Source organism: Procambarus clarkii, chromosome 59, assembly GCF_040958095.1.
Source record: "Procambarus clarkii isolate CNS0578487 chromosome 59, FALCON_Pclarkii_2.0, whole genome shotgun sequence".
NCBI classification, from domain to species: domain Eukaryota; kingdom Metazoa; phylum Arthropoda; class Malacostraca; order Decapoda; family Cambaridae; genus Procambarus; species Procambarus clarkii.
Window position 1 is genome coordinate 9,572,877 of NC_091208.1, and position 72,089 is coordinate 9,644,965.

Here is a 72,089-nt window from a genome sequence, read left to right on the forward strand (position 1 = left end):
AAAGTAAAACAACTTCACAGTACTCAGTGACACATTTAGGGTCACGTGACCAAGCACTGACAGTGAGAGAAGATCAGTGACGTCATGCACTAAGCAGAACCACAGTGACGTCATGCACTGAGCAGGACCCCAGTGACGTCATGCACTAAACAGTACCTCAGTGACGCCATGCACTAAGCTGGACCCCAGTGACGTCATGCACTGAGTTGGACCCCTCATGATTTTTTTTTTTATTATTATTATTATTTTCTACCACAGACGTGGCCACACATTTACAATGCTAACCAGCATATATACATTTTCTTCTGTCCTCCATGGACAGGATTAGAGAAGTGTTAAACATATAGTTCAAGGGTTTATTGAACACTCAACCACAGAAGGTGATTCGGTGCTTTTAAAGTGCTAAGCTAACCTACATACGTAAATACATAGATATACAGATTTACGTATGCCCTACATAAAGTGTTAGATGTGTCTTTTACATAGTGTCATTAATGTACATTCACAAAGGTGAAATGTAATTCTGATCAGCTTCCATATATACTTTATACCCATACATATACATACACACACACACACATATACATACATATATACACACACACACACATGCATTCACATACATTTGTCTCATTTACTCTGACAGGGTGAGGTAGCTGATAAAGAAACTAGTGTGCAATTAAGCACTCAATCACTGAAGGTGATGAAGGTACTTTTACAAGCTCAGGTTATATAGTTACATCATATATATACATTGTATGATTGATACATTACATGGTCAATCTTGGATACAAGTCCAATATATCATCAAGTGTTCCAGTACTCATATAGTAACTACAGAGTTCAGCATACCTTAGCCCAGGAGGGCGAAAGTCAGTCAGTATGGGACATTCTACAATATAATGTTCAAGAGAGTGCATGTTTTCTCTTTCACAAAGTTGACACATTGTGTACTCGACATTTGGGTTTTGAGAAAGCTGCCAGATACGTCTATATCCCAGGCGTATTCTGGCCACTCGAACATCACATTGCCGGGTTCTTGTTCTATTAGTCTCATATGTGAATGTCTCCTCACGATATCTATCATAATATTTAATGCTACAACTTTCAGGTCTTTGAGAATTTGTTAGGTCGGTGAGATGTTCATTAGATATTTGTTTAAGTATTCTTTTTGTCACTGCTAATGAAACACCCATATCAATTTCTACCACTGGTTTTCTGCAGGCTGACTTAGCAAGCATATCAACAGTGTCATGCCTTGAGATGCTAACATGTGATGGTATCCATAGGAATTTAATCTCAAATCTGTTTTCTTTGGCAGCTAAAACATTCATTCGAATATCACTGACTATTTTCTGGGTGTCACTACTATGTGCGTTCAATGCCAGGAGTGCACTCTGCGAGTCACAGTATATAAGTCCACTGCCTTTGTCTTTTAAAAATTCAGTGGCAAGGTATATGCCTGCAAGTTCGGTTTAAGTTGTACTTGCCCAGTCATTGACGCGCTTCATTGCTGTATGTACGAGAGAAGATTGTTCAAATATGTTACATGCACATCCGGTACATCGTCCACCTTCTTCTACAGAACCGTCGGTATAGCACTGATAAACATCGTTACCCATACTCTGAATACTTTCAGTGATGCTTTTCAGTGTTAACTGTTTTAATAATGTAGTGTGCACACTATCTTTCTTGGGCGCATTTACAAAATCAACTGATAGATCCCAGTTATCCCATGGAGTAATTGGCTGATTAATCATTAGTTGAGTTGGGTACATATTTAATATTTTGATGGAGTTGGCTATCTTGTAGAACCAATATACATAATCAGATTTCGTTCTTCTTCTATAGACCTTAGGTGAGTGCAGCATATTAGAAAGTTTAGCTTGAAACTTCATGTGTTGTCTAAATCTACTCAATGCCTTCACGCCGAAAACTGTGCTAATAGACAAAATTCTCTCACTTATGCAATAATGTACTCTCTCACTTATGGTAGGTAATTTTAACTCTGCTCTCATATTAACTATTCTCGTGGACTTTGGAGCCCCAAGGATGAGACGCATAGCTTCATTTTGCAAGGTTTCAAGAGATTTCAGCTCTTTGTCAGTATACAGTGTGAGATGTAGAGCATTGTAGTCAATCACAGAGCGTATAAATGATACATAAAACATTCTAGCAAGTCTCACGTTTAGTCCATGATTGACACCAACAAGGACCCTGTTATAAAAAATGGTGGGCTTGCTATGGGGAAACTAGTGCTATTCAGGGGTAAGGTCAGTCAGAATAAAGATGTATCTATTTGGGGAGATCAGTAAGGCCCACACACCCTCAGCCACAACATAACCATAACCAGGCACTGCATCCAATGACAGGATACGGATTTGGGATTGGACGGGGGGGGGGGGGGGAATGGAATGATGCCCAGTAACTAAGTGATCCCCACTTACTGAAGACTGTGACAGTGGCCTGATAATACGGTTCACAAAGGGGATATTAATTTAATAGGGTATTCAAAGTATCAACACCAAATTTCTGGTGGAATAAAACATAAAAAATTGTGAACATGAAAGTTACCCATGAAGGCGGTATAGAAAACGACGAAAAGATGACCGTCTCAGTGTGGAAAGAAAAGCAGAGTAATATTATTTTTTACTTGTCTAATACCATTCTTTTATAAAACATAAACATATTAAATTATAATTAAATTAAAAATGTAATCGTAAAATAAGTAATTGATAATTTTTTTTTACATATAAAGATGTAGAAATTTGAACACAAAACGCTTATTCTCCTAATATTTTCAGAAAAAAGCAGTATTTATTAAAAAGAAACTTCGATGTGTTACCAAATAAGATTTCCGAATAATAAAATTTTGAGTGTACATAGGAAAAAAAATTGTATTTACAGTCATTTGTACGTCTGCATCACTTAGCTACAGTGTACTACAGTTGTTAGTGTTGTGTAATACTTACTGAGTACCGTGTTTTAAAGCCAGTGGTTGTCACAGAAACTCGGGTTTCAACAGGTTGGTGTTTTGGTCACGCTGGTGTTTTGTTCAGGTGGCCACAGAGCTGTAAGCGTAGACCTAGTAGGTGGTCACAGTGTACCTAATCCAAGTGACGTCATGCACTAAGCATGACCCCAGTGACATCATGCGCTAAGCAAGACCCCAGTGACGTCATGCACTAAACAGGACCCGTGACGTCATGCACTAAACTGGACCCCAGTGACGTCATGCACTTAGCAGGACACCAGTGACGTCATGCACTAAGCAGGACCCCAGTGACTTTATGCACTAAGCAGGACCCCAGTGACGTCGTGAACTAAGCAGGACCCCAGTGACGTCATGCACTAAGTAGGACTTCAGTGATGTCATGCACTAAGCAGGACCCCAGTGACGTCATGCACTAAGCATGCCCCCAGTGACGTCATGCACTAAGGAGGACTTCAGTGACGTCATGCACTAAGCAAGTCCCCAGTGACGTCATGCACTAAGCAGGACCCCAGTGACGTCATGCACTAAGCATGCCCCCAGTGACGCCATGCACTAAGCAAGACTTTAGTGACGTCATGCACTAAGCATGTTCCCAGTGACGTCATGCACTAAACCAGACTCCAGTGACGTCATGCACTAAGCAGGACCCCAGTGACGTCATGCACTAAGCAGGACTCCAGTGACGTCATGCACTAAGCAGTACCCCAGTGACGTTGTGCACTAAGCAGGACCTCAGTGACGTCATGCATTAAGCAGGACCACAGTGACGTCATGCACTAAGCAGGACCCAAGTGAAGTCATGCACTAAGCAGCACCCCAGTGACGTCATGTACTAAGCAGGACTCCAGTGACGTCATGCACTAAGCAGTACCCCAGTGACGTCATGCACTAAGCAGTACCCCAGTGACGTCATGCACTAAGCAGGACCTCAGTGATGTCATGCATTAAGCAGGACCACAGTGACGTCATGCACTAGGCCGGACGCTTTATTAATGTGAGGACTCTGACATGCGAATGGACTCACTGCTTTGTGCAGTGATCATTGTTAGTCACTGTTAAACACAAGCTTTCTGGTTGATTCTTGAATTCGGTGAATAAACGGCGGTGAATGGCGTAAATGTGTAAACATCAGTCAGGAGGAGGAGGAGGGGTGATGTCTCCATGACAACGGCGTCTCATCTTCCCTTTAACCCGCATTTATATAGTTCATAACAAGTGAATGAGAAAGAAATGTCCAAAATCTGAACAATGTTGTAGTGTAACAAGTAGGAAGACGTGTTGCAAAATCAACATGCATGTTAACTTTATGACCCAAGTATTAGGATATGTTGGAACATCATCAAGCTTCTAATCTCAATGACCAAATATTAGGATATGTTGCCACATCATCATTCTTCTAAACTCTATGATCAAGTATTAGGATTTGTTGCCACATCATCAATTTTCTAAACTATATCACCAAGTATTAGGATATGTTGCAACATCATCATGCTTACAAACGTTATGACCCACGTATTATTATATGTTGCAACATCAAGGTTCTAAACTCTATGATCCAAGAATTAAGATATGTTGCAATATCATTATGCTTCTAAACACATTTTTTAGTTTAGAATATTATATCATTATAAATATTGAATTACATGAGTCTGGACCCGGGGCTGAGTGCATGGGCATGTTGACAATTTCTCTTGCAAAATCTGCCTCGTTCGTGTTGATATCAATTATATTTACAGGTGTTTGGATATCACGCATAAAGACGTTGTCCGGATCTGGCACTTTCATGCTGTTTATTGTAGTGTTTATTGTTATAACCATAACCAGGCACTGCATCACCAACCTCAACAAGGCCCCGAACAACACCAACACCAGCCTCCACACCCTCAGCCACAACATAACCATAACCAGGCACTGCATCACCAACCTCAACAAGGCCCTGAACAACATCAACACCAGCCTCCACACCCTCAGCCACAACATAACCATAACTAGGCACTGCATCCAATGACAGGATACGGATTTGGGATTGGACGGGGGAGGCGGGGGTAATGGAATGATGCTTAGTAACTAAGTGATCTCCACTTACTGACGACTGTGACATTGGCCTGAGAATACGGTTCACAAAGTGGATATTAATTTAATAGGGTATTCAAAGTACCAACACCAAATTTCTGGTGGAATAAAACATAAAAAATTGTGAACATGAAAGTTACCCATCTTGAGGTTATCTTGAGATGATTTCGGGGCTTTAGTGTCCCCGCGGCCCGGTCCTCGACCAGGCCTCCACCCCCAGGAAGCAGCCCGTGACAGCTGACTAACACCCAGGTACCTATTTTACTGCTAGGTAAAAGGGGCATAGGGTGAAAGAAACTCTGCCCATTGTTTCTCGCCGGCGCCTGGGATCGAACCCAGGACCACAGGATCACAAATCCAGCGTGCTGTCCGCTCGGCCGACCGGCTCACCATGAAGACAGTATAGAAAACCACGAAAAGACGACCGTCTCAGTATGGAATGAAAAGCAGAGTAATAATATTTTTTACTTGTCAAATACCATTCTTTTATAAAACATAAACACATTAAATATTAATTAACAAAAAATATATCCGTAAAGTAAGGAATAAATAATTTGTTATATATATACATAAAAATGTAGAAATTTAAACACAAAACTCTTATCCTTTTAATATTACCAGAAAAAAGCAGTATTTATATGAATGAAACTTTGCTGTGTTTCCAAGGATATTTCCGAGCATTAAAATTTTGAGTGTACATAGGAAAAAAAATTGTGTTTACAGTCATTTGTACGTCTGCATCACTTAGCTTCGGTGTACTACAGTTGTTAGTGTTGTGTAATACTTACTGAGTACCGTGTTTTAAAGCCAGTGGTTGTCACAGAAAAGTAGGTTTCAACAGGTTGGTGTTTTGGGCACGCTGGTGTTTTGTTCAGGTGGCCACAGAGCTGTAAGCGTAGACCTAGTAGGTGGTCACAGTGTACCTAATCCAAGTGACGTCATGCACTAAGCATGACCCCAGTGACATCATGCGCTAAGCAGGACCCCAGTGACGTCATGCACTATACAGGACTTTTGACGTCATGAACTAAACTGGACCCCAGTGACGTCATGCACTTAGCAGGACACCAGTGACGTAATGCACTAAGCAGGACCCCAGTGACTTTATGCACTAAGCCGGACCCCAGTGACGCCGTGAACTAAGCAGGACCCCAGTGACGTCATGCACTAAGTAGGACTTCAATGACGTCATGCACTAAGCAGGACCCCAGTGACGTCATGCACTAAGCATGCCCCCAGTGACGTCATGCACTAAGCAAGACTTTAGTGACGTCATGCACTAAGCATGCTCCCAGTGACGTCATGCACTAAGCAAGACTCCAGTGACGTCATGCACTAAGCAGTACCCCAGTGACGTCATGCACTAAGCAGTACCCCAGTGACGTCATGCACTAAGCAGTACCCCAGTGACGTCATGCACTAAGCAGGCCCCTAGTGACGTCATGCACTAAGCAGCACCCCAGTGACGTCATGCACTAAGCAGGACTCCAGTGACGTCATGCACTAAGCAGTACCACAGTGACGTTGTGCACTAAGCAGGACCTCAGTGACGTCATGCATTAAGCAGGACCACAGAGACGTCATGCACTAAGCTGTACGCTTTATTAATGTGAGGACTCTGACATGCGAATGGACTCACTGCTTTGTGCAGTGATCATTGTTAGTCACTGTTAAACACCAGCTTTCTGGTTGTTTCTTGAATTCGGTGAATGGCGTAAATGTGTAAACATCAGTCAGGAGGAGGAGGGGTGATGTCTCCATGACAACGGCGTCGCATCTTCCCTTAAACCCGCATTTATAAAGTTCATAACAAGTGAATGTGAAAGAAATGTCCGAAATCTGAACATTGTTGCAGTGTAACAAGCAGGAAGACGTGTTGCAACATCAACATGCATCTTAACTTTATGACCCAAGTATTAGGATATGTTGGAACATCATCAAGCTTCTAATCTCTATGACCAAATATTAGGATATGTTGCCACATCATCATGCTTCTAAACTCTATGATCAAGTATTAGAGTTTGTTGCCACATCATAAATTTTCTAAACTATATCACCAAGAATTAGGATATGTTGCAACATCATCATGCTTATAAAATTTATGACCCACGTATTATGACATGTTGCAACATCAAGGTTCTAAACTCTATGATCCAAGAATTAAGATATGTTGCAATATCATTGTGCTTCTAAACACATTTTTTAGTTTAGAATATTATATCATTATAAATATTGAATTACATGAGTCTGGACCCGGGGCTGAGTGCATGGGCAAGTTGACAATTTCTCTTGCAAAATCTGCCTCGTTCGTGTTGATATAAATTATATTTACAAGTGTTTGGATATCACGCATAGAGACGTTGTCCGGATCTACCACTTTCTTGCTGTTTATTGTAGTGCTTATTTTTATAACCATAACCAGGCACTGCATCACCAACCTCAACAAGGCCCTGAACAACATCAACACCAGCCTCCACACCCTCAGCCACAACATAACCATAACCAGGCACTACATCCATTGACAGGATACGGATTTCGGATTGGACGAGGGAGGCGGGGGGTGGGAGGGGGTAATGGAATGATGCTCAGTAACTAAGTGATCTCCACTTACTGACGACTGTGACAGTGGCCTGAGAATACGGTTCACAAAGGGGATATTAATTTAATAGGGTATTCAAAGTATCAACACCAAATTTTTGGTGAAATAAAACAAAAAAAATTGTGAACATGAAAGTTACCCATGAAGGCAGTATAGAAAACCACGAAAAGACCACCGTCTCAGTGTGGAATGAAAAGCAGAGTAATAATATTTTTTACTTGTCAAATACCATTCTTTTATAAAACATAAACATATTAAACAATAATTAATTAAAAATATAAGCGGTAAACAAGGAATTGATATTTTTTTTTAAATATAAAGATGTAGAAATTTGAACGCAAATCTTTTATTTTCCTAATATTTTTAGAAAAAGCAGTATTTATATAAAAGAAACATCGATGTGTTATTAAGACTTCTAAATATTAAAATTTTGAGTGTACATAGGAAAAAAAATTGTATTAACAGTCATTTGTACGTCTGCATCACTTAGCTACGGTGTACTACAGTTGTTAGTGTTGTGTAATACTTACTAAGTACCGTGTTTTAAAGCCAGTGGTTGTCACAGAAACTCGGGTTTCAACAGGTTGGTGTTTTGGTCACGCTGGTGTTTTGTTCAGGTGGCCACATAACTGTAAGCGTAGACCTAGTAGGTGGTCACAGAGTACCTAATCCAAGTGACGTCATGCACTAAGCATGACCCCAGTGACATCATGCGCTAAGCAGGACCCCAGTGACGTCATGCACTATACAGGACTTTTGACGTCATGAACTAAACTGGACCCCAGTGACGTCATGCACTTAGCAGGACACCAGTGACGTAATGCACTAAGCAGGACCCCAGTGACTTTATGCACTAAGCAGGACCCCAGTGACGCCGTGAACTAAGCAGGACCCCAGTGACGTCATGCACTAAGTAGGACTTCAATGACGTCATGCACTAAGCAGGACCCCAGTGACGTCATGCACTAAGCATGCCCCCAGTGACGTCATGCACTAAGCAAGACTTTAGTGACGTCATGCACTAAGCATGCTCCCAGTGACGTCATGCACTAAGCAAGACTCCAGTGACGTCATGCACTAAGCAGTACCCCAGTGACGTCATGCACTAAGCAGTACAAAGTGACGTCATGCACTAAGCAGGCCCCTGGTGACGTCATGCACTAAGCAGCACCCCAGTGACGTCATGCACTAAGCAGGACTCCAGTGACGTCATGCACTAAGCAGTACCACAGTGACGTTGTGCACTAAGCAGGACCTCAGTGACGTCATGCATTAAGCAGGACCACAGAGACGTCATGCACTAAGCTGGACGCTTTATTAATGTGAGGACTCTGACATGCGAATGGACTCACTGCTTTGTGCAGTGATCATTGTTAGTCACTGTTAAACATCAGCTTTCTGGTTGTTTCTTGAATTCGGTGAATGGCGTAAATGTGTAAACATCAGTCAGGAGGAGGAGGGGTGATGTCTCCATGACAACGGCGTCGCATCTTCCCTTAAACCCGCATTTATATAGTTCATAACAAGTGAATGTGAAAGAAATGTCCGAAATCTGAACATTGTTGCAGTGTAACAAGCAGGATGACGTGTTGCAACATCAACATGCATCTTAACTTTATGACCCAAGTATTAGGATATGTTGGAACATCATCAAGCTTCTAATCTCTATGACCAAATATTAGGATATGTTGCCACATCATCATGCTTCTAAACTCTATGATCAAGTATTAGAGTTTGTTGCCACATCATAAATTTTCTAAACTATATCACCAAGAATTAGGATATGTTGCAACATCATCATGCTTATAAAATTTATGACCCACGTATTATGACATGTTGCAACATCAAGGTTCTAAACTCTATGATCCAAGAATTAAGATATGTTGCAATATCATTGTGTTTCTAAACACATTTTTTAGTTTAGAATATTATATCATTATAAATATTGAATTACATGAGTCTGGACCCGGGGCTGAGTGCATGGGCAAGTTGACAATTTCTCTTGCAAAATCTGCCTCGTTCGTGTTGATATAAATTATATTTACAAGTGTTTGGATATCACGCATAGAGACGTTGTCCGGATCTACCACTTTCTTGCTGTTTATTGTAGTGCTTATTTTTATAACCATAACCAGGCACTGCATCACCAACCTCAACAAGGCCCTGAACAACATCAACACCAGCCTCCACACCCTCAGCCACAACATAACCATAACCAGGCACTACATCCATTGACAGGATACGGATTTCGGATTGGACGAGGGAGGCGGGGGGTGGGAGGGGGTAATGGAATGATGCTCAGTAACTAAGTGATCTCCACTTACTGACGACTGTGACAGTGGCCTGAGAATACGGTTCACAAAGGGGATATTAATTTAATAGGGTATTCAAAGTATCAACACCAAATTTTTGGTGAAATAAAACAAAAAAAATTGTGAACATGAAAGTTACCCATGAAGGCAGTATAGAAAACCACGAAAAGACCACCGTCTCAGTGTGGAATGAAAAGCAGAGTAATAATATTTTTTACTTGTCAAATACCATTCTTTTATAAAACATAAACATATTAAACAATAATTAATTAAAAATATAAGCGGTAAACAAGGAATTGATATTTTTTTTTAAATATAAAGATGTAGAAATTTGAACGCAAATCTTTTATTTTCCTAATATTTTTAGAAAAAGCAGTATTTATATAAAAGAAACATCGATGTGTTATTAAGACTTCTAAATATTAAAATTTTGAGTGTACATAGGAAAAAAAATTGTATTAACAGTCATTTGTACGTCTGCATCACTTAGCTACGGTGTACTACAGTTGTTAGTGTTGTGTAATACTTACTAAGTACCGTGTTTTAAAGCCAGTGGTTGTCACAGAAACTCGGGTTTCAACAGGTTGGTGTTTTGGTCACGCTGGTGTTTTGTTCAGGTGGCCACATAACTGTAAGCGTAGACCTAGTAGGTGGTCACAGAGTACCTAATCCAAGTGACGTCATGCACTAAGCATGACCCCAGTGACATCATGCGCTAAGCAGGACCACAGTGACGTCATGCACTTATCAGGACACCAGTGACGTCATGCACTAAGCAGGACCCCAGTGACTTTATGCACTAAGCAGGACCCCAGTGACGTTGTGAACTAAGTAGGACCCCAAGTGACGTCATGCACTAATTAGGACTTCAGTGACGTCATGCACTAAGCAGGACCCCAGTGACGTCATGCACTAAGCATGCCCCCAGTGACGTCATGCACTAAGCAGGACTTCAGTGACGTCATGCACTAAGCAGGACCCCAGTGACGTCATGCACTAAGCATGCCCCCAGTGACGTCATGCACTAAGCAAGACTCCAGTGACGTCATGCACTAAGCAGGACCCCAGTGACGTCATGCACTAAGCCAGACTCCAGTGACGTCATGCACTAAGCAGGACTCCAGTGACGTCATGCACTAAGCAGGACCCAAGTGACGTCATGCACTAAGCAGCACCCCAGTAACGTCATGCACTAAGCAGGACTCCAGTGACGTCATGCACTAAGCAGGACCTCAGTGATGTCATGCATTAAGCAGGACCACAGTGACGTCATGCACTAGGCCGGACGCTTTATTAATGTGAGGACTCTGACATGCGAATGGACTCACTGCTTTGTGCAGTGATCATTGTTAGTCACTGTTAAACACCAGCTTTCTGGTTGTTTCTTGAATTCCGTGAATAAACAGCGGTGAATGGCGTAAATGTGTAAACATCAGTCAGGAGGAGGAGGAGGGGTGATGTCTCCATGACAACGGCGTCTCATCTTCCCTTTAACCCGCATTTATATAGTTCATAACAAGTGAATAAGAAAGAAAAGTCCAAAATCTGAACAATGTTGCAGTGTAACAAGTAGGAAGACATGTTGCAACATCAACGTGCATATTAACTTTATGACCCAAGTATTAGGATATGTTGGAACATCATCAAGCTTCTAATCTCTATGACCAAATATTAGGATATGTTGCCACATCATCATGCTTCTAAACTCTATGATCAAGTATTGGGATTTGTTGCCACATCATCAATTTTCTAAACTATATCACCAAGTATTAGGATATGTTGCAACATCATCATGCTTATAAACGTTATGACCCACGTATTATGATATGTTGCAACATCAAGGTTCTAAACTCTATGATCCAAGAATTAAGATATGTTGCAATATCATTATGCTTCTAAACACATTTTTTAGTTTAGAATATTATATCATTATAAATATTGAATTACATGAGTCTGGACCCGGGGCTGAGTGCATGGGCATGTTGACAATTTCTCTTGCAAAATCTGCCTCGTTCGTGTTGATATCAATTACAGTTACAGGTGTTTGGATATCACGCATAAAGACGTTGTCCGGATCTGGCACTTTCATGCTGTTTATTGTAGTGTTTATTGTTATAACCATAACCAGGCACTGCATAACCAACCTCAACAAGGCCCTGAACAACATCAACACCAGCCTCCACACCCTCAGCCACAACATAACTATAACCAGGCACTGCATTACCAATCTCAACAAGGCCCTGAACAACATCAACACCAGCCTCCACACCCTCAGCCACAACATAACCATAACCAGGCACTACATCCAATGACAGGATACGGGTTTGGGATTGGACGAGGGAGGCGGGGGGGGGGGTGTAATGGAATGATGCTCAGTAACTAAGTGATATCCACTTACTGACGACTGTGACAGTGGCCTGAGAACACGGTTCACAAAGGGGATATTAATTTAATAGGGTATTCAAAGTATCAACACCAAATTTTTGGTGAAATAAAACATAAAAAATTGTGAATATGAAAGTTACCCATGAAGGCAGTATAGAAAACCACGAAAAGACTTCCGTGTCAGTGTGGAATGAAAAGCAGAGTAATAATATTTTTTACTTGTCAAATACCATTGTTTTATAAAACATAAACATATTTAACATTAATTAACTAAAAATATATCCTTAAAAAAAGGAATAAATAATTTTTTATATATATAAAGATGTAGAAATTTGAACACAAAACTCTTATCATTTTAATATTACCCGAAAAAAGCAGTATTTACATGAATGAAACTTCGCTGTGTTACCAAGGAAATTTCCGAGCCTTAAAATTTTGAGTGTACATAAGAAAAAAAAAATTGTGTTTACAGTCATTTGTACGTCTGCATCACTTAGCTACGGTGTACTACAGTTGTTAGTGTTGTGTAATACTTACTGAGTACCGTGTTTTAAAGCCAGTGGTTGTCACAGAAACTCTGGTTTCAACAGGTTGGTGTTTTGGTCACGCTGGTGTTTCTTGTTGTTGGTGTTTTGTTCAAGTGGCCACAGAGCTTGTAAGCGTAGACCTAGTAGGTAGTCACAGTGTACCTAATCCAAGTGACGTCATGCACTAAGCAGGACCCCAGTGACATCAAGCGCTAAGCAGGACCAAAGTGACGTCATGCACTAAGCAGGACTTCAGTGACGTCATGCACTAAGCAGGACCCCAGTGACGTCATGCACTAAGCATGCCCCCAGTGACGTCATGCACTAAGCAGGACTCCAGTGACGTCATGCACTAAGCAGGACCCCAGTGACGTCATGCAATAAGCAGGACCCCAGTGACGTCATGCACTAAGCCAGACTCCAGTGACGTCATGCACTAAGCAGGACCCCAGTGACGTCATGCACTAAGCAGGACCCCAGTGACGTCATGAACTAAGCAGGACCCAAGTGAAGTCATGCACTAAGCAGCACCCCAGTGACATCATGCACTAAGCAGGACTCCAGTGACGTCATGCACTAAGCAGTACCCCAGTGACGTCATGCACTAAGCAGGCCCCAGTGACGTCATGCACTAACCAGGCCCCTGACTGACGTTATGCACTAAACAGGACCTCAGTGATGCCATGCATTAAGCAGGACCACAGTGACGTCATGCACTTAGCCGGACGCTTTATTAATGTGAGGACTCTGACATGCGAATGGACTCACTGCTTTGTGCAGTGATCATTGTTAGTCACTGTTAAACACCTGCTTTCTGGTTGTTTCTTGAATTCGGTGAATGGCGTAAATGTGTAAACATCAATCAGGAGGAGGAGGAGGGGTGATGTCTCCATGACAACGGCGTCTCATCTTCCCCTTAACCCGCATTTATAAAGTTCATAACAAGTGAATGAGAAAGAAATCTCCAAAATCTGAACATTGTTGCAGTGTAACAAGTAGGAAGACGTGGTGCAACATCAACATGCATCTTAACTTTTTAACCCTAGTATTAGGATATGTTGGAACATCATCAAGCTTCTAAACTCTATGACCAAACATTAGGATATGTTGCCACATCATCATGCTTCTAAACTCTATGATCAAGTATTAGGATTTGTTGCCACATCATCAATTTTCTAAGCTATATCACCAAGTATTAGGATATGTTGCAACATCATCATGCTTATAAACGTTATGACCCACGTATTATGATATGTTGCAACATCAAGGTTCTAAACTCTATGATCCAAGAATTAGGATATGTTGCAATATCATTATGTTTCTAAACACATTTTTTAGTTTTGGGATATTATATCATCATAAATATTGAATTACATGAGTCTGGACCCGGGGCTGAGTGCATGGGCATGTTGACAATTTCTCTTGCAAAATCTGCCTCGCTCGTGTTGATATCAATTATATTTACAGGTGTTTGGATATCACACATAAAGACGTTGGCCGGATCTACCACTTTCTTGCTGTTTATTGTAGTGTTTATTGTTATAACCATAACCAGGCACTGCATCACCAACCTCAATAAGGCCCTGAACAACATCAACATCAGCCTCCTCACTCTCAGCCACAACATAACCATAACCAGGCACTGTATCACCAACCTCAACAAGGCCCTGAACAACATGAACACCAGCCTCCACACCCTCAGCCACAACATAACCATAACCAGGCACTGCATCCAATTACAAGATAAGGAATAGGGATTGGACGGGGGGATAAAGGAGTGGTGCCCAGCAGCTAAGTTATCCTTACTTACTGACATCTTTGACAATGGCCTAAGAATACGGTACACAAAGCGGATATTAATAAGGCATTGCAAGTATCAACATAAAATTTCTGGTAAAATGAAACAAAAAAAAATTGAATATAAAAGTTAATCATTAAAGGGGTATAGAAAAACACGACAATTCAATGATGTGGGTGTGAGAGGATGAGAAAGATATTAATATTTATTATTTATTAAATACAAACATTTTGTACCATGAAAAATTCTGATATTAAAATTTTACTACTAATATAAAAGTAAATAAAAACGTTTGTCATTTTTTATTTTGTATAATATTTTAAGAATTTTAGCACAAGTTTTTTTTACCTAAATTTTTAGTAAAATAATTTAATTAATATAAAAATAAACTTTAGTTAAAATAGACTAAAACTTGATGGTAAAAAATTTTGAGTGTACATTATACACATTAAACTATGCAGTGATTAGGGACCCAACCCGTTCTTGCACTTTTGTATAGTCAATATTGACTTATTAAATTCATGCATATGTGACTTACTAATTTATTGTGAATATTTTAGTTTACCTTGAAAAGCTTCATAGAAAACACCAACCTTACCTACCCTTCTTAGTATGTTAAGATTAGCATCTCATTGCTTCGTAATTACAATTATTACTTAACCTATTATAGGTATAGGTTAAGTAATAATTGTAATTACGAAGCAATGAGATGCTTATCTTAACATACTAAGAAGGTTAGGGAAGGTCGGTGTTTTCTGTGAAGCTTTTCAAGGTAAACGGAAATATTCACAATAAATTAGTATGTCACATATGCACTTATTTAATAAGTCAATATTGACAGTAAAAAAGTGCGAGAACGGGTTGAGGGATCACTTAGAGGCTGTCTACTACACTAGTCGTCGCAGTTGTTAGAGTGGGGGACACTTAGCTACTGTGTACCATGTTCTGAGGTCTGTGGTTGTCACAGAAAGGCACTTTTCAACAGGTTGTTGTTGGTGTTTTGGTCACGCTGGTGTTTCTTGTTGTTAATGTTTTGTTCAGGTGGTCACAGAGTACTTAATCCCAGTGACGTCATGCACTCACCAGGACTCCAGTGACGTCATGCACTAAGCAGGACCCCAGTGATGTCATGTACGAAGCAGGACCCTAGTGACGTCATGCACTAAGCAGGACCCCAGTGGCGTCATGTACTAAACAGGACCCTAGTGACGTCAGGCCCTAAACAGGACCCCAGAGACATCATGCACTAAGCAGAACCCCTGTGACGTCATGCACTAAGCAGGACCCAAGTGGTGTCATGCACTAAGCAGGACCCCTGTGACGTCATGCACTAAGCAGGATCCCAGTGACGTCCTACACTAAGCAGGAACCCAGTGACGTCCTGCACTAAGCAGGACCCCAGTGATGTCATTCACTAAGCTGGACCCCAGTGACGTTATGCTCTAAGCAGGACTCCCAGTGACGTCATGCACTAAGCAGGATCCCAGTGACGTCATACACTAAGCAGAATCTCAGTGACGTCATGCACTAAGTAGGACCCTCATGAATGTGAGGACTCTGACATGAGAATGGATTCACTACTGCGTGCAGTGATCATTGTAAGGCACTGTTAAACACCTGCTTTCTGGTTGTTTCTTTAATTCGGTGAATGAACGGCGGTGAATGGCGTAAATGTGTAAACATCAGTCAGGAGGAGGAGGAGGGGTGATGTCTCTTGACAATGGCGTCGCATCTTCCCTTTAACCGGTATTTAATTAATATATAACAAGTGAATGAGAAAGAAATGTCCAAAATCTGAACAATGTTGCGGTGTAACAAGTAGGAAGACGTGTTGCAACATCATCATGTTTCCTAACTTTATGATCCAAGTATTAAGATATGTTGCAACATCATCAATCATCTTCTGAGCTCTATGACCCAGTATTAGGATATGTTGCAACATCATCATGCTTCTTAACTCTATGATCAAATATTAGGATATGTTGAAACATCAAGGTTCCAAACTCTATGATCCAAGAATTAAGTTATGTTGCAATATCATGCTTCTAAACTCCGTTTTTAGTTTAGAATATAGATTAGAATAATATTTCATTATAAATATTGAATTCCATGAGTCTGGACCGGGGACCAAGTGCATGGGCATGTTGACAAATTCTCTTGCAAAATCTGCCTCGCTCGTGTTGATATGAATTATATTTACATGAGTTTGGATATTACGCACAATGAAGTTGTCCGGATCTACCACTTTCATGCAGTTTATTGTAGTGTTTATTGTTATAACCATAACCAGGCACTGCATCACCAACCTCAACAAGGCCCTGAACAACATCAACACCAGCCTCTACACCCTCAGCCACAACATAACCATAACCAGGCACTGCATCACCAACCTCAACAAGGCCCTGAACAACATCAACACCAGCCTCCACACCCTCAGCCACAACATAACTATAACCAGGCACTGCATCACCAACCTCAACAAAGCCCTGAACAACACCAACACCAGCCTCCACACCCTCAGCCACAACATAACCATAACCAGGCACTGCATCACCAACCTCAACAAGGCCCTGAACAACATCAACACCAGCCTCCACACCCTCAGTCACAACATAACCATAACCAGGCACTGCATCCAATGACAGGATACGGGTTTGGGATTGGACGAGGGAGGCGGGGGGGGGGGGGTAATGGAATGATGCTCAGTAACTAAGTGATATCCACTTACTGACGACTGTGACAGTGGCCTGAGAACACGGTTCACAAAGGGGATATTAATTTAATAGGGTATTCAAAGTATCAACACCAAATTTTTGGTGAAATAAAACATAAAAAATTGTGAATATGAAAGTTACCCATGAAGGCAGTATAGAAAACCACGAAAAGACTTCCGTCTCAGTGTGGAATGAAAAGCAGAGTAATAATATTTTTTACTTGTCAAATACCATTGTTTTATAAAACATAAACATATTTAACATTAATTAACTAAAAATATATCCTTAAAAAAAGGAATAAATAATTTTTTATATATATAAAGATGTAGAAATTTGAACACAAAACTCTTATCATTTTAATATTACCCGAAAAAAGCAGTATTTACATGAATGAAACTTCTTTGTGTTACCAAGGAAATTTCCGAGCCTTAAAATTTTGAGTGTACATAAGAAAAAAAAAATTGTGTTTACAGTCATTTGTACGTCTGCATCACTTAGCTACGGTGTACTACAGTTGTTAGTGTTGTGTAATACTTACTGAGTACCGTGTTTTAAAGCCAGTGGTTGTCACAGAAACTCTGGTTTCAACAGGTTGGTGTTTTGGTCACGCTGGTGTTTCTTGTTGTTGGTGTTTTGTTCAAGTGGCCACAGAGCTTGTAAGCGTAGACCTAGTAGGTAGTCACAGTGTACCTAATCCAAGTGACGTCATGCACTAAGCAGGACCCCAGTGACATCAAGCGCTAAGCAGGACCAAAGTGACGTCATGCACTAAGCAGGACTTCAGTGACGTCATGCACTAAGCAGGACCCCAGTGACGTCATGCACTAAGCATGCCCCCAGTGACGTCATGCACTAAGCAGGACTCCAGTGACGTCATGCACTAAGCAGGACCCCAGTGACGTCATGCAATAAGCAGGACCCCAGTGACGTCATGCACTAAGCCAGACTCCAGTGACGTCATGCACTAAGCAGGACCCCAGTGACGTCATGCACTAAGCAGGACCCCAGTGACGTCATGAACTAAGCAGGACCCAAGTGAAGTCATGCACTAAGCAGCACCCCAGTGACATCATGCACTAAGCAGGACTCCAGTGACGTCATGCACTAAGCAGTACCCCAGTGACGTCATGCACTAAGCAGGCCCCAGTGACGTCATGCACTAACCAGGCCCCTGACTGACGTTATGCACTAAACAGGACCTCAGTGATGCCATGCATTAAGCAGGACCACAGTGACGTCATGCACTAAGCCGGACGCTTTATTAATGTGAGGACTCTGACATGCGAATGGACTCACTGCTTTGTGCAGTGATCATTGTTAGTCACTGTTAAACACCTGCTTTCTGGTTGTTTCTTGAATTCGGTGAATGGCGTAAATGTGTAAACATCAATCAGGAGGAGGAGGAGGGGTGATGTCTCCATGACAACGGCGTCTCATCTTCCCCTTAACCCGCATTTATAAAGTTCATAACAAGTGAATGAGAAAGAAATCTCCAAAATCTGAACATTGTTGCAGTGTAACAAGTAGGAAGACGTGGTGCAACATCAACATGCATCTTAACTTTTTAACCCTAGTATTAGGATATGTTGGAACATCATCAAGCTTCTAAACTCTATGACCAAACATTAGGATATGTTGCCACATCATCATGCTTCTAAACTCTATGATCAAGTATTAGGATTTGTTGCCACATCATCAATTTTCTAAGCTATATCACCAAGTATTAGGATATGTTGCAACATCATCATGCTTATAAACGTTATGACCCACGTATTATGATATGTTGCAACATCAAGGTTCTAAACTCTATGATCCAAGAATTAGGATATGTTGCAATATCATTATGTTTCTAAACACATTTTTTAGTTTTGGGATATTATATCATCATAAATATTGAATTACATGAGTCTGGACCCGGGGCTGAGTGCATGGGCATGTTGACAATTTCTCTTGCAAAATCTGCCTCGCTCGTGTTGATATCAATTATATTTACAGGTGTTTGGATATCACACATAAAGACGTTGGCCGGATCTACCACTTTCTTGCTGTTTATTGTAGTGTTTATTGTTATAACCATAACCAGGCACTGCATCACCAACCTCAACAAGGCCCTGAACATCATTAACACCAGCCTCCACACTCTCAGCCACAACATAACCATAACCAGGCACTGCATCACCAACCTCAATAAGGCCCTGAACAACATCAACATCAGCCTCCTCACTCTCAGCCACAACATAACCATAACCAGGCACTGTATCACCAACCTCAACAAGGCCCTGAACAACATGAACACCAGCCTCCACACCCTCAGCCACAACATAACCATAACCAGGCACTGCATCCAATTACAAGATAAGGAATAGGGATTGGACGGGGGGATAAAGGAGTGGTGCCCAGCAGCTAAGTTATCCTTACTTACTGACATCTTTGACAATGGCCTAAGAATACGGTACACAAAGCGGATATTAATAAGGCATTGCAAGTATCAACATAAAATTTCTGGTAAAATGAAACAAAAAAAAATTGAATATAAAAGTTAATCATTAAAGGGGTATAGAAAAACACGACAATTCAATGATGTGGGTGTGAGAGGATGAGAAAGATATTAATATTTATTATTTATTAAATACAAACATTTTGTACCATGAAAAATTCTGATATTAAAATTTTACTACTAATATAAAAGTAAATAAAAACGTTTGTCATTTTTTATTTTGTATAATATTTTAAGAATTTTAGCACAAGTTTTTTTTACCTAAATTTTTAGTAAAATAATTTAATTTATATAAAAATAAACTTTAGTTAAAATAGACTAGAACTTGATGGTAAAAAATTTTGAGTGTACATTATACACATTAAACTATGCAGTGATTAGGGACCCAACCCGTTCTTGCACTTTTGTATAGTCAATATTGACTTATTAAATTCATGCATATGTGACTTACTAATTTATTGTGAATATTTTAGTTTACCTTGAAAAGCTTCATAGAAAACACCAACCTTACCTACCCTTCTTAGTATGTTAAGATTAGCATCTCATTGCTTCGTAATTACAATTATTACTTAACCTATTATAGGTATAGGTTAAGTAATAATTGTAATTACGAAGCAATGAGATGCTTATCTTAACATACTAAGAAGGTTAGGGAAGGTCGGTGTTTTCTGTGAAGCTTTTCAAGGTAAACGGAAATATTCACAATAAATTAGTATGTCACATATGCACTTATTTAATAAGTCAATATTGACAGTAAAAAAGTGCGAGAACGGGTTGAGGGATCACTTAGAGGCTGTCTACTACACTAGTCGTCGCAGTTGTTAGAGTGGGGGACACTTAGCTACTGTGTACCATGTTCTGAGGTCTGTGGTTGTCACAGAAAGGCACTTTTCAACAGGTTGTTGTTGGTGTTTTGGTCACGCTGGTGTTTCTTGTTGCTAATGTTTTGTTCAGGTGGTCACAGAGTACTTAATCCCAGTGACGTCATGCACTCACCAGGACTCCAGTGACGTCATGCACTAAGCAGGACCCCAGTGATGTCATGTACGAAGCAGGACCCTAGTGACGTCATGCACTAAGCAGGACCCCAGTGGCGTCATGTACTAAACAGGACCCTAGTGACGTCAGGCCCTAAACAGGACCCCAGAGACATCATGCACTAAGCAGAACCCCTGTGACGTCATGCACTAAGCAGGACCCAAGTGGTGTCATGCACTAAGCAGGACCCCTGTGACGTCATGCACTAAGCAGGATCCCAGTGACGTCCTACACTAAGCAGGAACCCAGTGACGTCCTGCACTAAGCAGGACCCCAGTGATGTCATTCACTAAGCTGGACCCCAGTGACGTTATGCTCTAAGCAGGACTCCCAGTGACGTCATGCACTAAGCAGGATCCCAGTGACGTCATACACTAAGCAGAATCTCAGTGACGTCATGCACTAAGTAGGACCCTCATGAATGTGAGGACTCTGACATGAGAATGGATTCACTACTGCGTGCAGTGATCATTGTAAGGCACTGTTAAACACCTGCTTTCTGGTTGTTTCTTTAATTCGGTGAATGAACGGCGGTGAATGGCGTAAATGTGTAAACATCAGTCAGGAGGAGGAGGAGGGGTGATGTCTCTTGACAATGGCGTCGCATCTTCCCTTTAACCGGTATTTAATTAATATATAACAAGTGAATGAGAAAGAAATGTCCAAAATCTGAACAATGTTGCGGTGTAACAAGTAGGAAGACGTGTTGCAACATCATCATGTTTCCTAACTTTATGATCCAAGTATTAAGATATGTTGCAACATCATCAATCATCTTCTGAGCTCTATGACCCAGTATTAGGATATGTTGCAACATCATCATGCTTCTTAACTCTATGATCAAATATTAGGATATGTTGAAACATCAAGGTTCCAAACTCTATGATCCAAGAATTAAGTTATGTTGCAATATCATGCTTCTAAACTCCGTTTTTAGTTTAGAATATAGATTAGAATAATATTTCATTATAAATATTGAATTCCATGAGTCTGGACCGGGGACCAAGTGCATGGGCATGTTGACAAATTCTCTTGCAAAATCTGCCTCGCTCGTGTTGATATGAATTATATTTACATGAGTTTGGATATTACGCACAATGAAGTTGTCCGGATCTACCACTTTCATGCAGTTTATTGTAGTGTTTATTGTTATAACCATAACCAGGCACTGCATCACCAACCTCAACAAGGCCCTGAACAACATCAACACCAGCCTCTACACCCTCAGCCACAACATAACCATAACCAGGCACTGCATCACCAACCTCAACAAGGCCCTGAACAACATCAACACCAGCCTCCACACCCTCAGCCACAACATAACCATAACCAGGCACTACATCCAATGACAGGATACGGGTTTGGGATTGGACGAGGGAGGCGGGGGGGGGGGGGGTAATGGAATGATGCTCAGTAACTAAGTGATATCCACTTACTGACGACTGTGACAGTGGCCTGAGAACACGGTTCACAAAGGGGATATTAATTTAATAGGGTATTCAAAGTATCAACACCAAATTTTTGGTGAAATAAAACATAAAAAATTGTGAATATGAAAGTTACCCATGAAGGCAGTATAGAAAACCACGAAAAGACTTCCGTCTCAGTGTGGAATGAAAAGCAGAGTAATAATATTTTTTACTTGTCAAATACCATTGTTTTATAAAACATAAACATATTTAACATTAATTAACTAAAAATATATCCTTAAAAAAAGGAATAAATAATTTTTTATATATATAAAGATGTAGAAATTTGAACACAAAACTCTTATCATTTTAATATTAACCGAAAAAAGCAGTATTTACATGAATGAAACTTATTTGTGTTACCAAGGAAATTTCCGAGCCTTAAAATTTTGAGTGTACATAAGAAAAAAAAAATTGTGTTTACAGTCATTTGTACGTCTGCATCACTTAGCTACGGTGTACTACAGTTGTTAGTGTTGTGTAATACTTACTGAGTACCGTGTTTTAAAGCCAGTGGTTGTCACAGAAACTCTGGTTTCAACAGGTTGGTGTTTTGGTCACGCTGGTGTTTCTTGTTGTTGGTGTTTTGTTCAAGTGGCCACAGAGCTTGTAAGCGTAGACCTAGTAGGTAGTCACAGTGTACCTAATCCAAGTGACGTCATGCACTAAGCAGGACCCCAGTGACATCAAGCGCTAAGCAGGACCAAAGTGACGTCATGCACTAAGCAGGACTTCAGTGACGTCATGCACTAAGCAGGACCCCAGTGACGTCATGCACTAAGCATGCCCCCAGTGACGTCATGCACTAAGCAGGACTCCAGTGACGTCATGCACTAAGCAGGACCCCAGTGACGTCATGCAATAAGCAGGACCCCAGTGACGTCATGCACTAAGCCAGACTCCAGTGACGTCATGCACTAAGCAGGACCCCAGTGACGTCATGCACTAAGCAGGACCCCAGTGACGTCATGAACTAAGCAGGACCCAAGTGAAGTCATGCACTAAGCAGCACCCCAGTGACATCATGCACTAAGCAGGACTCCAGTGACGTCATGCACTAAGCATTACCCCAGTGACGTCATGCACTAAGCAGGCCCCAGTGACGTCATGCACTAACCAGGCCCCTGACTGACGTTATGCACTAAACAGGACCTCAGTGATGCCATGCATTAAGCAGGACCACAGTGACGTCATGCACTAAGCCGGACGCTTTATTAATGTGAGGACTCTGACATGCGAATGGACTCACTGCTTTGTGCAGTGATCATTGTTAGTCACTGTTAAACACCTGCTTTCTGGTTGTTTCTTGAATTCGGTGAATGGCGTAAATGTGTAAACATCAATCAGGAGGAGGAGGAGGGGTGATGTCTCCATGACAACGGCGTCTCATCTTCCCCTTAACCCGCATTTATAAAGTTCATAACAAGTGAATGAGAAAGAAATCTCCAAAATCTGAACATTGTTGCAGTGTAACAAGTAGGAAGACGTGGTGCAACATCAACATGCATCTTAACTTTTTAACCCTAGTATTAGGATATGTTGGAACATCATCAAGCTTCTAAACTCTATGACCAAACATTAGGATATGTTGCCACATCATCATGCTTCTAAACTCTATGATCAAGTATTAGGATTTGTTGCCACATCATCAATTTTCTAAGCTATATCACCAAGTATTAGGATATGTTGCAACATCATCATGCTTATAAACGTTATGACCCACGTATTATGATATGTTGCAACATCAAGGTTCTAAACTCTATGATCCAAGAATTAGGATATGTTGCAATATCATTATGTTTCTAAACACATTTTTTAGTTTTGGGATATTATATCATCATAAATATTGAATTACATGAGTCTGGACCAGGGGCTGAGTGCATGGGCATGTTGACAATTTCTCTTGCAAAATCTGCCTCGCTCGTGTTGATATCAATTATATTTACAGGTGTTTGGATATCACACATAAAGACGTTGGCCGGATCTACCACTTTCTTGCTGTTTATTGTAGTGTTTATTGTTATAACCATAACCAGGCACTGCATCACCAACCTCAACAAGGCCCTGAACATCATTAACACCAGCCTCCACACTCTCAGCCACAACATAACCATAACCAGGCACTGCATCACCAACCTCAATAAGGCCCTGAACAACATCAACATCAGCCTCCTCACTCTCAGCCACAACATAACCATAACCAGGCACTGTATCACCAACCTCAACAAGGCCCTGAACAACATGAACACCAGCCTCCACACCCTCAGCCACAACATAACCATAACCAGGCACTGCATCCAATTACAAGATAAGGAATAGGGATTGGACGGGGGGATAAAGGAGTGGTGCCCAGCAGCTAAGTTATCCTTACTTACTGACATCTTTGACAATGGCCTAAGAATACGGTACACAAAGCGGATATTAATAAGGCATTGCAAGTATCAACATAAAATTTCTGGTAAAATGAAACAAAAAAAAATTGAATATAAAAGTTAATCATTAAAGGGGTATAGAAAAACACGACAATTCAATGATGTGGGTGTGAGAGGATGAGAAAGATATTAATATTTATTATTTATTAAATACAAACATTTTGTACCATGAAAAATTCTGATATTAAAATTTTACTACTAATATAAAAGTAAATAAAAACGTTTGTCATTTTTTATTTTGTATAATATTTTAAGAATTTTAGCACAAGTTTTTTTTACCTAAATTTTTAGTAAAATAATTTAATTTATATAAAAATAAACTTTAGTTAAAATAGACTAAAACTTGATGGTAAAAAATTTTGAGTGTACATTATACACATTAAACTATGCAGTGATTAGGGACCCAACCCGTTCTTGCACTTTTGTATAGTCAATATTGACTTATTAAATTCATGCATATGTGACTTACTAATTTATTGTGAATATTTTAGTTTACCTTGAAAAGCTTCATAGAAAACACCAACCTTACCTACCCTTCTTAGTATGTTAAGATTAGCATCTCATTGCTTCGTAATTACAATTATTACTTAACCTATTATAGGTATAGGTTAAGTAATAATTGTAATTACGAAGCAATGAGATGCTTATCTTAACATACTAAGAAGGTTAGGGAAGGTCGGTGTTTTCTGTGAAGCTTTTCAAGGTAAACGGAAATATTCACAATAAATTAGTATGTCACATATGCACTTATTTAATAAGTCAATATTGACAGTAAAAAAGTGCGGGAACGGGTTGAGGGATCACTTAGAGGCTGTCTACTACACTAGTCGTCGCAGTTGTTAGAGTGGGGGACACTTAGCTACTGTGTACCATGTTCTGAGGTCTGTGGTTGTCACAGAAAGGCACTTTTCAACAGGTTGTTGTTGGTGTTTTGGTCACGCTGGTGTTTCTTGTTGTTAATGTTTTGTTCAGGTGGTCACAGAGTACTTAATCCCAGTGACGTCATGCACTCACCAGGACTCCAGTGACGTCATGCACTAAGCAGGACCCCAGTGATGTCATGTACGAAGCAGGACCCTAGTGACGTCATGCACTAAGCAGGACCCCAGTGGCGTCATGTACTAAACAGGACCCTAGTGACGTCAGGCCCTAAACAGGACCCCAGAGACATCATGCACTAAGCAGAACCCCTGTGACGTCATGCACTAAGCAGGACCCAAGTGGTGTCATGCACTAAGCAGGACCCCTGTGACGTCATGCACTAAGCAGGATCCCAGTGACGTCCTACACTAAGCAGGAACCCAGTGACGTCCTGCACTAAGCAGGACCCCAGTGATGTCATTCACTAAGCTGGACCCCAGTGACGTTATGCTCTAAGCAGGACTCCCAGTGACGTCATGCACTAAGCAGGATCCCAGTGACGTCATACACTAAGCAGAATCTCAGTGACGTCATGCACTAAGTAGGACCCTCATGAATGTGAGGACTCTGACATGAGAATGGATTCACTACTGCGTGCAGTGATCATTGTAAGGCACTGTTAAACACCTGCTTTCTGGTTGTTTCTTTAATTCGGTGAATGAACGGCGGTGAATGGCGTAAATGTGTAAACATCAGTCAGGAGGAGGAGGAGGGGTGATGTCTCTTGACAATGGCGTCGCATCTTCCCTTTAACCGGTATTTAATTAATATATAACAAGTGAATGAGAAAGAAATGTCCAAAATCTGAACAATGTTGCGGTGTAACAAGTAGGAAGACGTGTTGCAACATCATCATGTTTCCTAACTTTATGATCCAAGTATTAAGATATGTTGCAACATCATCAATCATCTTCTGAGCTCTATGACCCAGTATTAGGATATGTTGCAACATCATCATGCTTCTTAACTCTATGATCAAATATTAGGATATGTTGAAACATCAAGGTTCCAAACTCTATGATCCAAGAATTAAGTTATGTTGCAATATCATGCTTCTAAACTCCGTTTTTAGTTTAGAATATAGATTAGAATAATATTTCATTATAAATATTGAATTCCATGAGTCTGGACCGGGGACCAAGTGCATGGGCATGTTGACAAATTCTCTTGCAAAATCTGCCTCGCTCGTGTTGATATGAATTATATTTACATGAGTTTGGATATTACGCACAATGAAGTTGTCCGGATCTACCACTTTCATGCAGTTTATTGTAGTGTTTATTGTTATAACCATAACCAGGCACTGCATCACCAACCTCAACAAGGCCCTGAACAACATCAACACCAGCCTCTACACCCTCAGCCACAACATAACCATAACCAGGCACTGCATCACCAACCTCAACAAGGCCCTGAACAACATCAACACCAGCCTCCACACCCTCAGCCACAACATAACTATAACCAGGCACTGCATCACCAACCTCAACAAAGCCCTGAACAACACCAACACCAGCCTCCACACCCTCAGCCACAACATAACCATAACCAGGCACTGCATCACCAACCTCAACAAGGCCCTGAACAACATCAACACCAGCCTCCACACCCTCAGCCACAACATAACCATAACCAGGCACTGCATCCAATGACAGGATAAGAATTTGGGATTGGACGGGGAAGGCGGAGGAAAGGGGTAATGGAATGATGCCCAGTAACTAAGTGATCCCCACTTACTGACGACTGTGACAGTGGCCTGAGAATACGGTTCGCAAACAGACAAATAACACAACACCTATACCCCCTATTAGACTATTTTACAGGAACTTCTTTTCCACAGCTCATAAAACGGAGGAAAGGGTCCTGAAAGATATTGTTAATAGAAACGTTATCCCTACAGAGAAAAATCAGAGGATACAACTGACGATTTACTATAAAAGCAGAAAAACGGCCAGCCTACTCATGAGAAACTCTCCAGACACAAAACAGAACGCTTTAAAAGAGACTAACGTCGTCTATGCCTTCAAATGCCCTCTTGGGGACTGTAAGCTCCAAAAAACCCAGTATATAGGCAAGACAACAACATCTCTTTCTAGGCGTTTAACGATGCATAAGCAACAGGGCTCCATTAAGGAACATATAATCTCTTCCCACAACCAAACCATCGCCAGAGAAATCCTAGTAAACAACACAGAAATCATCGATAGATACAGCGATAGCAGGCGGCTTGACGTTTGCGAGGCACTACACATCAAGAAGTCAACACCAGCAATCAACAGCCAATTAATGCACAACTATATTCTACCCACCTCAAGACTCCGCTCCAATATAGAAGCATCAAGAAATATGGACCAATAGGCTTTCTACAAACACTTCTATTCAATACCCATTGTTTCGTGTTCTGTCTTGTGTTGATGAAATTAATACCCTATTAATGCCACCTCTTGTTCTGTCTTGTGTTGATGAAATTAATACCCTATTAATGCCACCTCACCCCATCCACCTCACTGAAATGTAGATATAAAATCGGAGATGCGTAAGTTCTATTCAGTTGTGTATTTGTAAACTAAAAATCTTTGAAAATGTAATAAGTTTTACGAAACGCGCTCGTGTCGCATCAGACTAGAAATAAAAATGAATTTTGGAGAATTGATTTTTGATTTACCTCCAACAGTGAAAAGAAATGTACGAAAGATTGAGAAAATTCGTGTTAGAATTATTAATCTTACTTTTTCGGTCATATTTAATAATATATATATATATATATATATATATATATATATATATATATATATATATATATATATATATATATATATATATATATATATATATATATGTTGTACCTAGTAGCCAGAACTCACTTTTTGGCCTACTATTCAAGGCCCGATTTGCCTAATAAGCCAAGTTTTCCTGAATTAATATATTTTTTCTAATTTTTTTCTTATGAAATGATAAAGCTACCCATTTCGTTATGTATGAGGTCAATTTTTTTATTGGAGTTAAAATTAACGTAGATATATGACCGAACCTAACCAACCCTACCTAACCTAACCTAACCTATCTTTATAGGTTAGGTTTGGTTAGGTAGCCGAAAAAGTTAGGTTAGGTTAGGTTAGGTAGGTTAGGTAGTCGAAAAACAATTAATTCATGAAAACTTGGCTTATTAGGCAAATCGGGCATTGCATAGTAGGCTGAGAAGTGCGTTCTGGCTACTAGGTACGACATATATATATATATATATATATATATATATATATATATATATATATATATATATATATATATATATATATATATATATATATATATATATATATATATATATGAATGAAAACTCACACCCCAGAAGTGACTCGAACCCATACTCCCAGAAGCAACGCAACTGGTAACTACAGGGCGCCTTAATCCGCTTGACCATCACGGCTTCTGGGAGTATGGGTTCGAGTCACTTCTGGGGTGTGAGTTTTCATTCGCATATAGTCCTGGGGACCATTCAGGCTTGTTCGCATTTGTGTTCCTCACGTGTGCCCCAAAGAATGAGGTGATTTGGTGAAATGCTATGCCCAAGATTACCATCCGAGTTGCCGTCGGGGAAGTGGCTCAAATAGCCTCGGCTATCACTTCCTTTTGACGGCCGAGATGGTCAAGCGGATTAAGGCGCCCTTTAGTTACCAGTTGCGTTGCTTCTGGGAGTATGGGTTCGAGTCACTTCTGGGGTGTGAGTTTTCATTCGCATATAGTCCTGGGGACCATTCAGGCTTGTTCGCATTTGTGTTCCTCACGTGTGCCCCAAAGAATGAGGTGATTTGGTGAAATGCTATGCCCAAGATTACCATCCGAGTTGCCGTCGGGGAAGTGGCTCAAATAGCCTCGGCTATCACTTCCTTTTGACGGCCGAGATGGTCAAGCGGATTAAGGCGCCCTTTAGTTACCAGTTGCGTTGCTTCTGGGAGTATGGGTTCGAGTCACTTCTGGGGTGTGAGTTTTCATTCGCATATAGTCCTGGGGACCATTCAGGCTTGTTCGCATTTGTGTTCCTCACGTGTGCCCCAAAGAATGAGGTGATTTGGTGAAATGCTATGCCCAAGATTACCATCCGAGTTGCCGTCGGGGAAGTGGCTCAAATAGCCTCGGCTATCACTTCCTTTTGACGGCCGAGATGGTCAAGCGGATTAAGGCGCCCTTTAGTTACCAGTTGCGTTGCTTCTGGGAGTATGGGTTCGAGTCACTTCTGGGGTGTGAGTTTTCATTCGCATATAGTCCTGGGGACCATTCAGGCTTGTTCGCATTTGTGTTCCTCACGTGTGCCCCAAAGAATGAGGTGATTTGGTGAAATGCTATGCCCAAGATTACCATCCGAGTTGCCGTCGGGGAAGTGGCTCAAATAGCCTCGGCTATCACTTCCTTTTGACGGCCGTGATGGTCAAGCGGATTAAGGCGCCCTGTAGTTACCAGTTGCGTTGCTTCTGGGAGTATGGGTTCGAGTCACTTCTGGGGTGTGAGTTTTCATTCGCATATAGTCCTGGGGACCATTCAGGCTTGTTCGCATATATATATATATATATATATATATATATATATATATATATATATATATATATATATATATATGACAATGTCAGACCACGGAGGAAAAATGAAACAGGAAATTTCCTTAAGTACTTTCGTATATTAAATACATCTTCAGAAGGTCTTCTTCAGAAGGTGAGAAAACTCACACCCCAGAAGTGACTCGAACCCATACTCCCAGAAGCAACGCAACTGGTAACTACAGGGCGCCTTAATCCGCTTGACCATCACGGCCGTCAAAAGGAAGGAAGGACCTTCTGAAGATGTATTTAATATACGAAAGTACTTAAGGAAATTTCCTGTTTCATTTTTCCTCCGTGGTCTGACATTGTCACATTCTTAATCACGTGTTTATTTTCGTGATATACACACATATATATATATATATATATATATATATATATATATATATATATACTTTATTAAATATGACCGAAAAAGTAAGATTAATAATTCTAACACGAATTTTCTCAATCTTTCGTACATTATGCTTCACTGTTGGAGGTAAATCAAAAATCACTTCTCCAAAATTCATTTTTATTTCTAGTCTGACGCGACACGGGCGCGTTTCGTAAAACTTATTACATTTTCAAAGACTTCACAAATACACAACTGATTAGAACTAGCGTTTCCCTGATTTTATATCTACATCTGAGTGAGGTGGGAAGGGTGATGTGGCATTACATTTGAGTAAGGTGGGAAGGATGATGTGGCATTAGAGGATATTAATAGGGTATTAAAAGTATCAACACAAGACAGAACACGAAACAATGGATATTGAATAGAAGTGTTTGTAGAAAGCCTATTGGTCCATATTTCTTGATGCTTCTATATTGGAGCGGAGTCTTGAGGTGGGTAGAATATAGTTGTGCATTAATTGGCTGTTGATTGCTGGTGTTGACTTCTTGATGTGTAGTGCCTCGCAAACGTCGAGCCGCCTGCTATCGCTGTATCTATCGATGATTTCTGTGTTGTTTACTAGGATTTCTCTGGCGATGGTTTGGTTATGGGAAGAGATTATATGTTCCTTAATGGAGCCCTGTTGTTTATGCATCGTTAAACGCCTAGAAAGAGATGTTGTTGTCTTGCCTATATACTGGGTTTTTTGGAGCTTACAGTCCCCAAGTGGGCATTTGAAGGCATAGACGACGTTAGTCTCTTTTAAAGCGTTCTGTTTCGTGTCTGGAGAGTTTCTCATGAGTAGGCTGGCCGTTTTTCTGGTTTTATAGTAAATCGTCAGTTGTATCCTCTGATTTTTGTCTGTAGGGATAACGTTTCTATTAACAATATCTTTCAGGACCCTTTCCTCTGTTTTATGAGCTGTGGAAAAGAAGTTCCTGTAAAATAGTCTAATAGGGGGTATAGGTGTTGTGTTAGTTGTCTCTTCGGAGGTTGCATGGCTTTTCACTTTCCTTCTTATGATGTCTTCGATGAAACCATTGGAGAAGCCGTTATTGACTAGAACCTGCCTTACCCTACAGAGTTCTTCGTCGACTTGCTTCCATTCTGAGCTGTGGCTGAGAGCACGGTCGACGTATGCGTTAACAACACTCCTCTTGTACCTGTCGGGGCAGTCGCTGTTGGCATTTAGGCACATTCCTATGTTTGTTTCCTTTGTGTAGACTGCAGTGTGGAAACCTCCGCCCTTTTCCATGACTGTTACATCTAGAAAAGGCAGCTTCCCATCCTTTTCCGTCTCGTAAGTGAAACGCAGCACGGAACTCTGCTCAAATGCCTCCTTCAGCTCCTGCAGATGTCTGACATCAGGTACCTGTGTAAAAATGTCGTCAACATACCTGCAGTATATGGCCGGTTTCAAGTTCATGTCGACTAAGACTTTTTGCTCGATGGTACCCATGTAGAAGTTTGCAAACAGGACACCTAGGGGAGAACCCATAGCGACCCCATCTACTTGCTTATACATGTGCCCATCCGGGCTCAAGAAGGGTGCCTCTTTAGTACAAGCTTGGAGTAGTTTCCTCAGAATACTTTCTGGCATGTCAAGAGGAGTACAGGCTGGATCACGATACACTCTGTCGGCTATCATTCCGATTGTCTCGTCCACAGGTACGTTGGTAAACAGCGATTCTACGTCCAACGAGGCTCTTATCCCTGTGGCCCGTGCGCCCCGCAGCAAGTCCACAAATTCCTTTGGAGACTTCAGGCTGAAGGCGCAAGGAACATAAGGAGTCAGCAGGCGGTTGAGTCGCTTCGCCAATCTGTACGTGGGTGTGGGTATCTGGCTAATGATTGGCCGAAGTGGGTTTCCAGGCTTGTGCGTCTTGACATTTCCATACGCAGTATGGTGCTTACTATGGACAGTAAGCACCATACTGTCCCCCGAGCTTAGAGCGGCAGCTAAAAGCCTTCGTGAGAACAAGGAGATAGTTGTCAGGAGAGGTGACAAGTCGCCAATATATGTCATTCTTAAAAAAGACGAATATCTGGCGAAAATGAACATCATACTCTCTGACCAAACTAAGTTCCAAAGGGTAACGAAGGACACTACAGCCGAATTAAAAGCAAAGGTCAACAAACTGATCGAAACTGTGAACGCCAAGAAATCCGGACTCCACCTGCCAAAGATCATTGGGGAATATAAACCTGGATATGCGTATGGAAATGTCAAGACGCACAAGCCTGGAAACCCACTTCGGCCAATCATTAGCCAGATACCCACACCCACGTACAGATTGGCGAAGCGACTCAACGGCCTGCTGACTCCTTATGTTCCTTGCGCCTTCAGCCTGAAGTCTCCAAAGGAATTTGTGGACTTACTGCGGGGCGCACGGGCCACAGGGATAAGAGCCTCGTTGGACGTAGAATCGCTGTTTACCAACGTACCTGTGGACGAGACAATCGGAATGATAGCCGACAGAGTGTATCGTGATCCAGCCTGTACTCCTCTTGACATGCCAGAAAGTATTCTGAGGAAACTACTCCAAGCTTGTACTAAAGAGGCACCCTTCTTGAGCCCGGATGGGCACATGTATAAGCAAGTAGATGGGGTCGCTATGGGTTCTCCCCTAGGTGTCCTGTTTGCAAACTTCTACATGGGTACCATCGAGCAAAAAGTCTTAGTCGACATGAACTTGAAACCGGCCATATACTGCAGGTATGTTGACGACATTTTTACACAGGTACCTGATGTCAGACATCTGCAGGAGCTGAAGGAGGCATTTGAGCAGAGTTCCGTGCTGCGTTTCACTTACGAGACGGAAAAGGATGGGAAGCTGCCTTTTCTAGATGTAACAGTCATGGAAAAGGGCGGAGGTTTCCACACTGCAGTCTACACAAAGGAAACAAACATAGGAATGTGCCTAAATGCCAACAGCGACTGCCCCGACAGGTACAAGAGGAGTGTTGTTAACGCATACGTCGACCGTGCTCTCAGCCACAGCTCAGAATGGAAGCAAGTCGACGAAGAACTCTGTAGGGTAAGGCAGGTTCTAGTCAATAACGGCTTCTCCAATGGTTTCATCGAAGACATCATAAGAAGGAAAGTGAAAAGCCATGCAACCTCCGAAGAGACAACTAACACAACACCTATACCCCCTATTAGACTATTTTACAGGAACTTCTTTTCCACAGCTCATAAAACAGAGGAAAGGGTCCTGAAAGATATTGTTAATAGAAACGTTATCCCTACAGACAAAAATCAGAGGATACAACTGACGATTTACTATAAAACCAGAAAAACGGCCAGCCTACTCATGAGAAACTCTCCAGACACGAAACAGAACGCTTTAAAAGAGACTAACGTCGTCTATGCCTTCAAATGCCCACTTGGGGACTGTAAACTCCAAAAAACCCAGTATATAGGCAAGACAACAACATCTCTTTCTAGGCGTTTAACGATGCATAAACAACAGGGCTCCATTAAGGAACATATAATCTCTTCCCATAACCAAACCATCGCCAGAGAAATCCTAGTAAACAACACAGAAATCATCGATAGATACAGCGATAGCAGGCGGCTCGACGTTTGCGAGGCACTACACATCAAGAAGTCAACACCAGCAATCAACAGCCAATTATTGCACAACTATATTCTACCCACCTCAAGACTCCGCTCCAATATAGAAGCATCAAGAAATATGGACCAATAGGCTTTCTACAAACACTTCTATTCAATATCCATTGTTTCGTGTTCTGTCTTGTGTTGATACTTTTAATACCCTATTAATATCCTCTAATGCCACATCATCCTTCCCACCTTACTCAAATGTAATGCCACATCACCCTTCCCACCTCACTCAGATGTAGATATAAAATCAGGGAAACGCTAGTTCTAATCAGTTGTGTATTTGTGAAGTCTTTGAAAATGTAATAAGTTTTACGAAACGCGCCCGTGTCGCGTCAGACTAGAAATAAAAATGAATTTTGGAGAAGTGATTTTTGATTTACCTCCAACAGTGAAGCATAATGTACGAAAGATTGAGAAAATTCGTGTTAGAATTATTAATCTTACTTTTTCGGTCATATTTAATAAAATATGTCTACAGGAAAGACTGCTACCAAAATATACTAATATATATATACATGTATGTATGAGGGAGTGTACATGTGTATACAACATTGATAATTTTGTAACTAGCGTCAAACATTGTTATTTGCTTAGCTAAACGAATTAGAGGGTTCAGTTCCTGAACCGATCATGTGCCTCTGTAATCCTTTACACCACCTTCAACGGGATGGGTATGGGGTGCATAATAAAGAAAGAAATTGAATTGAATTATAAAACATAAACTTATTAAAAAAATTAATTAAAAATATAAAATTAAAACTAGGAATTAATAATTTTTTTTTATTTTTTAAAGATGTAGAAATTTAAACACAAAACTCTACTTCCTTAATATTACCTGAAAAAAACATTATTTATATAATAGAAACTTCAATGTGTTACCAGCGAGATTTCCGAAATTTAAAATTTTGAGTGTACATAGGAAAAAAAATTGTTTACAGTCATTAGTAAGTCGGCATCACTTAGCTACTGTGTACTACAGTTGTTAGTGTTGTATAACACTATATGGGACCAGCCCCTCTAATAGTTTCCACGTGTAAATTATTATGTATCTCTCCCGCCTGCGCTCAAGGGAGTACAGATTTAGGCTCTTCAGTCGGTCCCAATAGTTTAGATGTTTTACTGTTGTTGTTGTTAAAGATTTAGCTATTCAGGACGGAGTGTCCATGTAGCACGGGCTATGGTGAGCCCGTAAATGTTTTACTGAGTGGATTCTAGCAGCAAAGGATCTCTGCACGCTCTCCAGGTCAGCAATTTCTCCAGCGTTGAAAGGGGCTGGTATTGTGCAGCAGTATTCCACTCTAGAGAGCACAAGCATTTTGAAAAGTATCATCATCGGTATAGCATCTGTAGTGTGAAAAGTTCTTGTTATTCAACCTGTCATTTTTCTTGCAGTTGTGACGGCTACTTTATTGTGTTCTTTAAAGGTAAGGTCTCCCGACGTGAGTACACCCAGATCCTTTACATTGCCTTTTCGTTCTATGTTATGATTTGCCTGAGTTTTGTACGTGGTTTTAGTACAGTGGTGAATGACATAAATGTGTAAACATCAGTGAGGAGGAGGAGGGGTGATGTCTCCATTACAACGGCGTCGCATCTTCCCTTTTACCAATATTTAAATACTATATAACAAGTGAATGTGAAAGAAATGTCCAAAATCTGAAATCCAAGTATTAGGATATGTTGCAACATCATCATGCTTTTAAACTCATTTTTTAGTTTAGAAAAATATTTCATTATACATATTGAATTCCATGAGTCTGAACACGGGACTGAGTGCATGGGCATGTTGACAATTTCTCTTGCAAAATCTGCCTCGCTCGTGTTCATATAATTTATATTTACAGGAATTTGGATATCACGCATAAAGACGTTGTCCGGATCTTCCACTTCATGTTGTTTAATTGTAGTGCTTATTGTTATAACCATAACCAGGCATTGCATCACCAACCTCAACAAGGCCCTGAACAACATCAACACCAGCCTCCACACCCTCAGCCACAACATAACCATAACCAGGCACTGCATCACCAACCTCAACAAGGCCCTGAACAACATCAACACCGGCCTCCACACCCTCAGCCATAACATAACCATAACCTGCATCACCAACCTCAACAAGGCCCTGAACAACATCAACACCAGCCTCCACACCCTCAGCCACAACATAACCAGGCACTGCATCACCAACCTCAACAAGGCCCTGAACAGCATCAACACCAGCCTCCACACCCTCTGCCACAACATAACCATAACCAGACACTGCATCACCAACCTCAACAAGGCCCTGAACAACATCATCACCGGCCTCCACACCCTCAGCCACAACATAACCATAACCAGGCACTGCATCACCAACCTCAACAAGGCCCTGAACAACATCAACACCGGCCTCCACACCCTCAGCCACAACATAACCATAACCAGGCACTGCATCCAATGACAGGATACGGATTTCGGATTGGACAAGGGAGGCGGGGGGGGGGGTAATGGAATGATGCTCAGTAACTAAGTGATCCCCACTTACTGACGACTGTGACAGTGGCCTGAGAATACAGTTCACAAAGGGGATATTAATATAAATAAATAAAAAAATAAATGTTTATTTAGGTAAGGTACATACATACAAGAAATTTTTACAAAGATTGGTTGACTTATAGGTAGAGCTAGTACATACAATGCCTAAAGCCACTATTACGCAAAGCGTTTCTGGTATGAACAACTTAAATGACAAGCTTAATACTAATTGAGCATAAAGAGTGGAATGAAAACAAGAAATGAAAACATAGCTGAAAAAGCAGCACAAATACAATTATGTCGACAAGCAGCGCTCTTTAAAAAAAAACAGACATTGGTTGACAATAGAAGGGTAAGGTAGGTTACAGGGAATTTATTAGGTATAGCTTCGTTTTTATCTTAAACTGGTTGAGAGAGGTACAGTCTTTAACATGGTTGGGAAGGTCATTCCACATTCTGGGCCCCTTGATTTGTAGAGCATTTCTAGTTTGAATAAGTCGTACTCTAGGAATATCAAAACTGTATTTATTTCTGGTGTAGTGCTCATGGGTTCTGTTACAACCTTCTATGAAGCTTTTGAGGTTAGGATTGGCATTACAGTTTAGCGTTTTATATATGTATAATACACATGAGAGAATGTGCAGTGACTTAATGTCTAACCTATTCAGAGATTTGAGTAGGGGTACCGAGTGATGTCTGGGGCCAGAGTTGGATATTGTCCTGTTACGAACCCGAGTTCAACGTCCGAGCACGGAGCAGTGACGACCACGCCATCTGTGGGTCAGCTCCCGAAACCCCCTCCAAATGGACGGGGCCATCAAGTGAGGACAAAAAATACCAGCCACAAGGGCTAGTTTCCTGTCCTGATCAGCTCATAACACAGCCGCTGCTGACCTCTGGTGAGGTGGAGCTTAGACAGCAATGCCATCTATGGAGTGGATAGGTGGGCGCTTGGGTCTGAGCCGGTAAGTGACATGTCCTAGAGTGTCCCTAGAACTGATGACGTGTCTGATTACAGAGTCGACCTGGGACTGCTGTAATGGAAGTTGGATCAGTCTACCCAAGGCAGTCGTCTTGTCTCCAAGCGTTTGCTGCAGCAGCTGTGAGTCGTCCCCCGGATGAACACTGTGGTGTTACCCTGCCTGTGAAGTGGCAGTTAAGGGATTGTCGTACCCGGGACTGACTGTTGGAGACGCTTAACCACTGGGGTGTTGTGGCAAGGAGAGTGGTCTGTGGGATCACACGAGGCTCCTGACTAGGGTTCGCGACCTTAGTATCGATCGTGGAGTGGCCTAACCAGCGTTGCTGATTGGAACCTGCCAGCTACCGGCTGGACTTGTGGTTGATGGCCTCCACGACGGTGCCCCCAGTGGAACTGTGATTTGGCTGCCTGTGGCCAGGGTAGACTCAAGAGAATCGATGGATTCGTCGTGAGGCCACAAGAGGACTAAGAGCTTAGCACCGTGAACGTCCAGAGTCTTCAGAAGAAGACTACGTTATACATTATAGTGTTTATTCCTCCCCCTTGTGATAATCTTTATATTATTTATGGTGACGGTGTTAATTATATTATTAAGTTTTTGCCTTTATTTCCCTTCCCCTTTTATTTTACTTGCGTTACGGATCACATCCCTTGAAAGCCACTACTAGCTTGGGGCCGGATACCCTACCTCTAACAACATCAGAGAAAGAACCCGGTTGCGACCCGAGAGGGCCGTAACATAATTGGCATCCCCAGCGGGATCCGACCCCTTGTCAAGTATGTTTGACAGGGGTGGTGAAGTGGCGTAATCCCTGTAAATAATTCCCCCTGTGCATGACTATTAGGCGTTATACGTCCTGTGCGGTGCTCGGTGTGACTCAGTGCAATATTGTAGAGCGATGCGCTCGCTGTGATTAAGTGCAATATTGTGAAGCGCGGTGCCCAGTGTAATTACGTGCAATATTGGCAAGTGCAGTGTTTGGCGCGATAAAGTGCAATATTGACGTAGAACAGTGCTCGGTGCGTTAAGTGCTTACGTGAAAGCGGTGTGTTAAGTGCTAGTGTGCTAGTGACAATGGCAGAAAAAGCGACCATCGACGATCTGGACGATGTTCAGGCTTTTCTGAACAGGGAGGACTGTCTTGCCAGATTAAAATATCTGGGCAAACAGGAACTCGTACTGGTGAGTGCCTACCTGGAGATCAAGATCCGTGCCAGTGATTCCCGTGTGGAGATCTTGTCCAAGGTTCACCGGCATTTGAAGGCCGATGAGAAACAGGAAAGTGAGGCACAAGGTACAAAAGAAAGTGAGGAAGTAGCTTCCACTGAAAAGGAAGATAAAGGCAGTGACATTGACAGTGATGCAGGTGAGCTGAACATAAGTTTACTTACAGTCAAAATGCGTGCCTTGGAAATAAATCGTGAAATTGAATGGAAGAAATTAGAAATAGAACGAGAATTGAAAGATAAAGAATTAGAGATGAGGCGTTTAGAATTAGAAGAGAGGAAAGAAGAGCGAGAAAGAGAAGAGAAACGAGAAAGAAAAGAGCGAGAAAGAGAAGAGCGAGAAAGAGAAGAGAAGCGCGAGAGAGAGAAGAAAAGGAAAAAGAGAGACAACATGAGCTAGAAGTATTGCGATTAGACGGTGGTCAGAGACAAACAACTGGAACAAGTATTTTCGATCCGGTTAGGAATATCAAAATGGTCCCGAAGTTCAACGAGAAGGAAGTTTCGAAGTTCTTCGCGGCCTTCGAGAAAGTCGCAGCCTCTTTGGAGTGGCCGAAGGAGAATTGGGCCATCATGATACAGTCAGTCTTGACTGGGAAGGCCCAAATCGCCTACTCCACGTTGTCCCTTGATGACTCTGGCGATTACGACAAGGTGAAGAAGGTGGTGCTCATGGCGTACCAATTGGTACCTGAGGCGTACAGGCAAAAGTTTAGAAATCTGAAGAAGACCTCAGAGCACACTTTCACCGAATTCACGACCATCAAGGAGCGACTTTTCCAAGAATGGTGTACCTCTCGGAAGGTGGAGACCAAAGAAGACCTCGAGCAGCTCATACTGTTAGAGGACTTCAAGGATTGTTTGTCTGGAAACCTGAAGACGTACTTGGAGGAACAGCAGGTGGAGACCTTAAGTGCGGCAGCCACCATGGCTGAGGAATACATCCTGACGCATAGGCCTTCTGCTAAGTACGTCCCGAGGAATTACCCATGCCGGTTTGACAGACCTCATCAGGAAGAGGAGAGACCCGTCCCACGAAGCGCTGAGAAGACGCCCCCAAGTAGCCCTCGAAGGACTAGTCCTAATAGTCCGCAACACCGGAGTCCGAGGAGGAATATGGTGTGCTGGACTTGTGGGCAGAAAGGGCATGTAGCTGCTATGTGCCGAGGCAGAAGAGGTAGCGGCGCTCGTAGGGAGGTGATGTTGATGAGCTGTGTAACACTACCAGCAGGATGCCAGTCTACGACTACGCAGGAAGAACCAAGTTTGTTCGCCCCTCACACTTCAGGCGGGTATGTATCGAGTGATCATACTGGTAGGTCAGTTGTAGTGCTCAGAGATAGTGGAGCAGCCCAGTCCCTGATCGTGAAAAACTCGTTACCCGAGGGAGTGAGTGTGGATGGTAGACAAAAGGTTGTCCTGGTTGGGTTTCCTAGGACGCGGTACGTCGCCCCCTTAGTGCCGGTACATCTCGACTCGCCTTACTTCAGCGGCACATGTGCGTTGGCAGTAGTCAATACCCTCCCTATAGCTGGGATTGACGTGGTACTAGCCAACGACTTGGTGACAGATTGGAGCACCAATCATCCCAAGATTGTGGACGAGTCAGCCGGAACAGCAAGGTCTGAGGTAACAGCGGGCAGTGGTAATAACCCGGTACAGACAGCCCCGGAATTAAATAAAATGTTTAATCCTTCCTCTCACCCACAGATCGACAGCATTATAGCAAAGTCTCCTGATTCTTCTCCTGACGAGGAACATGAGGTTATGATGGCAGAAGCGACTGAGCGAGAAGAGGGGTCTCGTGTGCAAGCACCCACGGATACCAACGAGTCTGGAGCGAAGGCACCTGAGTACTTGCGGTATGGCAAGATACCACGTTCATTGAACCGGCCAGAGAATCCCCAGACGTCGGAGGTATGTGAGGTATGTTCGAAAGGTCTAGTGCCCTCTTCGGTCCAAACCAGGCTAATTGTTATAGCCGGCTATGGACATTTCAAGCTTAGGAAACTTGTCCCAAAGTTAACCAAATGTTTCCTAGCGGTATTTTTTGTTCTCGTATGTGTTCTCAGTAAGGACCAGTGGACGATCCGACAGATGATGGCTCCCGTGAACATCGTGAAAGGATCCCAGGGATTGAAGATTTGCACTGCGAGTGTTGCAGTCAAAAGAGGGACCTGGAAGGTGATGGTAGATACAGGAGGTACGAGATATGATATTATGAGTGACTGTTTCCGACAGGTTGACACCCCCCGTGTGATTGCTGAGCCTGGATTCAGCGTTATGCGGAACGTTGGTCGACCGGACGGTGGCAGAGCAGACATCATCTACGGTGTACAAGCAGCTCTGTTGGAACTAGGTGTGGGCCTAGTAGGTGAGTGTGTAGTAAGTACTGACTTGCCCACTGTCGCTGTCACTCTAAATAATCCGACCCCTGTATTCCAGGTTCCCGTCTCCCTGAAGGACAACCCAACTGGTACTAGAAATGCCGTCTGTAACCAGCCATCATCGGTGCCACGACACAGGGAAGTGTCGAGTCGCCCCAGATCATGTCTACACCGATCCTTACTCGAGAGATGTGAGATGATGCCCCTGCTTGGCATTGCAGTGGAGGTGTGGAAGATTACATCAGGCAGATCATCGTCTTCCACCTGCAAGTTTCCTTCATGCCAGAGTTGCCCAGTGGGACAGTTCTGTGGACAGGACATCCTCGCCCTTCCAGTTCTTAGTGTACGTGAGTCCATTTGGAGTTGTGTCCCCGTACTAATTTGGTTTGTGTTTCTCTTTTTAGCACCCCAAACCAAATTCTTTTTGGTGGGGAGGTGTTACGGACCCGAGTCCAACGTCCGAGCACGGAGCAGTGACGACCACGCCATCTGTGGGTCAGCTCCCGAAACCCCTCCAAATGGACGGCGCCATCAAGTGAGGACAGGAAATACCAGCCACAAGGGCTAGTTTCCCGTCCTGATCAGCTCATAACACAGCCGCTGCTGACCTCTGGTGAGGTGGAGCTTAGACAGCAACGCCATCTATGGAGTGGATAGGTGGGCGTTTGGGTCTGAGCCGGTAAGTGACATGTCCTAGAGTGTCCCTAGAACTGATGACGTGTCTGATTACAGAGTCGACCTGGGACTGCTGTAATGGAAGTTGGATCAGTCTACCCAAGGCAGTCGTCTTGTCTCCAAGCGTTTGCTGCAGCAGCTGTGAGTCATCCCCCGGATGAACACTGTGGTGTTACCCTGCCAGTGAAGTGGCAGTTGAGGGATTGTCGTACCCGGGACTGACTGGTGGAGACGCTTAACCACTGGGGTGCTGTGGCAAGGAGAGTGGTCTGTGGGATCACACGAGGCTCCTGACTAGAGTTCGCGACCTTAGTATCGATCGTGGAGTGGCCTAACCAGCGTTGCTGATTGGAACCTGCCAGCTACCGGCTGGACTTGTGGTTGATGGCCTCCACGACGGTGCCCCCAGTGGAACTGTGATTTGGCTGGCCTGTGGCCAGGGTAGACTCAAGAGAATCGAAGGATTCGTCGTGAGGCCACAAGAGGACTAAGAGCTTAGCACTGTTGAGCACCGTGAACGTCCAGAGTCTTCAGAAGAAGACTACGTTATACATTATAGTGTTTATTCCTCCCCCTTGTGATAATCTTTATATTATTTATGGTGACGGTGATAATTATATTATTAAGTTTTTGCCTTTATTTCCCTTCCCCTTTTATTTTACTTGCGTTACGGATCACATCCCTTGAAAGCCACTACTAGCTTGGGGCCGGATACCCTACCTCTAACAACATCAGAGAAAGAACCCGGTTGCGACCCGAGAGGGCCATAACATGTCCTAATAGCAGCTTTGTGTTGAGTAATTAGAGGACGTAAGTGATTTTGGGTAGTAGAGCTCCAAGCACAAATACCATAGTTGAGATATGGATAGATAAGGGAGTAATAAAGAGTCACCAGGGCAGGGCGTGGTACATAATATCAGATCTTAGAAAGAATGCCCACAGTTTTTGAAACTTTTTTTGATATATTTAGAATGTGTCCCTGGAAATTCAGCTTGTGGTCAATGAGAATGCCAAGGAATTTGCCATCTAATTTGTTACAAATTTGGGTATTGTTTATTTTGAGATTTATTTGATTAGAGGATTTATTGCCAAACAGAATATAGAAAGTTTTGTCAATATTAAGGGTGAGTTTGTTGGCAGTTAGCCAAAGATGGATTTTATTTAGCTCAGTATTTACTGTGGCATTTAGAGCAAGGGGATCAGGACTGGAGTAAATGAAGGTTGTGTCGTCAGCAAATAGAATTGGTTAGAGGTGTTGGGAGGCATTTGGAAGGTCATTAATGTAGATGAGAAAGAGGAGAGGGCCAAGAATGCTGCCCTGAGGAACACCAATGATGATGGGTAGGGTGGGAGAAATTGTATTATTCACAGAACCATACTGGAGCCTGTCAGTAAGGTAGGATTTGAGGTATTGCAGGGAGTGTCCTCTGACTCCATAATGATGTAATTTAAGAAGGTTTTTGTGGTTGACAGTGTCAAAAGCTTTACGCAGGTCCACAAATAACCCAACAGGGAACTCATTTCTATCAAGAGCTGTATGAATCGAGTTAAGCATACTAATAAGTATGGTATTCAAAGTATCAAACACCAAATTTCTGGTGGAATAAAACATAAAAAATTGTGAACATGAAAGTTACTCATGAAGGCAGTATAGAACACCACGAAAAAGACGATCGTCTCAGTGTGGAAAGAAAAGCAGAGTAATAATATTTTTTACTTGTCAAATACCATTCTTTTACAAAACATAAAGTTATTAAATAAAAAATTATTTAAAAACATAAAAGTAAAACAAGGAAGAGAAACCTTTTTTTATTTTAAAAGATGTAGAATATTAAACACAAAACTCTACTTCCTTAATATTACCAGAAAAAACATTATTTATATAAAAGAAACCTACGTGTTTGGCGAAATTAACGAAATTTAAAATTTTAATTGTACATAGGAAAAAAATTGTGTTTACAGTCATTTGTAAGTCTGCATCACTTATCTACTGTGTACTACAGTTGTTAGTGTTATATAATAGTTACCGAGTACCGTGCTTTAAGGCCAGTGGTTGTCACAGAAACTCAGGTTTCAACAGGTTGGTGTTTTGGTCACGCTGGTGTTTCTTGTTGTTCGTGTTTTGTTCAGGTGGCCACAGAGCTGTAAGCGTAGACCTAGTAGGTGGTCACAGTGTACCTAATCCAAGTGACGTCAGGCACTAAGCAGTACTCCAGTGACGTCATGCAGTAAGCAGGACCCCAGTGACGTCATGCAATAAACAGGACCCCAGTGACGTCATGCAATAAACTAGACCCCAGTGACGTCATGCACTAAGCAGGACACCAGTGACGTCATGCACTAGTCAGGACCCCAGTTACGTCATGCACTTAGCACGATCCCAGTAACGTCATGCACTAAGCAGGACCCCAGTGACGTCATTCACTAAGCAGAACACCAGTGACGTCACGCACTAAGCAGGACCCGTGACGTCATGCACTTAGCATGACACCTGTGACGTCAAACACTAAGCAGGACCCCAGTGACGTCATGCACTAAGCAGGACTCCAGTGACGTCATGCACTAAGCAGGACCCCAGTGACGTCATGCACTAAGCAGGACCCCAGTGACGTCATGCACTAAGCAGGCCCCCTGTGACGTCATGCACTAACCAGGCCCCCAGTGACGTTATGCACTAAGCAGGACCTCAGTGACGTCATGCATTAAGCAGGACCACAGTGACGTCATGCACTAAGCCGGACGCTTTATTAATGTGAGGACTCTGACATGCGAATGGACTCACTGCTTTGTGCAGTGATCATTGTTAGTCACTGTTAAACACCTGCTTTCTGGTTGTTTCTTGAATTCGGTGAATGCACGGCGGTGAATGGCGTAAATGTGTAAACATCAGTCAGGAGGAGGAGGAGGGGTGATGTCTCCATGACAACGGCGTCGCAATCTTCCGTTTTACCCGCATTTATATAGTTCATAACAAGTGAATGAGAAAGAAATGTCCAAAATCTGAACACTGTTGCAGTGTAACAAGTAGGAAGACGTGTTGCAACATCAACATGCATCTTAACTTTATGACCCAAGTATTAGGATATGTTGGAACATCATCAAGCTTCTAAACTCTATGACCAAACATTAGGATATGTTGCCACATCATCAATTTTCTAAACTATATCACCAAGTATTAGGATATGTTACAACATCATCATGCTTATAAACGTTATGACCCACGTATTATATGTTGCAACATCAAGGTTCTAAACTCTATGATCCAAGAATTAGGATATGTTGCAATATCATTATGTTTCTAAACACATTTTTTAGTTTTGTAATATTATTTCATTATAAATATTGAATTACATGAGTCTGGACCCGGGGCTGAGTGCATGTGCAAGTTGACAATTTCTCTTGTAAAATCTGCCTCGCTCGTGTTGATATCTTTTATATATACAGGGGTTTGGATATCACGCATAAAGACATTGTCCGGATCTACCACTTTCTTGCTATTTATTGTAGTGCTTATTGTTATAACCATAACTAGGCACTGCATCACGAACCTCAACAAGGCCCTGAACAACATCAACACCAGCCTTCACACCCTCAGCCACAACATAACCATAACCAGGCACTGCATCACCAACCTCAACAAGGCCCTTAACAACATCAACACCAGCCTCCACACCCTCAGCCACAACATAACCATAACCAGGCACTGCATCACCAACCTCAACAAGGCCCTGAACAACATCAACACCAGCCTCCACACCCTCAGCCACAACATAACTATAACCAGGCACTGCATCCAATGACAAGATAAGAATTTGAGATTGGACGAGGGAGGCGGGGTAATGGAATGATGCTCAGTAACTAAGTGATCCCCACTTACTGACGACTGTGACAGTGGCCTGAGAATACGGTACACAAAGGGGGTATTAATATGGTATTCAGAGTATCAACACCAAATTTCAGGTGGAATAAAACAGAAAAAATTGTGAACATAAAAGTTACTCATGAAGGCAGTATAGAAAACCACGAAAAGACGACCGTCTCAGTGTGGAAGGAAAAGCAGAGTAATAATATTTATTACTTGTCATATATCATTATTTTATAAAACATAAATTTATTAAGTAAAATTTAATTAAAAATATAACATAAAACAAGAAATTTATAATTTTTTTTCATTTTTAAAAGATTCAGAAATTTAAACACAAAACTCTACTTTCTTAATATTACCTGAAAAAACATTATTTATATATAAGAAACTTTCAATGTGTTACCTGCAAAATTTCCATTGTTTAAGATTTTGAGTGTACATAAGACAAAAAGATGTATTTACAGTCATCAGTAAGTAGGCATCTCTTAGCTATTGTGTACTACAGTTGTTAGTGTTGTATAATACTTACTGAGTACGGTGTTTTAAAGCCAGTGGTTGTCACAGAAACTCGGGTTTCAACAGGTTGGTGTTTGGGTCACGCTGGTGTTTCTTGTTGTTGGTGTTTTGTTCAGGTGGCCACAGATCTGTAAGTGCAGACCTAGTAGGTGGTCACAGTGTACCTAATCCAAGTGACGTCATGCACTAAGCAGTAGTCCAGTGACGTCATGCACTAAGCAATAGTCCAGTGACGTCATGCAGTAAACAGGACCCCAGTGACGTCGTGCAATAAACAGGACCCCAGTGACGTCATGCACTAAACTGGACCCCAGTGACGTCATGCACTAAGTATGACCCCAGTGACGTCATGCACTAAACTGGACCCCAGTGACGTCATGCACTAAGCAGGACACCAGTGACGTCATGCACTAAGCAGGACCCCAGTGACATCATGTACTAGTCAGGACCCCAGTGACGTCATGCACTAAGCACGATCCCAGTGACGTCATGCACTAAGCAGGACCCCAGTGACGTTATGCACTAAGCAGGACCCCAGTGACGTTATGCGCTACGCAGGGCTCCAGTGACGTCATGCACTAAGCAGGACCCAGTGACGTCATGCACTAAGCAGGACCCCAGTGACGTCATGCACTAAGCCAAACTCCAGTGACGTTATGCACTAAGCAGGACCCCAGTGACGTCATGCACTAAGCAGGACACAAGTGAAGTCATGCACTAAGCAGGACCCCAGTGACGTCATGCACTAAGAAGACCCCCAGTGACGACATGCTCTAAGCAGGACCCCAGTGACGTCATGCACTAAGCAGAACCCCAGTGACGCCATGCTCTAAGCAGGACACCAGTGACGTCATACACTAAGCAGGACAACAGTGACGCCATGCACTAAGAAGGACCCCAGTTACGTCATGCACTAAGCCGGACCTATGCGACGTCATGCACTAAGCAGGACCCCAGTGACGTTATGCTCTAAGCAGGACACCAGTGACGTCATGCTCTAAGCAGGACACCAGTGACGTCATGCTCTAAGCAGGACAACAGTGACGTCATGCACTAAGCAGGACACCAGTGACGTCATGCACTAAGCAGGACACCAGTGACGTCATGCACTAAGTAGGACACCAGTGACGCCATGCACTAAGCAGGACACCAGTGACGTCATGCACTAAGCAGGACACCAGTGACGTTATATACTAAGCAGGACACCAGTGACGCCATGCACTAAGCAGGACACCAGTGACGTCATGCACTAAGCAGGACACCAGTGACGTCATGCACTAAGCAGGACACCAGTGACGTCATGCACTAAGCAGGACACCAGTGACGCCATGCACTAAGCAGGACACCAGTGACGCCATGCACTAAGCAGGACACCAGTGACGTTATATACTAAGCAGGACACCAGTGACGTCATGCACTAAGCAGGACACCAGTGACGTCATGCACTAAGCAGGACACCAGTGACGTCATGCACTAAGCAGGACACCAGTGACGTCATGCACTAAGCAGGACACCAGTGACGCCATGCACTAAGCAGGACACCAGTGACGCCATGCACTAAGCAGGACACCAGTGACGTTATATACTAAGCAGGACACCAGTGACGTCATGCACTAAGCAGGACACCAGTGACGTCATGCACTAAGCAGGACACCAGTGACGCCATGCACTAAGCAGGACACCAGTGACGCCATGCACTAAGCAGGACCCCTCATGAGTATGAGGACTCTGACATGCGAATGGATTCACTACTGTTGGCAGTGATCATTGTAAGGCACTGTTAACTAACTAACGTAAGTAAAATAACAACCAGTAAACAGACTGCTTTTTTTTTAATTCTAGTTCTGGAACTTCCTGGGATAAAACGTGAACACTCCTTAAGGAACTATGAGGTGCTTATCTGTTTTTCCTCGTAACGGTCCCAAAGTTTCCACGAATGTTCCTGTTTCTCTTTACTGCCCTAGCTTGCGGCGACTGGACTTGAGCTATAGCTCAGAAACCAGTTGGTATTGCAAGGTTACAAGGGACGCCTCACGGTACAGTAAGGGGATTAAAATATATAAAGTCAAGTTGTCCCCTAGATGCTGCTGAAATTAAGAGATTTGCTTTGCAGCGCTCCTTAGCAGCTACAGTAACCTTGGTCGTTGCTAGAGCATCTGGATTACCCAAATGATTGTGACAATTGGCTCCTTGCTTGAAATCCTTTCCATGTTGGATGACTGTGGCAAAGCAACGGTTGCTCTTCTGACGAATACTGTTCCACCAGTAATTCGGGAAATCCGTTTCCTTGCGTATAGTATATGTATATCCGTGATTATTATGTAGTCTTGGTTTCCCACGCCTCGTGCCTGTAGGAATTATGTCCCAGGTAAGAAGGGCGTCCTGTGACAGAGTTGATGGTATTAATTCGTCTCGGATAGACGTGTCCTGGACAACAGCGACATGCTCTATCGGAAGGTCTACCGTGAAGGATGCTTCGTACTTACTTGTTACTTCTTCTGCTAAATTTATCTCTCTGGACGTGTGGTCATTTTCATACAATGTAAGTGTAGAACAATCAGGACAGCACCAGAGGAAATTTGTTTCCTCTAACTTTGATTCACGTAAACGATAGTATTTTTCACTAGAAACTCCAGTACCACATTGTCTATACCTCCATTGTTGGCATATTGCACACAGCATTGCATGATCTGACGACCTCACCTCCTTGCGGCATCCATAACATACACATTGTTCGTGAATGTTGTCTTCCACATTTCCGTCTTTCACTTTATCTTCGTCTTCCACTTCATTTGTGTCTTCCACTTCAGCAATGTAAAGTACACATCCATCGTGCACAGCGTATGCCATTTTTCAATATTTTTGCACAAAACATCACAGGAAACTAGGAAAGTTTGTTACAAAACTCTGGGAAACTTGTAATGCGTGACAAGCAAGAGCAGAATTATGTCTACACCGCCCAGGTCGACCAACAACTGAACCATGTGAGGTCAGCAGACACTGACCAGGTCCACCAACTCCATCTGATTGTAAGGTGTGAAATAATACTATAGTGTATTTTTCAATCGCACTGCCAATTATTTGATTTAAACCCACACTCTCAAGAAAACGTGTACATCACAAAACTTATATATATATATATATATATATATATATATATATATATATATATATATATATATATATATATATATATATATATATATATATATATATATATATATATATATATATATATATATATATATATATATATATATATATATATATATATATATATATATATATATATATATATATATATATATATATATATATATATATATATATATATATATATATATATATATATATATATATATATATATATATATATATATATATATATATATATATATATATATATATATATATATATATATATATATATATATATATATATATATATATATATATATATATATATATATATATATATATATATATATATATATATATATATATATATATATATATATATATATATATATATATATATATATATATATATATATATATATATATATATATATATATATATATATATATATATATATATATATATATATATATATATATATATATATATATATATATATATATATATATATATATATATATATATATATATATATATATCAATGCGAACAAGCCAGAATGGTCCCCTGGACAATATGCAACTGAAAACTCACACCCCAGAAGTGACTCGAACCCATACTCCCAGAAGCAACGCAACTGGTATGTACAAGACGCCTTAATCCACTTGACCATCACGACCGGACAAAATGAGGTGATAGCCGAGGCTATTTGAACCACCCCACCGCCGGCACTCAGATAGTAATCTTGGGCATAGCATTTTACCAAATCACCTCATTCTTAGGGGCACACGTGAGGAACACAAATGCGAACAAGCCAGAATGGTCCCCTGGACAATATGCAACTGAAAACTCACACCCCAGAAGTGACTCGAACCCATACTCCCAGAAGCAACGCAACTGGTATGTACAAGACGCCGTAATCCACTTGACCATCACGACCGGACAAAATGAGGTGATAGCCGAGGCTATTTGAACCACCCCACCGCCGGCACTCGGATAGTAATCTTGGGCATAGCATTTTACCAAATCACCTCATTCTTAGGGGCACACGTGAGGAACACAACTGCGAACAAGCCAGAATGGTCCCCTGGACAATATGCAACAGAAAACTCACACCCCAGAAGTGACTCGAACCCATACTCCCAGAAGCAACGCAACTGGTATGTACAAGACGCCTTAATCCACTTGACCATCACGACCGGACAAAATGAGGTGATAGCCGAAGCTATTTGAACCACCCCACCGCCGGCACTCGGATAGTAATCTTGGGCATAGCATTTTACCAAATCACCTCATTCTTAGGGGCACACGTGAGGAACACAAATGCGAACAAGCCAGAATGGTCCCCTGGACAATATGCAACTGAAAACTCACACCCCAGAAGTGACTCGAACCCATACTCCCAGAAGCAACGCAACTGGTATGTACAAGACGCCTTAATCCACTTGATCATCACGACCGGACAAAATGAGGTGATAGCCGAGGCTATTTGAACCACCCCACCGCCGGCACTCGGATAGTAATCTTGGGCATAGCATTTTACCAAATCACCTCATTCTTAGGGGCACACGTGAGGAACACAAATGCGAACAAGCCAGAATGGTCCCCTGGACAATATGCAACTGAAAACTCACACCCCAGAAGTGACTCGAACCCATACTCCCAGAAGCAACGCAACTGGTATGTACAAGACGCCTTAATCCACTTGACCATCACGACCGGACAAAATGAGGTGATAGCCGAGGCTATTTGAACCACCCCACCGCCGGCACTCGGATAGTAATCTTGGGCATAGCATTTTACCAAATCACCTCATTCTTAGGGGCACACGTGAGGAACACAAATGCGAACAAGCCAGAATGGTCCCCTGGACAATATGCAACTGAAAACTCACACCCCAGAAGTGACTCGAACCCATACTCCCAGAAGCAACGCAACTGGTATGTACAAGACGCCTTAATCCACTTGACCATCACGACCGGACAAAATGAGGTGATAGCCGAGGCTATTTGAACCACCCCACCGCCGGCACTCGGATAGTAATCTTGGGCATAGCATTTTACCAAATCACCTCATTCTTAGGGGCACACGTGAGGAACACAAATGCGAACAAGCCAGAATGGTCCCCTGGACAATATGCAACTGAAAACTCACACCCCAGAAGTGACTCGTACCCATACTCCCAGAAGCAACGCAACTGGTATGTACAAGACGCCTTAATCCACTTGACCATCACGACCGGACAAAATGAGGTGATAGCCGAGGCTATTTGAACCACCCCACCGCCGGCACTCGGATAGTAATCTTGGGCATAGCATTTTACCAAATCACCTCATTCTTAGGGGCACACGTGAGGAACACAAATGCGAACAAGCCAGAATGGTCCCCTGGACAATATGCAACTGAAAACTCACACCCCAGAAGTGACTCGAACCCATACTCCCAGAAGCAACGCAACTGGTATGTACAAGACGCCTTAATCCACTTGACCATCATGACCGGACAATGAAGTGATAGCCGAGGCTATTTGAACCACCCCACCGCCGGCACTCGGATAGTAATCTTGGGCATAGCATTTTACCAAATCACCTCATTCTTAGGGGCACACGTGAGGAACACAAATGCGAACAAGCCAGAATGGTCCCCTGGACAATATGCAACTGAAAACTCACACCCCAGAAGTGACTCGAACCCATACTCCCAGAAGCAACGCAACTGGTATGTACAAGACGCCTTAATCCACTTGACCATCACGACCGGACAAAATGAGGTGATAGCCGAGGCTATTTGAACCACCCCACCGCCGGCACTCGGATAGTAATCTTGGGCATAGCATTTTACCAAATCACCTCATTCTTAGGGGCACACGTGAGGAACACAAATGCGAACAAGCCAGAATGGTCCCCTGGACAATATGCAACTGAAAACTCACACCCCAGAAGTGACTCGAACCCATACTCCCAGAAGCAACGCAACTGGTATGTACAAGACGCCTTAATCCACTTGACCATCACGACCGGACAAAATGAGGTGATAGCCGAGGCTATTTGAACCACCCCACCGCCGGCACTCGGATAGTAATCTTGGGCATAGCATTTTACCAAATCACCTCATTCTTAGGGGCACACGTGAGGAACACAAATGCGAACAATCCAGAATGGTCCCCTGGACAATATGCAACTGAAAACTCACACCCCAGAAGTGACTCGAACCCATACTCCCAGAAGCAACGCAACTGGTATGTACAAGACGCCTTAATCCACTTGACCATCACGACCGGACAAAATGAGGTGATAGCCGAGGCTATTTGAACCACCCCACCGCCGGCACTCGGATAGTAATCTTGGGCATAGCATTTTACCAAATCACCTCATTCTTAGGGGCACACGTGAGGAACACAAATGCGAACAAACCAGAATGGTCCCCTGGACAATATGCAACGGAAAACTCACACCCCAGAAGTGACTCGAACCCATACTCCCAGAAGCAACGCAACTGGTATGTACAAGACGCCTTAATCCACTTGACCATCACGACCGGACAAAATGAAGTGATAGCCGAGGCTATTTGAACCACCCCACCGCCGGCACTCGGATAGTAATCTTGGGCATAACATTTTACCAAATCACCTCATTCTTAGGGGCACACGTGAGGAACACAAATGCGAACAAGCCAGAATGGTCCCCTGGACAATATGCAACTGAAAACTCACACCCCAGAAGTGACTCGAACCCATACTCCCAGAAGCAACGCAACTGGTATGTACAAGACGCCTTAATCCACTTGACCATCACGACCGGACAAAATGAGGTGATAGCCGAGGCTATTTGAACCACCCCACCGCCGGCACTCGGATAGTAATCTTGGGCATAGCATTTTACCAAATCACCTCATTCTTAGGGGCACACGTGAGGAACACAAATGCGAACAAGCCAGAATGGTCCCCTGGACAATATGCAACTGAAAACTCACACCCCAGAAGTGACTCGAACCCATACTCCCAGAAGCAACGCAACTGGTATGTACAAGACGCCTTAATCCACTTGACCATCACGACCGGACAAAATGAGGTGATAGCCGAGGCTATTTGAACCACCCCACCGCCGGCACTCATGTAACACTGTAAAAGTGTTTGGTTTAGGTTAATACATACATAGAGTACATGAGTCACAGACAAGGATCTGAGAGGCGCCAGTTGTCTGCCTGAGATCTCACACCTCAAAGCGTTAATGACCCCAAGTGACCTGAGGTCAGATCATGAGAATTTCACCTTGCTTCCGCTAAGCGTATAATTGGAGCCGGGTAGCCTTCAAACATGCCGACGTTTAAGGAGTGGCTTGGTAGTGCCGGAGGCTATCTACTTGTGGGCGGAGTTAGCTACTAGGTTCCCCAATATAAACTCGGAGAGCTATCCAGCATGGAGCATTAACAGACAGAACGGCAGTCAGGAGAGCAGAGCAGACGGGAGGCTGTCGGCCGGCAGGGCGGGAGTCTCCGTCAACTACAACCCCCCCCCCCCCTCTCTATTCAACTTAGACTCAGTCCTCGGTGAGTGAACATTAAGGTGACTTGGTCGTGTTTACATATGTTGTGTGATGATCAGGGGCAGTCAAGTTGTAGGGTTCTCGAATTCTTGGATGATGACTCTCTTTAACATTTTAATTGAATTGCTAAATTATGATACTTCATGGGAAATATAATTATGAATTTATTATTTAAATTGTGTTTAACTTTGTTCCCTAGAGATTTTGAGCCAGTGCAGAGAAAGCCTCTGTGGTTACTGGTTTCATGATATTAACGAGTACATGTTTGGAGTTGATACATGGTACAGAGGGAACATACTAATAATGAACTCATGATAACATCTTTTGAGAATTTTGTGATACAGGCAAGTTCCATTCCTTGTCTTGTGTGTAATGATCATGAATGGATGGTGGCAGCATTTCTTCTTCTACTATCTACTTTTCTATATCTACTATCTACTATTCTACTTCTACCTATCTACACCTCTCCCTCCACCCCTCTCTAAACTCTCACTTTCAACTAATGACCCTCCTCGCCCCTCCCACTTCTCTCCCTCTCACCCCAAACCCTCACTAATTACTTCACTATTCATTTCTTTCCTTTCGTTTTCTCTTTTACGTTTGTGGCAGATTCTGTATTCTAGAGTTCTCTCTAGAGTTTCGGGTAACTGATCAAGTTACGGCGCCTTGTAGTCTTAGCACCTAGGTAGTCAAATACCTAGGTTACAAGGTGTTGAACGAGAGAGGTTGCCTTAGGAACTCTGGAGGGTGCTCTAGAATAGTTAGCTAACTGAGGACGGGATAACGGACTAGAGAGAGCTGTTTCCCCCGGCCTCGTTAGTTAACTGGGGGGTGGAATAATGGACAAGATAGAGTTATTTCCCCCACCCCCCGTTACACTCAGATAGTAATCTTGGGCATAGCATTTTACCAAATCACCTCATTCTTAGGGGCACACGTGAGGAACACAAATGCGAACAAGCCAGAATGGTCCCCTGGACAATAAGCAACTGAAAACTCACACCCCAGAAGTGACTCGAACCCATACTCCCAGAAGCAACGCAACTGGTATGTACAAGACGCCTTAATCCACTTGACCATCACGACCGGACAAAATGAGGTGATAGCCGAGGCTATTTGAACCACCCCACCGCCGGCACTCGGATAGTAATCTTGGGCATAGCATTTTACCAAATCACCTCATTCTTAGGGGCACACGTGAGGAACACAAATGCGAACAAGCCAGAATGGTCCCCTGGACAATATGCAACTGAAAACTCACACCCCAGAAGTGACTCGAACCCATACTCCCAGAAGCAACGCAACTGATATGTACAAGACGCCTTAATCCACTTGACCATCACGACCGGACAAAATGAGGTGATAGCCGAGGCTATTTGAACCACCCCACCGCCGGCACTCGGATAGTAATCTTGGGCATAGCATTTTACCAAATCACCTCATTCTTAGGGGCACACATGAGGAACACAAATGCGAACAAGCCAGAATGTTCCCCTGGACAATATGCAACTGAAAACTCACACCCCAGAAGTGACTCGAACCCATACTCCCAGAAGCAACGCAACTGGTATGTACAAGACGCCTTAATCCACTTGACCATCACGACCGGACAAAATGAGGTGATAGCCGAGGCTATTTGAACCACCCCACCGCCGGCACTCGGATAGTAATCTTGGGCATAGCATTTTACCAAATCACCTCATTCTTAGGGGCACACGTGAGGAACACAAATGCGAACAAGCCAGAATGGTCCCCTGGACAATATGCAACTGAAAACTCACACCCCAGAAGTGACTCGAACCCATACTCCCAGAAGCAACGCAACTGGTATGTACAAGACGCCTTAATCCACTTGACCATCACGACCGGACAAAATGAGGTGATAGCCGAGGCTATTTGAACCACCCCACCGCCGGCACTCGGATAGTAATCTTGGGCATAGCATTTTACCAAATCACCTCATTCTTAGGGGCACACGTGAGGAACACAAATGCGAACAAGCCAGAATGGTCCCCTGGACAATATGCAACTGAAAACTCACACCCCAGAAGTGACTCGAACCCATACTCCCAGAAGCAACGCAACTGGTATGTACAAGACGCCTTAATCCACTTGACCATCACGACCGGACAAAATGAGGTGATAGCCGAGGCTATTTGAACCACCCCACCGCCGGCACTCGGATAGTAATCTTGGGCATAGCATTTTACCAAATCACCTCATTCTTAGGGGCACACGTGAGGAACACAAATGTGAACAAGCCAGAATGGTCCCCTGGACAATATGCAACTGAAAACTCACACCCCAGAAGTGACTCGAACCCATACTCCCAGAAGCAATGCAACTGGTATGTACAAGACGCCTTAATCCACTTGACCATCACGACCGGACAAAATGAGGTGATAGCCGAGGCTATTTGAACCACCCTACTGCCGGCACTCGGATAGTAATCTTGGGCATAGCATTTTACCAAATCACCTCATTCTTAGGGGCACACGTGAGGAACACAAATGCGAACAAGCCAGAATGGTCCCCTGGACAATATGCAACTGAAAACTCACACCCCAGAAGTGACTCGAACCCATACTCCCAGAAGCAACGCAACTGGTATGTACAAGACGCCTTAATCCACTTGACCATCACGACCGGACAAAATGAGGTGATAGCCGAGGCTATTTGAACCACCCCACCGCCGGCACTCGGATAGTAATCTTGGGCATAGCATTTTACCAAATCACCTCATTCTTAGGGGCACACGTGAGGAACACAAATGCGAACAAGCCAGAATGGTCCCCTGGACAATATGCAACTGAAAACTCACACCCCAGAAGTGACTCGAACCCATACTCCCAGAAGCAACGCAACTGGTATGTACAAGACGCCTTAATCCACTTGACCATCACGACCGGACAAAATGAGGTGATAGCCGAGGCTATTTGAACCACCCCACCGCCGGCACTCGGATAGTAATCTTGGGCATAGCATTTTACCAAATCACCTCATTCTTAGGGGCACACATGAGGAACACAAATGCGAACAAGCCAGAATGGTCCCCTGGACAATATGCAACTGAAAACTCACACCCCAGAAGTGACTCGAACCCATACTCCCAGAAGCAACGCAACTGGTATGTACAAGACGCCTTAATCCACTTGACCATCACGACCGGACAAAATGAGGTGATAGCCGAGGCTATTTGAACCACCCCACCGCCGGCACTCGGATAGTAATCTTGGGCATAGCATTTTACCAAATCACCTCATTCTTAGGGGCACACGTGAGGAACACAAATGCGAACAAGCCAGAATGGTCCCCTGGACAATATGCAACTGAAAACTCACACCCCAGAAGTGACTCGAACCCATACTCCCAGAAGCAACGCAACTGGTATGTACAAGACGCCTTAATCCACTTGACCATCACGACCGGACAAAATGAGGTGATAGCCGAGGCTATTTGAACCACCCCACCGCCGGCACTCGGATAGTAATCTTGGGCATAGCATTTTACCAAATCACCTCATTCTTAGGGGCACACGTGAGGAACACAAATGCGAACAAGCCAGAATGGTCCCCTGGACAATATGCAACTGAAAACTCACACCCCAGAAGTGACTCGAACCCATACTCCCAGAAGCAACGCAACTGGTATGTACAAGACGCCTTAATCCACTTGACCATCACGACCGGACAAAATGAGGTGATAGCCGAGGCTATTTGAACCACCCCACCGCCGGCACTCGGATAGTAATCTTGGGCATAGCATTTTACCAAATCACCTCATTCTTAGGGGCACACGTGAGGAACACAAATGTGAACAAGCCAGAATGGTCCCCTGGACAATATGCAACTGAAAACTCACACCCCAGAAGTGACTCGAACCCATACTCCCAGAAGCAATGCAACTGGTATGTACAAGACGCCTTAATCCACTTGACCATCACGACCGGACAAAATGAGGTGATAGCCGAGGCTATTTGAACCACCCTACCGCCGGCACTCGGATAGTAATCTTGGGCATAGCATTTTACCAAATCACCTCATTCTTAGGGGCACACGTGAGGAACACAAATGCGAACAAGCCAGAATGGTCCCCTGGACAATATGCAACTGAAAACTCACACCCCAGAAGTGACTCGAACCCATACTCCCAGAAGCAACGCAACTGGTATGTACAAGACGCCTTAATCCACTTGACCATCACGACCGGACAAAATGAGGTGATAGCCGAGGCTATTTGAACCACCCCACCGCCGGCACTCGGATAGTAATCTTGGGCATAGCATTTTACCAAATCACCTCATTCTTAGGGGCACACGTGAGGAACACAAATGCGAACAAGCCAGAATGGTCCCCTGGACAATATGCAACTGAAAACTCACACCCCAGAAGTGACTCGAACCCATACTCCCAGAAGCAACGCAACTGGTATGTACAAGACGCCTTAATCCACTTGACCATCACGACCGGACAAAATGAGGTGATAGCCGAGGCTATTTGAACCACCCCACCGCCGGCACTCGGATAGTAATCTTGGGCATAGCATTTTACCAAATCACCTCATTCTTAGGGGCACACATGAGGAACACAAATGCGAACAAGCCAGAATGGTCCCCTGGACAATATGCAACTGAAAACTCACACCCCAGAAGTGACTCGAACCCATACTCCCAGAAGCAACGCAACTGGTATGTACAAGACGCCTTAATCCACTTGACCATCACGACCGGACAAAATGAGGTGATAGCCGAGGCTATTTGAACCACCCCACCGCCGGCACTCGGATAGTAATCTTGGGCATAGCATTTTACCAAATCACCTCATTCTTAGGGGCACACGTGAGGAACACAAATGCGAACAAGCCAGAATGGTCCCCTGGACAATATGCAACTGAAAACTCACACCCCAGAAGTGACTCGAACCCATACTCCCAGAAGCAACGCAACTGGTATGTACAAGACGCCTTAATCCACTTGACCATCACGACCGGACAAAATGAGGTGATAGCCGAGGCTATTTGAACCACCCCACTATTTGTGGCCACTGTAACAACTTCTTAAAGACGAAGGTAACGGGAATTGAATGTTATATCTGTAAGACTAGATTCCATTCGGCTTGTACAGGAGTGAGTAACACTACGGCACTGAGAGATGGCCACTTGCTCTGGGTGTGTAAAAATGACCTGCCAGCTTGGAATATCCTAAAAAACCTTCTAGATAACATGACGCATGAACGGAAAACATCATTCATTGGAAGCCTACCAGCCATCCAGAAGGAGTGGGAAAGGAACAACAATTCTAATATACAAGGGGCGGAGGCTATAGTCAGGGATGAAACTGAGGCTGAAACTCAGGAAGTTGCAAACTCTGACTCAGTAGGCCTGGATGTAGATGACATTAAACTAGAAAGTGTACCTGACAGCTCGATAGGTACAGACACCACGACGGTTCTCGATAGAGCAATTCAGAACAGAAGGACAGACTTATGCAAATTTTATGCAAAGGGCATATGCAGACATAGATATGCTGGTAATAAGAAAGGATTAGAATGCAGTTACCAACATCCCAAAAAATGTTTAAATATGCTTTGGAAAGGTGAGTGTCGATTTGGATCAATATGTAGGTTTTTCCATCCTGACATGTGCCAAACCTCACTGGAGGACAGAAAATGCTATGACCTTAGCTGCCCACACTTTCACGTGAAAGGCACGGAACGCTACATAAAGAGTGGCAAGCAGGATAATGAATTTGGAGGAAACTCTATAAATTTTTTATACCAGACCGGCAGAGAATTCAAAAGGAGCAGCATGGAGAGTGTATGGAACTGGATGACAGATCCACTGGCATTCCAGAATTACAGATACAATTACCCACCGAAAGGGAACTACAACTACGACAGAAAACTGCCCTACAACAATCAGTACTGGTCAGAACAAACTCATTATGTCCACGATTAATGGACGTGCCGAAAAAGTCTCCCATTCAAACTATCACTAATAGAGTAACCTCATTCATCTTTGCCAACATACAAGGACTGAAAACAAGAACAAACAACAAAGTACAGTTCATAAATGGCCTCCTCACGGAGTCAAATGCAGTATTTGGAGCTTTCACAGAAACCCATGCAGGGGAATTGTTGGACAGTGAGATCTGGATTCCAGGATATAACCTATACAGGTGTGATAGGAAAATTAGGTCACATGGAGGAGTGGGTCTGTATATTAGGGAAGACCTTGTATGCTCGGAGCTCCTAAACGTTACAAATGAGGTGGTAGAGGTACTGGGATTAAAAATAGAGAAAATAAATTTAGTAATTATACTAATATACAAACCGCCAGATGCAACGGCTGAGGAATTCACAGAACAGATAAGCAAAATAGAGAATAGCCTTGATAATTTGGAGAACCCGATACCTGATATTATTTTCCTAGGTGACTTCAACTTGCCTAGTCTCAGGTGGAAAATAGCAAACAATAATATTATACCAGGAAATCTATCAGGACCTAACCAACCACAGATTAGAGAACTACTTAGATTCTGTGACAAATTTTCACTCAATCAGCAGATATCGGAGCCAACGAGAAATGAAAATATTCTAGATCTGGTCTTTACGAACAATGAAGACATTATCAGAGACATTACGATATCAGATACCACATACTCAGATCACAAACTCATTGAAGTGCAAACGACCATCAATACTCAGAATAGACCTAAAACGTTGATAAAGTGAGACGGGCTATTCAGTAAATTCAATTTTAATAATAAAAGGATAGACTGGGAGATAATAAACAGGGAACTTACAAACATTCCATGGGGAACTGTTCTAAATAATACAAGTCCTACAGAAGGAATAGAAAAACTTACTTCAGAAGCGTATCAAGTCTGTCTGAAACATGTTCCTTTGAGGAAAGCCAGAAAGAGATCTAACGTAGAAAGAGAACGCAGACGACACTATAAACGCAGGAAAAAAATAACGGAACTGCTTATGCAGACACGAATTTCCCGTCAAAGAAGGAATAATTTAAATAGGGAGATTGAAGAAATCGAGCGGAAATTGAAACACTCATATGAAACTGAAGAAAGGCAGTTAGAACAGAAAGCAATTCAGGAAATAAAGAAAAATCCAAAATATTTCTTCTCATATGCGAAATCAAAAGCAAAAACCACTGCCAGTATTGGGCCTATTCGTACAAGTGAAGGTTCATACACGGAGGATGACAAAGAAATTAGTGAAATCCTAAAAAAGCAGTATGAGGACATGTTTAGCACTCCAATAAACAACATGAAGGTGGAAGATCCAGACATTTTCTTTATGCGGGATATTCAAACCCCGGTAAATATAACTGATATAAACACGAGCGCACTAAATTTTGAAAAAGAAATTGAAAACATGCCCATGCACTCGGCCCCAGGTCCAGACTCATGGAATTCAATATTTATAAAGAAATGCAAAGTGCCGGTAGCACAGGCACTCAGTATAGTGTGGAGGAAGAGCTTGGACACGGGGGAGATACCAGATGCACTTAAAGTAGCAGACATAGCCCCTCTACACAAGGGAGGGAGCAAAGCATTGGCAAAAAATTATAGACCAGTTGCACTAACATCGCACATCATAAAAGTATTTGAGAGAGTGATTAGGAGTCAGGTCACCAATTTCATGGAGACCAATGACCTTCATAACCCAGGCCAACATGGATTTCGAGCGGGAAGATCGTGCCTCTCACAGCTACTTGAGCACTACGACAAAGTCACTGAGGCATTAGAAGAGAAACAGAATGCTGATGTGATATACACGGACTTCGCAAAGGCCTTCGATAAATGTGACCATGGCGTGATAGCACACAAAATGAAGTCAATGGGAATAACCGGTAAAGTAGGACGCTGGATACTCAGTTTTCTGTCAAACAGGACTCAGCGAGTAACTGTCAACCATATAAAATCTAGTCCAAGTGCAGTGAAAAGCTCTGTACCTCAGGGTACAGTCCTTGCACCACTGCTTTTCCTTATTCTCATATCAGATATAGACAAAAATACAAGTCACAGCTTCGTATCATCCTTTGCAGATGACACAAAAATCAGTATGAAAATTACCTCGGCTGAGGACATTGAAAAACTTCAAGCTGATATTAATAAAGTTTTCGACTGGGCATCAGAAAATAACATGATGTTTAACAGTGATAAATTCCAGGTACTCAGGTACGGTAAAAATGAGGACCTTAAACATAATACAGAGTACAAAACACAATCAAATGTACCCATAGTAGGAAAACAGCATGTAAAGGATTTGGGAATAATAATGTCGGACGACCTAACGTTTAAGGAGCATAACCAAGCAAATATTGCGACAGCCAGAAAAATGATAGGATGGATTACGAGAACTTTCAAATCCAGGGATCCCATCACAATGGTTGTACTCTTCAAGGCACTTGTGTTGTCCCGTCTTGAGTACTGCTCAGTACTCACTTCCCCCTTCAAAGCAGGAGAGATTGCTGAAATAGAGGGAATACAGAGAACATATACGGCACGCATAGACGCAATAAAGCACCTAAATTATTGGGATCGTCTCAAAGCCCTCCAAATGTACTCACTAGAAAGAAGACGAGAGAGATATGAAATAATATACACCTGGAAGATACTGGAGGGCCAAGTACCAAATCTACACAGTAAAATAACAACGTACTGGAGTGAACGACATGGAAGAAAATGTAGAATAGAACCAATGAAGAGCAGAGGTGCCATAGGCACAATCAGAGAACACTGTATAAACATCAGAGGTCCGCGGTTGTTCAACGTCCTCCCAGCAAGCATAAGAAATATTGCCGGAACAACCGTGGACATTTTCAAGAGGAAACTAGATTTATTCCTCCAAGGAGTGCCGGACCAACCGGGCTGTGGTGGGTATGTGGGCCTGCGGGCCGCTCCAAGCAACAGCCTGGTGGACCAAACTCTCACAAGTCGAGCCTGGCCTCGGGCCGGGCTTGGGGAGTAGAAGAACTCCCAGAACCCCATCAACCAGGTATCAACCAGGTAACCCCACCGCCGGCACTCGGATAGTAATCTTGGGCATAGCATTTTACCAAATCACGTCATTCTTAGGGGCACACGTGAGGAACACAAATGCGAACAAGCCAGAATGGTCCCCTGGACAATATGCAACTGAAAACTCACACCCCAGAAGTGACTCGAACCCATACTCCCAGAAGCAACGCAACTGGTATGTACAAGACGCCTTAATCCACTTGACCATCACGACCGGACAAAATGAGGTGATAGCCGAGGCTATTTGAACCACCCCACCGCCGGCACTCGGATAGTAATCTTGGGCATAGCATTTTACCAAATCACCTCATTCTTAGGGGCACACGTGAGGAACACAAATGCGAACAAGCCAGAATGGTCCCCTGGACAATATGCAACTGAAAACTCACACCCCAGAAGTGACTCGAACCCATACTCCCAGAAGCAATGCAACTGGTATGTACAAGACGCCTTAATCCACTTGACCATCACGACCGGACAAAATGAGGTGATAGCCGAGGCTATTTGAACCACCCCACCGCCGGCACTCGGATAGTAATCTTGGGCATAGCATTTTACCAAATCACCTCATTCTTAGGGGCACATGTGAGGAACACAAATGCGAACAAGCCAGAATGGTCCCCTGGACAATATGCAACTGAAAACTCACACCCCAGAAGTGACTCGAACCCATACTCCCAGAAGCAACGCAACTGGTATGTACAAGACGCCTTAATCCACTTGACCATCACGACCGGACAAAATGAGGTGATAGCCGAGGCTATTTGAACCACCCCACCGCCGGCACTCGGATAGTAATCTTGGGCATAGCATTTTACCAAATCACCTCATTCTTAGGGGCACACGTGAGGAACACAAATGCGAACAAGCCAGAATGGTCCCCTGGACAATATGCAACTGAAAACTCACACCCCAGAAGTGACTCGAACCCATACTCCCAGAAGCAACGCAACTGGCATGTACAAGACGCCTTAATCCACTTGACCATCACGACCGGACAAAATGAGGTGATAGCCGAGGCTATTTGAACCACCCCACCGCCGGCACTCGGATAGTAATCTTGGGCATAGCATTTTACCAAATCACCTCATTCTTAGGGGCACATGTGAGGAACACAAATGCGAACAAGCCAGAATGGTCCCCTGGACAATATGCAACTGAAAACTCACACCCCAGAAGTGACTCGAACCCATACTCCCAGAAGCAACGCAACTGGTATGTACAAGACGCCTTAATCCACTTGACCATCACGACCGGACAAAATGAGGTGATAGCCGAGGCTATTTGAACTACCCCACCGCCGGCACTCGGATAGTAATCTTGGGCACAGCATTTTACCAAATCACCTCATTCTTAGGGGCACACGTGAGGAACACAAATGCGAACAAGCCAGAATGGTCCCCTGGACAATATGCAACTGAAAACTCACACCCCAGAAGTGACTCGAACCCATACTCCCAGAAGCAACGCAACTGGTATGTACAAGACGCCTTAATCCACGTGAGGAACACAAATGCGAACAAGCCAGAATGGTCCCCTGGACAATATGCAACTGAAAACTCACACCCCAGAAGTGACTCGAACCCATACTCCCAGAAGCAACGCAACTGGTATGTACAAGACGCCTTAATCCACTTGACCATCACGACCGGACAAAATGAGGTGATAGCCGAGGCTATTTGAACCACCCCACCGTGGTTCAAATAGAACCACGGTGATACACCCCACGATGTTCAAATAGAACAACATTCAAATAGACAGTTGCATATTGTCCAGGGGACCATTCTGGCTTGTTCGCATTTGTGTTCCTCACGTGTGCCCCTAAGAATGAGGTGATTTGGTAAAATGCTATGCCCAAGATTACTATCCGAGTGCCGGCGGTGGGGTGGTTCAAATAGCCTCGGCTATCACCTCATTTTGTCCGGTCGTGATGGTCAAGTGGATTAAGGCGTCTTGTACATACCAGTTGCGTTGCTTCTGGGAGTATGGGTTCGAGTCACTTCTGGGGTGTGAGTTTTCAGTTGCATATTGTCCAGGAGACCATTCTGGCTTGTTCGCATTTGTGTTCCTCACGTGTGCCCCTAAGAATGAGGTGATTTGGTAAAATGCTATGCCCAAGATTACTATCCGAGTGCCGGCGGTGGGGTGGTTCAAATAGCCTCGGCTATCACCTCATTTTGTCCGGTCGTGATGGTCAAGGGGATTAAGGCGTCTTGTACATACCAGTTGCGTTGCTTCTGGGAGTATGGGTTCGAGTCACTTCTGGGGTGTAAGTTTTCAGTTGCATATTGTCCAGGGGACCATTCTGGCTTGTTCGCATTTGTGTTCCTCACGTGTGCCCCTAAGAATGAGGTGATTTGGTAAAATGCTATGCCCAAGATTACTATCCGAGTGCCGGCGGTGGGGTGGTTCAAATAGCCTCGGCTATCACCTCATTTTGTCCGGTCGTGATGGTCAAGTGGATTAAGGCGTCTTGTACATACCAGTTGCGTTGCTTCTGGGAGTATGGGTTCGAGTCACTTCTGGGGTGTGAGATTTCAGTTACATATTGTCCAGGGGACCATTCAGGCTTGTTCGCATTTGTGTTCCTCACGTGTGCCCCTAAGAATGAGGTGATTTGGTAAAATGCTATGCCCAAGATTACTATCCGAGTGCCGGCGGTGGGGTGGTTCAAATAGCCTCGGCTATCACCTCATTTTGTCCGGTCGTGATGGTCAAGTGGATTAAGGCATCTTGTACATACCAGTTGCGTTGCTTCTGGGAGTATGGGTTCGAGTCACTTCTGGGGTGTGAGTTTTCAGTTGCATATTGTCCAGGGGACCATTCTGGCTTGTTCGCATTTGTGTTCCTCACGTGTGCCCCTAAGAATGAGGTGATTTGGTAAAATGCTACGCCCAAGATTACTATCCGAGTGCCGGCGGTGGGGTGGTTCAAATAGCCTCGGCTATCACCTCATTTTGTCCGGTCGTGATGGTCAAGTGGATTAAGGCGTCTTGTACATACCAGTTGCGTTGCTTCTGGGAGTATGGGTTCGAGTCACTTCTGGGGTGTGAGTTTTCAGTTGCATATTGTCCAGGGGACCATTCTGGCTTGTTCGCATTTGTGTTCCTCACGTGTTCCCCTAAGAATGAGGTGATTTGGTAAAATGCTATGCCCAAGATTACTATCCGAGTGCCGGCGGTGGGGTGGTTCAAATAGCCTCGGCTATCACCTCATTTTGTCCGGTCGTGATGGTCAAGTGGATTAAGGTGTCTTTTACATACCAGTTGCGTTGCTTCTGGGAGTATGGGTTCGAGTCACTTCTGGGGTGTGAGTTTTCAGTTGCATATTGTCCAGGGGACCATTCTGGCTTGTTCGCATTTGTGTTCCTCACGTGTGCCCCTAAGAATGAGGTGATTTGGTAAAATGCTATGCCCAAGATTACTATCCGAGTGCCGGCGGTGGGGTGGTTCAAATAGCCTCGGCTATCACCTCATTTTGTCCGGTCGTGATGGTCAAGTGGATTAAGGCGTCTTGTACATACCAGTTGCGTTGCTTCTGGGAGTATGGGTTCGAGTCACTTCTGGGGTGTGAGTTTTCAGTTGCATATTGTCCAGGGGACCATTCTGGCTTGTTCGCATTTGTGTTCCTCACGTGTGCCCCTAAGAATGAGGTGATTTGGTAAAATGCTATGCCCAAGATTACTATCCGAGTGCCGGCGGTGGGGTGGTTCAAATAGCCTCAGCTATCACCTCATTTTGTTCGGTCGTGATGGTCAAGTGGATTAAGGCGTCTTGTACATACCAGTTGTGTTGCTTCTGGGAGTATGGGTTCGAGTCACTTCTGGGGTGTGTGTTTTCAGTTGCATATTGTCCAGGGGACCATTCTGGCTTGTTCGCATTTGTGTTCCTCACGTGTGCCCCTAAGAATGAGGTGATTTGGTAAAATGCTATGCCCAAGATTACTATCCGAGTGCCGGCGGTGGGGTGGTTCAAATAGCCTCGGCTATCACCTCATTTTGTCCGGTCGTGATGGTCAAGTGGATTAAGGCGTCTTGTACATACCAGTTGCGTTGCTTCTGGGAGTATGGGTTCGAGTCACTTCTGGGGTGTGAGTTTTCAGTTGCATATTGTCCAGGGGACCATTCTGGCTTGTTCGCATTTGTGTTCCTCACGTGTGCCCCTAAGAATGAGGTGATTTGGTAAAATGCTATGCCCAAGATTACTATCCGAGTGCCGGCGGTGGGGTGGTTCAAATAGCCTCGGCTATCACCTCATTTTGTCCGGTCGTGATGGTCAAGTGGATTAAGGCGTCTTGTACATGCCAGTTGCGTTGCTTCTGGGAGTATGGGTTCGTGTCACTTCTGGGGTGTGAGTTTTCAGTTGCATATTGTCCAGGGGACCATTCTGGCTTGTTCGCATTTGTGTTCCTCACGTGTGCCCCTAAGAATGAGGTGATTTGGTAAAATGCTATGCCCAAGATTACTATCCGAGTGCCGGCGGTGGGGTGGTTCAAATAGCCTCGGCTATCACCTCATTTTGTCCGGTCGTGATAGTCAAGTGGATTAAGGCGTCTTGTACATACCAGTTGCGTTGCTTCTGGGAGTATGGGTTCGAGTCACTTCTGGGGTGTGAGTTTTCAGTTGCATATTGTCCAGGGGACCATTCTGGCTTGTTCGCATTTGTGTTCCTCACGTGTGCCCCTAAGAATGAGGTGATTTGGTAAAATGCTATGCCCAAGATTACTATCCGAGTGCCGGCGGTAGGGTTATCTTGAGGTTATCTTGAGATGATTTCGGGGCTTTTCTAGTGTCCCCGCGGCCCGGTCCTCGACCAGGCCTCCACCCCCAGGAAGCAGCCCGTGACAGCTGACTAACACCCAGGTACCTAATTTACTGCTAGGTAACAGGGGCATAGGGTGAAAGAAACTTTGCCCATTGTTTCTCGCCGGCGCCTGGGATCGAACCCAGGACCACAGGATCACAAGTCCCGCGTGCTGTCCGCTTGGCCGACCGGCTCCCATAGGGTGGTTCAAATAGCCTCGGCAATCACCTCATTTTGTCCGGTCGTGATGGTCAAGTGGATTAAGACGTCTTGTACATACCAGTTGCGTTGCTTCTGGGAGTATGGGTTCGAGTCACTTCTGGGGTGTGAGTTTTCAGTTGCATATTGTCCAGGGGACCATTCTGGCTTGTTCGCATTTGTGTTCCTCACGTGTGCCCCTAAGAATGAGGTGATTTGGTAAAATGCTATGCCCAAGATTACTATCCGAGTGCCGGCGGTGGGGTGGTTCAAATAGCCTCGGCTATCACCTCATTTTGTCCGGTCGTGATGGTCAAGTGGATTAAGGCGTCTTGTACATACCAGTTGCGTTGCTTCTGGGAGTATGGGTTCGAGTCACTTCTGGGGTGTGAGTTTTCAGTTGCATATTGTCCAGGGGACCATTCTGGCTTGTTCGCATTTGTGTTCCTCACGTGTTCCCCTAAGAATGAGGTGATTTGGTAAAATGCTATGCCCAAGATTACTATCCGAGTGCCGGCGGTGGGGTGGTTCAAATAGCCTCGGCTATCACCTCATTTTGTCCGGTCGTGATGGTCAAGTGGATTAAGGTGTCTTTTACATACCAGTTGCGTTGCTTCTGGGAGTATGGGTTCGAGTCACTTCTGGGGTGTGAGTTTTCAGTTGCATATTGTCCAGGGGACCATTCTGGCTTGTTCGCATTTGTGTTCCTCACGTGTGCCCCTAAGAATGAGGTGATTTGGTAAAATGCTATGCCCAAGATTACTATCCGAGTGCCGGCGGTGGGGTGGTTCAAATAGCCTCGGCTATCACCTCATTTTGTCCGGTCGTGATGGTCAAGTGGATTAAGGCGTCTTGTACATACCAGTTGCGTTGCTTCTGGGAGTATGGGTTCGAGTCACTTCTGGGGTGTGAGTTTTCAGTTGCATATTGTCCAGGGGACCATTCTGGCTTGTTCGCATTTGTGTTCCTCACGTGTGCCCCTAAGAATGAGGTGATTTGGTAAAATGCTATGCCCAAGATTACTATCCGAGTGCCGGCGGTGGGGTGGTTCAAATAGCCTCAGCTATCACCTCATTTTGTTCGGTCGTGATGGTCAAGTGGATTAAGGCGTCTTGTACATACCAGTTGTGTTGCTTCTGGGAGTATGGGTTCGAGTCACTTCTGGGGTGTGTGTTTTCAGTTGCATATTGTCCAGGGGACCATTCTGGCTTGTTCGCATTTGTGTTCCTCACGTGTGCCCCTAAGAATGAGGTGATTTGGTAAAATGCTATGCCCAAGATTACTATCCGAGTGCCGGCGGTGGGGTGGTTCAAATAGCCTCGGCTATCACCTCATTTTGTCCGGTCGTGATGGTCAAGTGGATTAAGGCGTCTTGTACATACCAGTTGCGTTGCTTCTGGGAGTATGGGTTCGAGTCACTTCTGGGGTGTGAGTTTTCAGTTGCATATTGTCCAGGGGACCATTCTGGCTTGTTCGCATTTGTGTTCCTCACGTGTGCCCCTAAGAATGAGGTGATTTGGTAAAATGCTATGCCCAAGATTACTATCCGAGTGCCGGCGGTGGGGTGGTTCAAATAGCCTCGGCTATCACCTCATTTTGTCCGGTCGTGATGGTCAAGTGGATTAAGGCGTCTTGTACATGCCAGTTGCGTTGCTTCTGGGAGTATGGGTTCGTGTCACTTCTGGGGTGTGAGTTTTCAGTTGCATATTGTCCAGGGGACCATTCTGGCTTGTTCGCATTTGTGTTCCTCACGTGTGCCCCTAAGAATGAGGTGATTTGGTAAAATGCTATGCCCAAGATTACTATCCGAGTGCCGGCGGTGGGGTGGTTCAAATAGCCTCGGCTATCACCTCATTTTGTCCGGTCGTGATAGTCAAGTGGATTAAGGCGTCTTGTACATACCAGTTGCGTTGCTTCTGGGAGTATGGGTTCGAGTCACTTCTGGGGTGTGAGTTTTCAGTTGCATATTGTCCAGGGGACCATTCTGGCTTGTTCGCATTTGTGTTCCTCACGTGTGCCCCTAAGAATGAGGTGATTTGGTAAAATGCTATGCCCAAGATTACTATCCGAGTGCCGGCGGTAGGGTTATCTTGAGGTTATCTTGAGATGATTTCGGGGCTTTTCTAGTGTCCCCGCGGCCCGGTCCTCGACCAGGCCTCCACCCCCAGGAAGCAGCCCGTGACAGCTGACTAACACCCAGGTACCTAATTTACTGCTAGGTAACAGGGGCATAGGGTGAAAGAAACTTTGCCCATTGTTTCTCGCCGGCGCCTGGGATCGAACCCAGGACCACAGGATCACAAGTCCCGCGTGCTGTCCGCTTGGCCGACCGGCTCCCATAGGGTGGTTCAAATAGCCTCGGCAATCACCTCATTTTGTCCGGTCGTGATGGTCAAGTGGATTAAGACGTCTTGTACATACCAGTTGCGTTGCTTCTGGGAGTATGGGTTCGAGTCACTTCTGGGGTGTGAGTTTTCAGTTGCATATTGTCCAGGGGACCATTCTGGCTTGTTCGCATTTGTGTTCCTCACGTGTGCCCCTAAGAATGAGGTGATTTGGTAAAATGCTATGCCCAAGATTACTATCCGAGTGCCGGCGGTGGGGTGGTTCAAATAGCCTCGGCTATCACCTCATTTTGTCCGGTCGTGATGGTCAAGTGGATTAAGGCGTCTTGTACATACCAGTTGCGTTGCTTCTGGGAGTATGGGTTCGAGTCACTTCTGGGGTGTGAGTTTTCAGTTATATATATATATATATATATATATATATATATATATATATATATATATATATATATATATATATATATATATATATATATATATATATATATATATATATATATATATATATATATATATATACATATATAACTAATATATATACATATATATATATAACTATATATGTATATATATATATATAATGTAAGATATATATTAGTTAGTCTTCATACATTTAAAACTTTCTAAGCAAATTGTCAGGTCGCTAAACTAAATGCTACCAATTCTTTTGGTCTGTTAAAAGGAACCTCCCCCCCCTCTCTCCCACCCCCCCCCCTCTCTCCCATCTCCCCCCACCTCTCTCTCTCTCTCTCTCTCTCTCTCTCTCTCTCTCTCTCTCTCTCTCTCTCTCTCTCTCTCTCTCTCTCTCTCTCTCTCTCTCTCTCTCTCTCTCTCTCTCTCTCTCTCTCTCTCTCTCTCTCTCTCTCTCTCTCTCTCTCTCTCTCTCTCTCTCTCTCTCTCTCTCTCTCTCTCTCTCTCTCTCTCTCTCTCTCTCTCTCTTCTCTCTCTCTCTCTCTCTCTCTCTCTCTCTCTCTCTCTCTCTCTCTCTCTCTCTCTCTCTCTCTCTCTCTCTCTCTCTCTCTCTCTCTCTCTCTCTCTCTCTGACACACACACACTAAGATAATAGGAAGGATAATAAACTTAGATGATTGTCATGCCCTTCAAGATGACCTTTACAAAATAAGTATATGTAGCACCACTTGGCAAGTGGAATTTAAAGTAATAAATGCCATGTTATGGAATGTGGAATAGGAGAACATAGACCCCACACAACCTATATGTTATGTGAGAAATCTTTAAAGAATTCTGATAAAGAAAGAGATTTTGGGGTGGTTCTAGATAGAAAACTGTGACCTGAGGACCACATAAAGAATATTGTGCGAGGAGACTATGCCACGCTTTCTAACTTCAGAATTGCTTTTAAATACATGGATGGGGATATACTAAAGAAATTGTTCACAACATTTGTTAAGCCAAAGCTAGAATATGCAGCGTTTGTGTGGTGCCCATATCTTAAGAAGCACATCAACAAACTGGAAAAGGTGTAAAGACATGCTAC